The sequence below is a fragment of the Diadema antillarum genome, unplaced genomic scaffold (genome assembly GCF_040938485.1).
Source record: "Diadema antillarum isolate AM-2024a unplaced genomic scaffold, OU_Dant_1.0 seq00000862_RagTag, whole genome shotgun sequence".
Classification (NCBI taxonomy): domain Eukaryota; kingdom Metazoa; phylum Echinodermata; class Echinoidea; order Diadematoida; family Diadematidae; genus Diadema; species Diadema antillarum.
In genome coordinates, this window is record NW_027271732.1 from 11,378 (window position 1) to 83,466 (window position 72,089).

The 72,089-nt window shown below is 39.0% G+C and overlaps 1 protein-coding gene across 3 annotated transcripts; it reads left to right on the plus strand.

The window, feature by feature from the left end:
• The first annotated feature begins 23,311 nt into the window (after positions 1-23,311).
• LOC139740593 (NGFI-A-binding protein 1-like) lies at positions 23,312-49,903 on the plus strand. 3 transcript variants are annotated; one of them, XM_071651180.1, is made up of 8 exons: positions 23,312-23,398; positions 30,191-30,463; positions 33,634-34,182; positions 34,484-34,617; positions 40,064-40,190; positions 40,449-40,654; positions 46,050-46,309; positions 48,483-49,903. In XM_071651180.1, exons 2-8 carry the CDS (start codon positions 30,203-30,205, stop codon positions 49,160-49,162), a joined length of 2,217 nt encoding a protein of 738 aa, XP_071507281.1. In that variant the 5' UTR covers positions 23,312-23,398; positions 30,191-30,202; the 3' UTR covers positions 49,163-49,903. The 3 variants fall into 3 exon arrangements, with proteins under 3 accessions (XP_071507281.1, XP_071507280.1, XP_071507283.1); XM_071651179.1 differs by having other exon boundaries at positions 23,336-23,568; XM_071651182.1 differs by having other exon boundaries at positions 23,336-23,568; positions 48,452-48,613.
• Positions 49,904-72,089: the final 22,186 nt, after the last annotated feature.

Sequence of the window (72,089 nt, forward strand, 5' to 3'; positions counted from 1 at the left end):
AGATCTATGGATTGAAAACAGCTCTGTTCCACTTCCAAGCTTCGCGATTCCGTCAATCAGTGTTGTGCTACAATGACCATGTATAATATGCGGCTCGGACCGCTGAACTTAGTAGTATGTACAGATTGTAACGCGTACAGTCGGCACGCGAGCCGAGCGAGGCCGCCCAGCGCGGCTGCCCGGCGCGTCCGCTGTGGGGAGCTGTCGGGTATCCGTACGTACACGTACCACACTCTAGCTCGATCTACTAGCAGCTGCTCAGCTCAGCTAGCTCAGCTCATCACTCGTGCGTGCGCTTCTACGCTCTTTGTTACGTCACTTACACCTGCGCAGCTAGGATGCGCACAAACTCAACTGAGGAACGTCCTTAAACGGAAGGATTTGGTCTCGAGCGCATGATTCACAACGCCCCCTTGCGGTCCCGAGAAGAAAGTCGGTTTTCGGATACTACTGATACTATACTACTTACAGAAGTCTTGAGAGAGCTCTGTGATATACTACTGAAGTGTACTGTACACAAGCGCGACCGCATCCCAGAGGCTACGATCCGCGATCCGTTTATAGCAGAGCAAGCTGTCGACAACTGCGTACATTGTGTGTATAGCCACTGTGTGCGTTTTATGTCCGACGTCCAGTAGTGTACGATCGAACGATACCCCTGTGCGGTGTATGTTGTGTGTACGTATCATGGGGGCATGGATGGGCCAACCGTATACTGTGCATGTGGGTACGGTGGCCATGAGCATGCTATCTAGTACCCATATTGTACACATGCCCCACGCGCTTTCCCCACTCTTTGCCTTCCACCAGGGAGGTGAGACCTCCCTGCTTCCACCAAAAAGTCGATACTCTTTGCTAGTCATGCTTCCACCAAAGAGTGGATTCAGTCCACTGAACAATGTAGTCCGTGGCGATATCGTACTGGCTTCCGTTCGCTATGACAATGCCAATCACTGTACTAGTGGATGGTACATGCGTGGCCATGGCAAGCGAGCTGGCTTCGTTCGTTCGCCCCGTTGCAAGCTACTAACGTATTACACGTATTATGTACTTGGGTACTGTTAGTATTCATACGACCAGCTGCGAGCTGCGTGTTAGTGGACTGTTCTGCAGATCTATATAGAGGCGGTCCGAAATGCATGTTCAATTGCCATGTTTTCATGCTATAATAAACAATAAGATTCTCTCGCCATATTATGTGTTGACAAGAACAGATAAAATAACTGAAACAAACAATCAAAGGTAGCCCTCCCATTTTTCTTGTTTTTGTTATTCTGTCGATAAATGAGCTTCCAAGTAAAAAAAAAAAAAAAAGAGTAAACAATAGTGGGCCTGTACGTTTTGTGAAGGACATGTTTGTTGTTCGTCGGGTGATTTGTTGACAGGCCATGGACCTAATACAGGCCTACTAGTACAAGGACATTCATCGTACACATTTTTGCACACGCATAATACCTTCCCTACAGGATATACCTGTCCTCTACGAATACCGATCCTTTTTTTTCCTTCTTTTTTTTTTGTGCTCTGGAATATGCTACGGAAAAGTGAAATATTGAGATCACAAGTGACAATCATTCTTCCATCATTTCTTTTAAAAACTGCCTGCTTTTCCCTAGCGAAAGTGTTTGCTTTGAGGTATGATTTCCTAACATACACCTCAAGACTGCACATTCACTTCATTTGATTTTTCTGCGTTATTTTCTTCTGCGCATATAGTTTTAGATTTATCGAATCTCCATCTTGTTCTTCTCCCGGCTTGCTTGCGGTGACAATCATGGGATCAAAGCAGTACCCTAAAGCATGCTAAAACTGTCTTTGAGACGCTTTTGAGATGTAGGCCTACAGGTGGCCGTGCATGATTGACACAAAATTTCTCATGATCTCAGGTATTGCTGCTCCTCATCATCTGTATCTATTCAAAGACATTTCTGTCTGAAAAAGGCACATCTGCAAAACAAGACTGAAATGAGGGAAACGATCCTTTTGTTAGTGACGATACATGATCACACAATCAAGTAAAGAAAAAATGCCAAGTAAACCTAAGAAAGAACAACAGCTCTCATGTATTTATTACTGATGATCATCTACACAGCCAAAGTTGCCATGCAGTCGGTAGATGTTGACGCTTCCGCACGTACCACATGCTGTTCATTTCTAATTTTAATTTTTTTATTTATTTTTTTTAGTTGCATAGGCCTGATTGTCAGAGAAAGACATAATCCGAAATCGAAAGGATTTTTGTTTTGCTTTTTTTCTGTTTGTTTTTTTGTTGTTACTGATTGTTTGTAATTTTCAAATTAGTGGGGCCTATTGAGATACGTTTTGCGATTGTAGGACATGTTTGTTGTTGGTCAGGTGATTTGTCGAGAGAATTTAACTGACAACCAAATTTGCTAATCCTGTTTGTGTTATTGTCGTTTTAGGGTTTTTTGTTTTTTGTTTTTTGATTTGTTTGTCCAGCATGGTAGGGCCTACCTGTGTTCTGTGCGTAGTTACTGCGGCCGGCGTGTAATGGCGACAGGGTCTTGTTCAATTTGCCATGGTTTTTACACTATATCATTTGTGATGAAAGAAAAGCAATTCTCTCGCCGTAAGTGCTGACAAGCCAAATCAAAAAATCAATAACAATCTTTGCATCGTTTTTGCCAACTCTGTCCATAGCCTAAATGAGCAGTCCAATAAAAAAAAATGCACTAAATATCGTCAACTAAACCTACAGAAGTAAAAACAGCTTGATGATCTACACACGGTCAACGTTGCAATAGTTGACGCTTCAGCCTGTATATGCTGAGCATTTCTTTCTTAATTTCATTCCTTTTCTTCTTCTTTTTTTCTCAGCGTACTTTTACTGATTGTTTTTCAAATTAGTTGGGCCTATATGCGTTTTATGGAAGACGTGTTTAATTGTGTTTTCGTTTTGTTTTGTTTTGTTTTGTCAGGCGATCTGTTGACAGAATAATATTGATGACCACTAATCCTGTTTTGATTACTATTAATATTATTTTGGGTTTTGTTGTTTGAAATCAAAAATTGTCTGCACTTTTTTTCCTTTTTTGGCCGATTATGTCGATAAATCAGCTGTCAAGTAAAAAAAGAAAACAATCGCCGACTAAACCTAACTAAAACATCAACAACAAACCAACAACAACAAAAACAAACCCAGCTCGGTTGTTACTGATGATCGTCTATACACTATACGTTGCCAGAGTTGGTGCAGTACATGACGCTTGGCACGAAGCATTAATTTTATTCAAATTCATGAAATTCTTCCGTCGAGATGTTTTCATTGCAGCTGATTGACAAATTGCCCTACATCGACGTATATCAGTTGCAACGTAGCATTTATGCTTGACATTTTTCCATTTGTCCATTTTTTCTTAGCGTAAATAGCATAGGTCTGAGTGTCAAAGAATTATATGGATTCCGAAAGGTTCGGGTTATTTATTTTGTTGTTGTTGTTTTACAGATTTAGTAGGGCCTATATGCGTTTTGTGCAGAACGCGACAATGTTTTTTGTTTGAGCAGATGATTTGTCGACAGATTGTACAGAAATGCTAATCCTGTTTAGATTATTATTGTTTTCGGGTTTTTGTTTTCGTTTTTGTTTGTTTTTGCTTCATTGCTCCATTCACGTGGTACCTGTGTACTGTGTGCAGTCAAAGAGTGTGTAATGGAACTGTGCTGCAAGATGGTATACATGTAGCGCTCTTCTAGAATAACGGTTCAATTGCCATGTTTATATGCTTATCGAAGAAAAACACTTCTCTCGACATATGTGCTGTCAGGTCAAGATTTAAACAAAAAAATGAAAGAAATTATTTTTAAAAAAAGTCTTCACAGCCTTTTTTTTTTCTTTTGCTCATTCTGACAATGAATGGGCTGTCTAGTCAAAAAGAAAAAAAAATCGCTAACTAACATAATATAGAAAATCCGATTGTTAATGACGATTATCTACATGGTCAACGTTGCCATCAGAGTAGGCATAGGCCTATCATGGATATTGACGCTTGGCATGTAGCATTTTATGCCGGACATTTTTTTCTTATTTTTTTTTTTCGTAGCGTAGTATGCGCAGGCCTGATTGACCAAGAAAGACGTATTCCGAAATGTTATGTTTTCTAGTTGTTTTACTGACTGTTTGTTTTTACAATTAGTAGGGCCTAATATGCGTTTTATGTATAACATGTTTGCTTGTTGTTTGGGCAGGTGATTTGATGGAATTGATTACCACAGTCATGTGCTGGTTCTGTTTGTATTATTATTATTTTTGTTGTTGTTGTTTTTGCTTAGCGGCCAATTTTGTGGAGAGAATTGGCAGAAAAAAATTAATGTGAAGAGGACTGGTTTGTTTGCTTATCAGGTGATTCTGTGAGACAATTTTGTCAACAACAACAACAACAAAGCAAATCAAAGACCTCTTCCATCTGTGATTGTGCGACCGTCTTTTCCCTTTTTTCATGATGACAAATGTCATGACAAGAGCATAATCTTATGCAATCTCTTTCACATAACACAATCCCAATGGAGATCGAGGGGGCTTCGTGTTATAGTAAGCTATAATCAGTAGTGATCGAGGTGGCTTCGTGTTCGACCGGTATAACAAGCAACGGTGGACAGCTCTACACGTATGCCATCAGGTATGTATCACACGTATATATATATATATATATATATATATATATATAAGATATATATATTGCATCCTTTCTTTTTTATTTCTTTCTGGTGCCCCACTCGGGATTAATCGGCTGAATAGGAAAAAAAGGCTCCCCCATGCATTTTTTCCCCTTCAGTTTCTCGTGCCACCAATGCCCCCTCGTTACGGGGTTGTTTCCTTCCTAAAAACAAATATCAAAAAATAATATACCCGTGGTCACTGCAGAACCTTGATGATATACATTTTAAAAGAAAAGAGAACTAACTATACCCTATAGGGGGCATGGGGGCAGTTTTCTTTCGTTATAACGAAGTTTCGTTATAACCGAACAAATACAATGAACAAATACAAGGAAACCACGCATATAAATTATGATGTTCTGTTTGCTGAATACACTGGAAAGCTATGTAAAATGGAATGGGACCTTTTAAATTTCGTTTGAATATTACAATTAAAAGAGAGCATAAAGTTGTTTGTAATGTCCGAAGGTTCGTCGATCGGAAATTAAAATGATCAGGTTCGTCATTCCAAAGGTTTGTAATTTACTAACTGAGAAAGGATCACTATGCCGAAGGTTACGTTGTTGCGAAGGTTTTTAATCCGAAAATGTAATAAAGTTTGTCATTCCGTGGAAGGTTTGTTAATTAAAAAAAAAAATGACACAGGTTACGTATTTCGAAGGTTCAGTTTTCTTATAAGACGATTATAAGGTTTGCAATTCCTAAGATTTGTTAGTGGACTTACCTTTTCTTTTCTGGATTAACGAAACGTTTTTTTGTTTGTTTGTTTGTTTTTGGGGTTTTTTTTTGTTTTGTTGTTGTTTTAGGTTGTTGTTTTTTTAATGTTCCAATTAATGAATGTTTGGAATTCCTATCATTTTCGGACAAACGCACCGTCGTAATAAGAACCATATTTTTATTTTTTTTTCGGAATAACGAATCTTTGGAATAACGCCAAAATGTTCGTGAACAAACACTGTTTCATTTCCGAACTAACGGACATTTAGGTGTATCAGAATCTTTGTGTTTTGTAATAAGGAACCTTACTCAATTTCAGATTATTGTCAGATTGTTTAACAATAATGCAAGTTCTCCTCGAAAACTTGTGCGTGACACACGGATCGAAAACGCAGTATTGTGAAGCATTCGCCCACGCAGAGACGCTATAAATGCTTGTTCCGCTACGTATTTTCGGAAGCGATCCGCATTTCGTTATAACAGAGTACATTTCTTTTGTTTTTCTTTGTCAGTGGCGCTCGGAAAAGACTTCGTTATAACGAAAATTTCGCTATAAACGTGTTCGTTATAAGCGAATTTTTTTAACACAGACTTTAATGGCGAACATTTTGGGAACAGAAGTTTTGCTTCGTTATTACCGTGTTCGTTGTAACGGGAGTGCAATGTATTGCAAATAAGCAATAAACATCACATCTCATTATTATTGTCATAAATTATCAGAGGATTGTAATTTCCTGTGCACATATCGTTATGTATGTTTTTTATATTGTTTTTAACAGATTGAACAACGCTCCGTAAAAACATGACATGCTGTCCCTATATAGCACCAGTAAATGAACGTCACTGGAAACACGTCCTGATGAACTTCAAGATGATGTCAAGTCAAGTCGCATCAATGATCATTGATGTACCGCAAAAAATATGAATAACACATTATCCCTTCCCACACATTGTCATAATAGGAAATTAATCATGGTGACGTTATTTTGTTTTTCTTTAATCCGGAACAACAGAGAAAACGTAAACTTTTCACCTTTGTCACGCTGAGTGAAATAGGTCAGCTTCTAATTATTTTCAGCATCCAGAAATGTACGGTATGACATTAATTTTGGTGAATGTATGTTACTAAAATTTGTAGATTCTTTGCAAAATGGTAACATCAAGGCGATGGAAATGTCCGACCACTATACCCTTTATACCATTGGCTAATGTTTCTTTTGTGTCCATGAGTATACGTATGTATCAAAGAGAGGTCAGTCTTTATGCTCCACTGACATTAATTCGCTCCGCGAGAATGTGCTCCACAACATCACCCCAACGACATCTGCTCCGTCGACAATGATTGCTCCGCCGACGACTGAACCACCAACACTTGCTCCGGTGATGTTTCCTTCGAAGACACCACAATGAATTGTCCCGCGCCCCGGCGACATTTTACTCCAAGGATACGGCAATAACATTGATCTACCATTAGTTCCAGTGGAAATGGCTGCATTTCATTTACCAAAATTCTGCTGGCATGTCCTCATGAACGAGATCCGAAGATATTTTATGACATCTGCTGAACTCAGCTCAATATTGAAATTGTTCTTATAACTCACAATCTCATGTTCGCATTATATCTTGCCACATTCAAAAAATATGCAGGAATTGTTTTGCACAAGACATATAGTTGTTTCTTGAAATACTTGAGGGGTGCTGCCGATTATTTATAGGCAATTATTAATTCGCACTAATCTTCAACATATATCCGAAGAGTGTTCTTCGTAAAATAGCATTGCGTAAGCTTGTGATTCTAATTCATCGGAGTATCAAGCCTTTGTACTTCATTGTCGGATATCACCTTCGGAATAAACATTCTACATCCGGCACTGGTGGATGTTTCAGAAAATTATTGTCAGACGGGAGGGGAAATCTTAAAAGCAAAAATGAATGTCATTCTTAGTTTGATATGTTTCCCCTTGGGCAGTGGGAGATATTTGATTGTCTGTTAATAAATGATTCACCGTAAAGTCCCAAGGTAACAATGATACATTTCAACTATAACCAAAGGTAAACGTATGGATTGCCCTGCTCGCAACTCGGCATTCATGGTCGTGATGGTCTTCCGAGGAATCCAATTTGACATGAATAATAAAATTGATTGAAACTCCATTTAAAATGAAACTCTTATTATACGCACATAATCTACACATAACGAAATCATAATTATACAAAACAGTATTCGAATACCACCCACGAACAGCCCTCTTCATGTAACATAATCATTTACATTACGTCGGGATACCAGATCACATACATTTTCATAACATCCAGTGCAAAACATAATTATTAATTGCTTTCTTATATAGGAATTACACGATGGTGAGGGTGAGGATATCATCCAAGGTAACAGTATTGCATAGATGCCCCACGATAGGCGAACATGCGTTTATTCTGTTCTTGTTTATTTTGACGTTGTTCATTTCTTTTTCTTTTTCTTTATCGAGCAACGAGAGACAGACCTATACTTCCGAAGTAGGAGCCTTAGTATTGACGGAAGGGGGAATTGGCGGGAAACTAATCTCCCTTTTTGACATCGTTAATTTCTTTGCACGGTATCCATTACTTTGGGGGATAAGTACACGTCATGTATAAGGTTCGTCAATCCGGGTCCCCAAATTCCTGTTCCAGATCCATTTGTTGCTCCGAATATGAAGGCGTTAGTTATAATCCGAACATTTTTATTCTGAAAACGAATTAGGTCCTATACGTGGTACGAAATTGATTTCGTTTCAGGATGAACGAACACCCGTGTTCGAATCAAGGAACCATAAAAATAACGAAAGTGTTTCTCTCTCAGAACAACGAACTTGCAGAGTGACGAACAGTAACATGATTTTCCCTTTTTATAATCAAGCACCTCTAAGTCACCGTCAGAAAAGAAAGAATAATGATAGAGAATCTTCCCCCTTCGGAGGGCAGTGGGATATATTTCAGGAAAGATATAAAGAAAATAGAAAAAATGACATTATTTTACGTCAATTGATTGAAAGAAATGTAGAATCAGGTAACGATTGCAATCCTGCCAGTGGTCTTCCCCGGAGTCTTCGACTTGAGCTCGCTTCGAAACATCCTTTTCATTCCCGCAGGCCCCAGACTGTTTATGACCTCAGCAGGAATGCGCCACCGCGCGGATTTGTGGTTTACCCCCCGCCCTCCCCCCTCCCCCTCCCCCTCCCCCTCCCCCTCCCCCCCCCCTCTTTGCCAAGTCTGTGGCACCTTGCTATCGTGGGATTTTGCTCTTTTCTCTTTTCTCCGCCAACGAAGTGGCCGGAGGCATTGTTTTCGGGGCGTCCGTCCGTCCGTACGTCCGTCCGTACGTCCGTCCCGTTTTGTTTTTGTCAATATCTCAAGTACCGTGAGGTGGTTTTGCATCAAACTTGGTATGAGGGTATATCCTGGGGGATAATACTTTGTTTGGATTTTAGGGTCACGGGGTCAAAGGTCAAAGGTCACAGGTTATTTTGTGAAAAAAGGTTGAAATTTCATGTTTTTCTCCATATCTCGCAAATGGTTCAAGGTATCTTCATGGAACTTAGTATATATATGAACCGATGGGCAGTGATTATCTAGGGAAGTTGGGGGTCATGGGTCAAAGGTCATGGGTCAAAGTTCAAGGTCAACACCTCAAAATATCACTACTTTTCTTATATTTATGCAATGCCTGAAGGATTTTTTTAACTTGATGTATGCATGTATAACCCAATATATATTCTGCGGGAAGTTTCGTGCCAAAAGGTCAAAGGTCAAGTGAAAGTGCTAAATTGCACTTCTTCCTCCATATCTCAAAAGTAACTCAAGGTATTATCATGAAACTTACATATTTATGCATGTTCTACCTAACAGTGATTCTCTTTGGAACTGTGAGGTCAAAGGTCAAAGGTCAAAGGCCAGGTTTAGATAATACTATTTTACCATTTGATACTGAATTTATATTTTTTCTCAATACCTTGAAAATTACTCAATGCATAAACTTATAAAAGGGTCAAAAGTCCAGTAAAAATCATCAGTTCCCCCAAATACCTGCACTCTGACGTTTTAATCATTCATCCAATTGATAGTTCTAGGAAAGTGAACATTCAGCACATTTGTGGCAAACCTGTCATTTTAATATCTTGCCAATTGTGTGAAACTGTCATCACACATGGTCAAGACATTGTACTATAGACCTGCATTATTGCGGAGGCATACACCTGTCGCCGTAGCGACATTTTTTTTTTTTTTTTTTTAAAGAAGATGTTCGCACGCAGTGTCTTTTCCCCGTACCACTGCGCGTTCTGTTTCAATTCGTTTGGGTTGTAGGTTTTTTTTTTCCTTGAATTTTCACTATGCCCTATAAACACGTGGAACACGCACCAGCCATACACCACAGGTAGCTCACCGCAATTTTTGCAGCCAAATACTCGACTTTGTCAACACGAAACCCCCTAAAACAATAAAGAGATGATGGAGTACCTTGTATCGATGCATAAACGAAATACCATTGATGGAGAATAAAATATTCTTTAAAAAAATAAATAAAATAGAGTTCAGCCAACATATGAGTTTGTCGTCCCACAAGTTTTACACGTGTTTTTCACAAATTTGATAACACTTATATAGTTAGAACATGCATGTTGCCAATTCTCGAGGATGTCGCACACAATGTTGCAGGCTTCTGTTGTGTCGCACAATATTATTACAGCGACATGCTCATACCCGTGGCTACACTGGCGTCGTAAATAGGTAGTTCATAACTACAATCAAACTGAAGCTTACTAAAGTACTAGTATACCACCCACAAGATCTTGCGATATTCCTCTGAAACTCACAGAACTTGGATTTACTTATGTTACCTCAACCTCGGTATGCGCAGCTTGATTTTCCTCCCTTTGGAGTTGAATGTGGAGGTTTTGTGTTTCTCTGAAGGAAGAAGAGCGTGTTCGAAAGAAAAAAATAATCCGGTAAGTCCATTTTCCTTGAAAATCAATCGATTAATGATTTACACTGTCAATCTGAATATAATCTGTATGTAAAAAAAAATAAAAAAAAACACGTAACTCGGATTATTTTCAGTCTAAAATCATGTTTTGGGGCCAATAGGCCACTTATCATAGGCCTACTATAATGCACCATCTGCATAATGAAAACACCAACGTAACTTTGAAATACAAAAAAAAATACAATAAAATAAATAAATGAATAAATTAGTGCAGGCCGAACTAAAGGCCAAAGAGTGACCTACATATCCTAAGCCCGCCGCACACTATTGGAATACGACTCACGACTATGACTGACCGACTTTGGATTTGAAAAAAACAAGACAAAACAAAAAACAACTCGTTTATGCTGAAGCTGCTGTGACTTGTTCAGGATCCAAACTCTGTCAGTCCTATAGTCGTGAGTATGGGATGGGCTTTATTCCATCAAGGAGCTTCAAGCTCTGATTCCATCCTCGACTGTATCATGGAGCTACTGGCACTGTTCTCCACGATTGCGTCATAACGAGGCAGGTTTGTGAAAATGTGTCTTTCCCTCTTCCTCTCTCTCTCTCTCTCTCTCTCCCTGCAATCTGATCACTCCATCTCTGGCGTGGTTTCTTCTTCCTCTTTTTTTGTGAGTCTGACCCGACTCAAGGTCAATAAACGTTCGATCTATTTCTGTACCCGTGTCAAGACAGGTGGACTGGAACACTCCCTGGTGTCAGTGTGCTTGTGAGTATGTGTGTGTGTGTGTGTGTGTGTACTGTGTGTGTATGTGAGTGTGTGTATGTGAGTGTGTGTGTGTGTGTGTGTGTGTGTGTTGCTGTTCCAAACGTAAACCAGCGCGAGCGGGTATTGCATTCATGCATGCATCTGGTCGGGCTGGGAGCTGGTTGAGGTAATGTCTTCCTTCATGTACAGTACTGAATGAATAGAGAGTTCCCGTCTCCCCGGTAAACCACCTCCCTGGTAAAACGATCGACTGCTGAACAGGGCATGCTAAGGCTGTTTACAAGGTAGATGTCATCTATCTCATAGCAAGTCCGCGTGATAGTCTAGCACTGTGGTGGAGCCTCTAAAATCACGAGAGTTTACCAACATATGAATTCAGACAATATTAAAAATATCTAACTACATTAAAATATCATGTAGGAACTACTGTCTTATTTGGCAGCACAGCAAGTCACTTCTCACCACCGCAGTGTTGTCAAGTTGTGTGCGCGTACAATCTGTATGTATAATCCGTGCTTCGCTGCATAACGAGCCTCGATCTAACCAGGGTGGCCGGTGGTGAGTAAAACGCAGCGCCTAGTAGTATACAAAGTATACTGATGCATATCTGATCGCCTCAAAGTTGCCGCAGCTATACTCGTCTTTTTTTCCCCTCCGGCAGGATTGACCACTGTTTATGGTCTTCGTATTTGTTTTTGTTTCCCTCCTGCAATGGCTGCTCTATGTCAAACCCGTCTTCGTGTACCATACTACTAGTCCTAGTACACACAAGTCGTACATCCTCGCCTCATGTACCATAATCTGTGATCACGCATTGTCGGCACTGTACATACCGCTCGCATGCATGCACGCATTACCGCATCGCACAAACAGCTTCAGAGGAGTGTTAGCGCTGCGGCACTGCCCGGATAACTGGCGGTCACAGAACTCTACACAAGTTCTGTGCTGGCGATCCGGTTCTCACGAGTTACACGCAGAATGATCGTTGAGGGAGCTATATAAAGATTCGAACGATTCGAACGAGCCGTTAGTATTTATTGACGTTGTACAGCGTCGATAATATCCGAAACCATTATTGCATGATTACTAAGATATGAGAGCACTTTGGGGCGAGTAAGTCTCACTGTGTTGGTTATATGAAAGGTACTTTAACCTGAAACACAAACTAAGACAAGGCAATCTCAGGGAAACTTTGTAAAGGTACCAAAACTTCATATTACCCCAAATGTAATACACCTCAACCCTAAATGTAATAACAACCCAAAATGTAATACATTTCAACCCTAAATGTAATACATCTCAACGCTAAATGTAATACCGACCCTAAATGTAATACATCTTAACGCTAAATGTATGTAATAACAATCCTTAATGTAATTCATGTCAACCCTATCAAATATAATATATTCAACGCTTAATGTAATTACGACCTTAAATGTATACACCTGATTATAGAGAGGGTATGCAACGCAGAATATCGGGCAAAATGTCAGGGGGTCAGGAGATATGACGCAACTTTCTCTCGCACTCTGTTGGTATAGTTGGTTAGACTTGTTTTTGTTGTTTATCCAGGTAAAAATTACACAGTCTTATTAAATCTATCGTTTGCTGCAAGTTATAATAATTAGGTCCTTGTGACATAATTCTTAAATCTATTAGCTTTATCATGCTATCACATAAACATTTTGTATTCCAATCTTTATTCAGTGTTCATTATTGCTTAGAGTTTTGTTGAAAAAGAAAAAAAATGGGCAAAAGTTAAGTCAGTTTGCCTTACTCATACATAGGAAAGTCAATATATATATGGTGACTCAATATGATAAAAAAGACATCTATTTCTTTTTACTTTACTTGCACTTTTAAATTTATTTCGTGTACCCTCCCCAAGACCAATTATTGTCCCAGTTTCGTGTAAGTATAGTCGTGATTACCAGGAGTCGTGAACAATGTCATGAGGCTACTATTTCGGACAGTGATTTGCTGCCATGTCAATGTGTGACAGATATTTCGTCATTGAAAACATTACATAGATAATGATGGTTCGTTAAAAAAAAAATTGCGAAATCTTTCTAAATCTGTCTAATTTCTAATTTTCTCAATCTACTCGCTTTATCATCCCGTTTCATCAGTAGGTATATGTTTTTTTTTCTTGCAATATTATTCATATTCAGAATTTCCTTGCAAAGAATTTTTGCCCATTTTTTTTTTCTTTTTCATCAAAACTTTAAAGGAATAACTTTAAACAAACATGAACACTGAATGAAGATTGGAATACAAAATGTTTATGTGATTGTATGATAAAGATATAGATTAAAAAGAAAAACTATGTCGAATGTACCTAATTAACTTTGCAGCAAACAAAGGAATTAATAAGACTGTGTGATCTTTACCTGAGTAAACAACAAAAACAAATCTAAGCAGCTATTGCTGCTCTTTCAAGAGTGCTATAAAAGGTTGCGTCATATCCCCTTCATACCCCCTGACCTTTTGCCCGATATTCTGCGTTGGTTACACTCTCTATAATGAGGTTTTTACATTTAGGGTGGTAATTACATTAAGCGTCAAGATGTATTACATTTAGGGTTGTTATTACATTTAGCGTTAAGATGTATTACATTTAGGGTCGATATTACATTTAGCCTTAAGATATATTACATTTAGGGTCGATATTACATTTAGGGTTGAAATGTACTACATTTAGGGTTTTTATTACATTTAGGGTTAAGGTGTATTACATTTAGGGTCGATATTACATTTAGGGTCGATATTACATTTAGGGTTAAAAAGTATTACATTTAAGGGCCGATATTACATTTAGGGTTGACATGTATTACATTTAGGGTCGATATTACATTTAGGGTTGACATGTATTGCATTTAGGGTTGTCTCCGGTTATTACATTTAGGGTTAAAATGTAATACATTTAGGGTTGACTCGATTATTACATTTAGCGTTAAAATGTATTACATTTAGGGTTGCTATTACATTTAGGGATAAGCTGTATTACATTTATTAGGGTCGATATTACATTTAGCGTTGATATTACATTTAGGGGTGATACAACGATTTCCAATTAGAAAAAAAAAAAAAAACTACCTTCAAATAATCAGGGAAGCCCTCTCAAAGACCAAGATGGGTTCGTGTTGGTTCGTATCACTATCCTGCATTCACTGTGTGTATTGTACAGTTCCTTCCATCAAGCTTTATCAGGCGCGCGTATGCCAAGCCTTTCTTACATTTAAAGTTGATTTTTGATATCACGAATTCCATTTTGTGATATCAAAAATCAAATTTCTGATATCAAGAATTCAATTTGTGATATCAAGAATTAAATTTGTGGAATCACAAATTCCCGTATATAGGTGTAGCACATAAACTTAATTTGTGATATCAAAAAATCGAATTTGTGATATCACAAAATCCATTCTTGATATCACAAATTCAATTTGTGATATCACAAATTCGAATTCGTGATATCAAAAATTCAATTTGTGATATCACTGAATGAATTTGTGATATCAGAAATTCGAATTCTTGACATCAAAAATAGGTTTCACGTGAAAAACCAATGGTAATTCGTGATATCACAAATTCGAATTTGTGATATCACGAAATAAATTTGTGATATCACTAATTTGAATTTGTGACATCAAGAATTCTTATTAATACCGGCCTTTTTACAGTGTACGTAGTATTTATTACGTACGTACGCAGTATCATTACGTACGTACGTAGTATTTATTTATTCCTGGAGAAGACCCAATGGATACACTCACATCCTGCGGGTTTTTTTTATAACCAGAATAGTTACTTTTCAATGTGAACTAGCCAAGCGAGTGAGCCCCCGCCCCCCCCCCCCAAAAAAAATGCATTTCTTTCCTTTTCTGTTTTTGTTTTCCTTCCCTTCCTTTTTTTCTTTTTCTTATCCCTTCCCCCCCCCCTTTTTTTTTTGGGGGGGGGGGGGGTAGAGGTTGAAGCATTTGCCGACAATTTTGAGGGGGAGGTGGTGGTACTCTGTAGCCAGAACTCACACCCCGATAAACCAGGTAAGGGGGGTGGGGGTGGTGGTGTTTACAATCATCCTCCAGGTCTCACGATAGTTGGAATGATAATTGTTATATTTTGATCATAATGAATTTGAATTCATTTTTAATTGTTCCTGTAATTGTTATTCCTTATTATTTTCGTTCCTATTTGAATAAATCGTCACTTCATTATGATAATAAATACCGATATGGCTGATATGCCCATTTTGTGCTGTAACAGATCTTTTTAGTTGCGAAAGTGTTGCATAGTTTCTTTCCTGTATTTTCTGCTACGAAGATGTAAGTGGTAATCTCATTATCAATTGTTGTATTTAGTATAGTTTCATAATGAGAATATGCATTGGTTTCTAGATCCCAAGATGATGACTGGGAGGGGGGATCACATGCATCCCTTCACAATTTAAAAATACAATGGAAAATAGTTTGCCGTTGCGGGGCGACAATATAAAAAACAGATCGATGTTTCAGCGAAAACTGTATTTATTTAGGAATAGCTGAAGTGTAAAAAGAGTCATACAGGACATGGCAAAACGAATCGGTTATAACGAGTTCGGTTATAACGAGATTCTGGTTATAACGGGGACAATGTCGGTGCTTCAAGATAAAGAAAAACATAAGCAATTTGATCGGATACAACGAGATTCCATTTCTTGACCTGCCGCTTTCAAACACGCGACGAACGAAACATTGAAAAGCGAATTCACGCCATCCCCGTTTTACCAGTCTGTGTCCGGACGCAGTAACACACTGCACAAGTGCCGTCCTGTCTCGATCTTTACATAATCATGTACATCGTACCATCTGAAGCGGGAAGACTTGGAAACAAACGTGTTTCAGTCCCACCGTTATTCTTCTTTACCGCCCATTATCAGTGACGAATAACGGGAGTATCGTTCCTTCCATGTTTCTTCTAAACCACATAACATAATCATAATCATTCCATCACTTCGCGAAGTTCCATTTCTTGACTTGGCGCTTTCAAACACGCGACAAACGGAACATTGAAAACCAAATTCACGCTATCCGTGTCCCTCCCGTTTTGCAGAGTAGTTCATGTTTTCTTCTAAACCGCGCGATAAGACACAGAAATAGGCCCTATACCATCCGATGTTCCTATTTAGTTATTGAATAAAATCATTTGATTTTGTTTTTCGCGAGGTACGCGTGCGTGATATTAAGGTCAGACCACAGCGCAACGAGAGAAAAAAAAAATATAACGCATTCAAGAACTTTTCATGTAGCGACACTCGTGGCCAAAATGGACAATAATATTAGAATGCGTGTGCAACTCATCATTATCCTCTCCATTTTTAGTTCCGACTTCCAGTTGCTTTGCTGGCTAGTAACTATGAGTGTTAATGATTAAAGCCGAAATTAGTAATGAAATCATAGCGATCTCCCCGGTTAAGTAGCGTGAAAATAGTTGAATAACGCATGTTAATCTACTTGAATCGGTGTTTAGAAAAAGAAACAAACGCATTTAACAGTTTGAATAGATCTGGGATTATTCATTATCATGTAACGAAACATAATATAAATATGAGTGTGCATGATTAATGCCGAAATAATTAATGAAATCATCGCGATCCCGCCGGGGGACAGGGGATAGCGTATAAAAATAGTTGAATAGCGCATGTTAATCGACTTAAATGAGTTGGTGTTCAGAGAAAGAAATAAACGCATTTAACAGTTTGAATAGATCTGGGTTTATTCATTATCATTTACCACTGCTTTTCACAATGAAGATTTTTCTTTCTTTCAGAATGGTCCACGAGGTACAGACTTGCGTAAAAAGGATCACAACCTTCCAAATTCAACATTGTCGCATATTTTTCAAGAACGGGAGTACAAAACGCGGAGAGATTTTCGGAAGAAAATAAAGAACGCATTTTGTAATCCCTTCGGGCGCAACGATCATACATTGTATAGGATTACAGCCGAAATGATTCATGAATTAATCATCCTATTCCCGCTGGGCATGCACCAATAGCGTAACATACCTCGCAAGTTACGATAAACAACGCATGTAAATGTTACTCTTTTGTTAAAGGTTATGTCGTAGCGATTGTCGTAGCGATTGTCACACTCAATATACAAAAGGCGTTTGACCTAATATCCTTTGACATACTCTTGGAAAAGTTGACTTTCTTTGGATTTGACTCCACTGTTGTGAATTGGTTCGAAAATTATTTCTACAAAACAGAGCAACTGACTGTGCTAAATGGCAATAGCTCTACCAGCCAAGCAGTTCTCAGTGGCGTGCCCCAGGGCAGCATTCTCGGGCCGTTGTTGTTTATCCTTACGCTAAATGACATAAATTATATAAATCTGTTAAGAATTGTTCCCTTTCACTCTACGCGGACGACACTTGTTTATATTTTGCCGCCAAAGACCCAAGAGTATTAGAAAAGGTTATCAATGATGATTTAAAGTCGATGTCAAAATGGTTCTTAGATAATCATTTCCTCCTTAATATGGAAAAAATGTTATTTTATACATGTTGGTCGGTTCAAATGGATTGTTACGCAAGTTTGAAAATGTGCATCTTTCCATTCAAAACAGTACTTCGCAAAGAGTTTCCAAGTGCAAATATCTTGGCGTTATCCTTGACAGCAGTTTAACATGGACACCCCAAATAGAAGAAGTGAAGAAAAAGACTTTGAAAACGTTTCACGCGGTGAAACGTGTCCGTCAATACCTCGACCAGAGAACCTTCTTGATATACAATGGGTACTTTACCAAACATTGATTCAGCCACAGCTGGACTATTGTAGTATGGTTTGGATGAATGGTCATGCTTCCCAACTTGCAAAGCTTCAAACTTTACAAAACAGGTGTCTCCGCTTAATCCTGGGAGTTGATGGTCGCTTCAATAGAGAAGCTCTGTATAGATTAGTACCACCGATGTTAAACCATTGAAAAATCGACGGGAGATTCAGGCTTTGACAATCATCTTTAAATTGCTCCATAACCTCGCCCCTGATTCACTGTCTTCCAGGATTCAATTTAGATCTCAGTCTTATTACAATCTCCGAAACGATAAAACCACTGTTGTTCTCCCAAAACCACGAACCAATTTTTTAAAGAAAAAGCGCACTATATTCAGCTTCTAAGCTCTTTAACGATCTCCTTTTGAGTCTCAGGACAATATGACATCAAATTATTTATAACAGAAATAAAGAAAAGATTTGTATGATTGAAACAATTTATATTCAACTTATATTCAAGTGTTAATTTTGTATAATCAAATATTTGCTCACAGAACAGGTGTTTCAATTCATTTGCCCCCCCCCCCCTTCGTTAGAAGCTTGTCTGTTATTTTCAAACGTTTAAATCTGTTTGCAATGTGATATTATGATTGTCAATTTCTTCAAACCTTTGTGTATTTCTGTATAATTCTTTTCCTCAATTCTCATTTTGATTTCTTGTATTAATTGTATATACTTTTTATGTTACACTTTGCATACTTTGTGACTTTTTTCACTTTTCATTTTTTTTTGCGTTCGTTTGTAATTATTATGGCCTTTTTTTTTGCATTTCTCTTCATTGTATGATTTCTGTGTTTTTGTTATCATTTCACGGCCTTGCTGAAAAACAGCTTTTAGCTGATAGCAAGCTTTTTACCGTGGTAAAATAAATAAACTCAACTCAACTCAACTCTATTTGCGCTGGTTATACAATCTGATTTTGCTCATTGCCAGTTCACACTGTACACTGTATTTCACAAACGAAAAAGCATTCATCTTGTGGAATGGTTCGATACAAGAGGAAGAGATAGGTGTAGAAAGAATCACGAATATGATCCTGCCGAGTAGACCTTCTTCTCAGGAACATAATGTGCAACTAGTATTATGCGAAGAGATTTTTGGAAGAAAACTAAAGAATTAGCGCATTTCAACACTGCAAAAAGTCCGGTGTTAAATATGAAACATCGAGCTGGTGTTAAATTTCCGGTGCTCATTCATGGTGCTAGATTAACACCTCCAGGTGTCATTTCAAAATATAAAATTGTTTTTTTGATAGTTTCTTAGTTACTGAATTTCTTGTTAATTCTGAACTTCAACAAGACGATGAAGAATTTTCCGATAAAGTACTTGATTTTTGAAAAAATGTGTGAACAAATTTACACCACAGTAACACCAGTTGGTGTGGTCTCCTATTGAAGCTGGACGGGTGTTATACCATTGAAATTAACACCACCAATATCAAATCAACACCATGCGGTGTCATTAATGAATGAACTCTAGCGCAGTGTCAAAAATATCACCAGCTACAGTGTCAAATTAACACCACGAAGTGCCAGGTGAACACTTTTTAACACCGTCACAATACATTTTCTACACCTGTGGGTGTGGTCCTCTATTGAAGATTGATCGGTGTTAGATTTAACACCCGTGGTGTTAAATCTAACAACGATGTTTTTGCAGTGAACACCTACTTTTTTCCGTCTTTTTTATGTATCAATTCACAAACAATTTCCCTTTATTGTCTCAATAATAACGATTCATAATTGTGTAATAACAACGCAAAGGATGTTCTTGAGTTTGATTGACGGGTATGACGTCGTGCTTATGTTTTCCTTTGTTTTTTTTATGCGTACAGTTATAACGAGGTACCGGTTAACGAGGTAATATCGCCGGTCCCACGGACCTCGTTATATTGGGGTTTCACTGTATAATATTTCATTTTGGCTGTGGGGCAGATATATGTGAAAAAGATGCTCACATCCGGCGGAAAGTACCATAAATTTTGCATATAGGGGTATTTTGAGGCGCTGAATTAACAAATTGCCGGATCTAAGAGGTCTGACCACGGGGTCGGCCGCCATTTTGAATTCCAATATGGCCGCCGTCAAAGATTCTATCTTCAGTTCTGAATGACATTAGCCATTGGAATTTGATATAAAGCATGGTGATTTGATGACTTCAATAACAGACTTATTTGAATTGTCTGACAAGCTGCACGACAGCCAATTTAAATTTTTATGCATAATTATTTGCCATGTTGGAGTGTTGAAAATCTCTATCTCGGGTTTGTAAATTAGGCTACCTGATTGAGCGCGCGTTTGTAACTGATAGAGTGCGCGCTGCTGTATTTACATTGTGACGTCAGTGAAAGGTGCATTATGCTTCCTTTTTGCTGCACTTTTTGACATGCCCGTGAATGTTAGTCATGATGTTTGTCTTCGTAGTGACATTGGAATTCAACAGGGGCCGTATTCTGAGAGCTTATTAAGTGTCTGATTAGCACTTAATTACCGAATTGGTATTCTGAGAGCATGATTAAGTAGGGGGTATATTAGCTACCATAGCAACAAGCGTTTTGGCGGGAAGGACCTACGCGTTTGCGCGTATCAATGCGCGTGCACCTCTGAGAGGACTTAATCACAGAGTTAATTACGAATCGGTATTCTGAGGGTGTAGTTAAGTATGAAAGTTAACGAAAAACTTAATGATACCAAAGAGTGTCATTAACTACTCCGATATCACGCATTACATCGTGTTTTCTCTGCCACAGCGATGCTTACCGTCTTCGGTAACCGAGGAGCGGTTGAATCTTGTTATCATGGTATCCGTAGAATTCAGAGAAAAAAAGAAATATAGCCGATCTTCGAGGAATTTTGTCATTTTATTTGAGCAAAGAGGTTGAGACCTTCGCGTGCGTAGGTGAGGGGTTGTAATAAAATTCCGGAGTGTGCGCACGGAGCTCTTGGGCTGTAGTTACAGGGGCGTGGAGGAGCGCGCATTGAGGGCATATTTGCGCGTGTAATCATCATTTTGGCTTCTAACAACTCGTCTGATTGGATGGAATAACAATTAGATGGGAGGGACCTAAGATAATTACAGGGGACTTAATCATAATTACGTCCTCAGAATACCGATTTTGCCCATGATTAAGGGCCTATTAACTTCACGACTTAATCACGAAGTTAATTACAGACTTAATTACGACCTCGTTTGTCAGACACATCACATCAGTTAATATTTTAACTCAGTATGTTGAAATACTTGTTTACCCCTAATTTCAGGGTCACTCACCACTGAGAAATCGAGATAGGGATTTTGAATATTTCGTCGAGGCGGCCATATTGGAATTCAAAATGGCGGCCATTCGATGTTTGTCATACACTCAAAATCAATCTGTCATCAAATTCAATGTGTCAAAACGCTCATGTGATCAGATCTCTTGGATCCGGCAATATTTGAAATCAGTGCCCCAAAATACCCCTATCTGCAAAATTTCATACTTTCCGCCGGATGTGAGCATTTCGACCAATTTTTTTTACATATCTGCCCTACTAATATCGAAGTACAAACATACGTCTGCCCTGTCTGCCGCCTTACTCAAATACTGCGTACGTACGTAATAAACAATAGGCCTACGTACGTACGCAATGAACAATACCTACGTACGTAATAAATACTGCGTACGTACCTAATAAATACTACGTACGTACGTAATAATACTGGGCACGTACGCAATAAATACTAGGTACGTACGTAATAACAATAATAATAATACGTACGTACGTAATAATACTGCGTACGTACGCAATAAATACTACGTACGTACGTTATAAGCCATGTCTACACCTATCCAAAAACTTGTATGGTAGGTGTCCAACCTACCGACCGGGTCCATAACGACCGGCCGCGCATTACTAAGTATAATGGCATTGCGCGTACAGAAAGAAAATGTACGCATGGGACTACGCGCAACGGTGTTCGATTCTTCACTGGGCTACGCTACCGAGTAAAATGAGACGAAAACAAATAAGTATTCCCTATAAATTAACGAAATTTAGCAAAATCGAATAAGATTTATCGTGTAACTACATATAACTAGGCCTACCTTTGCTGACTCGTTGTTAGATGTAGAGTATCCTTCCGTAATAAATTTGACGATTTTGACCGCAAAATTGTCACCGCCGCTTGTACGATCGTGCACACACGTTACACATATACATGACATAAACATTTTGTCGCCCGCTACGACCGTACGAGTTGATGCAGAAACGAGAAATGAATGTGAAACAACAAACCGACTCATCTAATTTATTTCAATTACGATGAAAAGTTTCCTAATGAAAATCAAGTCAAATTCATCAAACAGTCCTTCAAAAGTAATATCGAAGGATTCAAAATATATTCAAATATTATTGGGGAAAAAATGACGGCTAGAAAAAAACAGCGGCCTGTCGAAAAAACGCATTTAAGTGCCCTTTTATATTGTCAGGGTGGCCGGTTGAAATGAGCAGGGCAACTCATGAGTGCGGAAAAAATGACACCCCACGCGTTCGAAGCCGCCATCTAAGAGCGCGTACCTCAGATCGCATTTTCAGTGCGCGCTTGTGAATCCGGAGTATTTTCTCCACACGTGAGTAAAATTTCAGGCAAATTGTGAGATTTTTCACGTTTCTATTGATAGAAAAACGTTAGGTGTCCGGTATTATGAACACCCAACCATACTAACTACGAGCGCAAAAATGCGTTCCCCTATTTTAACCACGACAAAACTTCGATGCCGTTCACACCTACATGCAGTTAGGCAAAACCTCGAGGTAAACATAACTACGATAGAAAATAAAGGGCGCCTAGTTTGCCCATAGGGTTGCGCACTATTGTGGAAAAAACTGAGCGTCGTGGTTAACAAAACTCCGTTCACATCTGTCATAGTTTAAGCGCGCTGCCACAGCGCGCTTAAACTACGCGCTTAAACCACGACAACACCCTAAGAAATCTTGTGGTGTTGTCGTGGTTGTCGTGGTTTTCTAAACTACATGCGTCTACATCTACGCTAACTTGGGCCCTAACTTGTAGTTTAGTGCCTCGTGGTTTACAAAACCTCGAGGTTTAGAAAAAAGGGACTTAGGTGTGAACCTCACTATAATAATAATAATACGTGCGTACGTAATAATACTGCGTACGTACGCAATAATACTTACTGCGTACGTACGCAGTATTATTACGTACGTACGTAGTATCTTTTTTTTTTTTTAGGTTGTCAAAAATGGCCCTTAGAAAGCTTCGTACGTAGAAGTGCGCCCAGCATGCAAAGCTGGCCAAAGCTAGAGACAGAGCGTAAAAGTGCGCACTGCGTGCGCCTCTATGCTCTATCTGCACAATAAATAGGTATGTGGGACTGTATACCAGGAATCGTCGCACGCGAGAAAATGGTCGTATACATGGGTGAATTTCTGGCTGCCTTACGTCAATCCGAGTGGTAAATATGAAAATATGAACACAGTGGGCTGTAAAGGTATATGATTGATCTCGTCGGTATCTAGAAAAGTGGCTGTAGGTGTTAATTGCACTCAGGGGGCATGGATCTCTAGCTAGCCGCGGCCAGTGAGCAGTGTCTAGCGGGCTCGTCAGGGCGCGAGGAGCAAAAAGGTAAGCTTCCGTAAGCTTCTGCCTGCTAGGTTGCAGCTGCTGCACAGTCACGAAGCAAAGGTGAAATGTATTGAAGAGATCTCACGTTAGAACACTATGTAGGGTTGGGGGTACCACGTATCGACACCCTAAGGATCTGTAGCTTGTTTATTCTAAAAATATAATACAAATCCGCCTAATTCTTACCTCAAATATGCCATAAATACTGCAGTTTTGAATGTCGTGACCGTCTCGTTGATTATGAATCTCCGTTTTAAAATAGCGCAATTTTAGTGCGTGCGTTCCGTTTTCTTCGCGCAGCTAAAAAGGGAACCTTGCGATCGACACCCCCTCTCCTCCATAGGTATACACGTGAATTTCACAGCATAGGTATACACGTGAATTTCACAGGCCATAGGTAATACACGTGAATTTCACAGCCATGCGTCGTTACTGATCGGATGTGTAATTTTTAGCTTGGTTTGTTTGAGTTTGATTTTCGTTTCTTCGTTTTTATTGTTTTTATAGCTAATGACACTTAATCCCGCGCGTACTTTTTTGTTCTATACGCAAACAGCCATGATACGCAGGGTGTCGATGGGAAGGTGCCCTGTCGATAGGTGGTGCCCCAACCATACATTACTGTATATAATATAATAAACGATATTCGGGAGAAGGCCTAACGTTAGATCTATTTCATCTTTACATAATTGACCGTCATTATCTGAAACATCAGTGCTGTAACATGTTAGGAGCATTACTGCCATTAGATAAACAGATAAAGAAAATGACTACCTATGGATACCTACTGTGTGTGTACAATGTACATGTACCTAGCTATGGAAGATTCTGAACGCAGGCTGAGCCTCTGTATTCAGATCCAGGTTCAGTCCTTCAGATGAGCTGGGTAGTGACTTGACCGAAAGATCGGTCTGTATCTGTCCGTCGGAGAATGTTCCGCGGAGACTACGTCTGGCTTCACGGATCCCCTCCGTATGTCTACGGAGGACAGCGTTAATGGCAAAATATAAAAGAGTCCTCCGGACAGACGGATCTTTCTGTCTAGGTAGTGACCAGGTGGCGTGGCGTCAAACTTAAATTTTATTTTATTTTTACAATTGTAAAACATACGTGTACAACTTGTACATTCCTTTTTCCACGTACACTCATTACGAATCTGTTTCTACTCTGTTTATTAAATTGTTTGTTTGTCATTGTTTGTCATTGTTTGAGACTTTCTATGAAAGCCACCTGAATGAACGAAAGTCTCCGTACTCAGTCGCCACGTCTGCACTCAAGCATTGCCGCGCCGCCGTGCCTGGCGACACTCACGCCAGTAATCGCTCGCATTTCAGCATTCGCATGGGTCGTTTGACCTCGCATTTAAATCCATGATTTTAGATATGATCCCTCGAACCGATTTTGCTCAAATTTCGTGAGTAACTAGGAAACTTGTGAAGCTTTATGGACATAATCAAGCGAATTGCCGCAATCCTTTCATTTTCGCGTTGCATTGCAAAAAAGCGTGGAGACTCCTTATAAGGGGTGCCCCGGGGGTTACTTATAAGGGGGACGGGGTTACTTATAAGGGGGACGGGTTACTTATAAGGAGGGGCCCCCCTTGTGAGTGGGTTTCCCGAACTGATATGTTCCGCGGAGACTGCGTCTGGCTTCACGGATCCCCTCCTATACAACTGTCGCCGGAGGAGAGCGATAACGTCAAAAAAATAAAAGACTCCTTCAGACATATGGATCTTTCTGTCTTTAAATCTAGGCATAGCCTACATGTATACTCTACATGGCTACAGTACCACTATACAGCCTACACAGGATTAGGTGTTCTACAGACTAGTGCTGACACCGATGTTTTGTTTGATTCTGTTTCAATATTAAAAAGGAGAGTATAAAAAGCAGACCTCTATACTTCTAAGTTACAACATAGTCATTAGACTCTTTTACTGGTTCTATACCCCCCATCTCACTAGACGGTGATTCTGCTACAAAAAAAAAAATCGACAAAGCGTGGCGGATCGTGGCTTGTTAATGATCACTTTAAATCTTCTCCATCGTATCTTGAGCGGTTCAGAAGCGCAGAGGGTTGCCACTATCGCCACGGTCGCCACCAAGTTTTGAACATGTCCAAAATTTCCATAGCGAGCTCGCCATGGTTTTATTTTATAGCCTATCACAATCGCCTCACGAGCGCATTAAAAGCGCCGCATTCGTAGCTCGGACGGGGTAGCAATTAACACGTAAAGCGTAACGTCAAATCGTTGTTGTCAAATCTAAAACATTTGACAACAAGCATCCCAATCTATTTAGACCCGTCTGTTATTACTATCACGAGAATGCTCTCCCACTTTTTATACCGTCGCATTTCCTGTTTTCCTGTTCATCATCATGGCGTTGTCATATTATGCAATGCATGTAGCCTAATTTTACCAGAGCGTGTTCTGTAAATACTGTGTACTTTTCGCAAGTGTTCGAAACAATGAGAATCCGGATCGTAATGAGAAAAATCACCCACAACCGACAATCTCTAAATAACGGGACTCCACTGTACTGAGTGAGCATAAAATGATATGTTTCAGAATACAGAGAGAGTGTACAGTATTCTGTCATGAATTTTCTTTGAGCGAGTTTCGTTGCCATCTGTCATTAATTGCCATCATTGGGGAGGAGGCATCTCAACAACAGCAAGAGCTGCAGCTGTGTACATACAGATGGTGTGGTGGATGATGCCTGCTTTTGACAACATTTGAAGACCTAGTTACTGTATACGCCGTTATTTTCGCGAGGGTTTTATTTTCGCGAATTTCGCGAGCTTCGGGCTGATCGCGAAATTAAAGAGACGCGAAAATATTACCCCGTCATACCTTATGTGCAAAATGACATGACAAAATGCATCCAACGCTGGCCGTACCAGAACGCGGCTGTTACATCGGCCAGTACAAATTGTGTACGTACACATACTATATTACTAGTACGTACGCTACGGTGCGACCGATTGTGGAAGTGCAGTACGATGCTAAACGTGCATTAAAATGTGCAATCTCCGTGCTACGTTACCCTACGCGAACGAACACCGGCTCGACGTGGTTGGGTACACGGGTGTGGCCTAGGGATGCACATGGTAGCCCGACCAGACGCCGTGTGCGCAGGGCCATGCAGATGCCAATGCGCAGCTAGGTGTAGCTAGCTAGCGCGAAACTTGTGTACAGCGACAGGGCTGTGTATGTAGGATGCATGTAAAACTTTCGCTAGCGCTAGCGCAGCTCTGAAACTTTGTCGTCTATTGTTGCAACATTTGGTAGGTACCGAGTACTTGTGAATGCCGTAATTGTTTCATTTTATAAATCTTGTGTCGTTTCTATTTTCATGTTTGGGAGAACGATTACAATGCAAATGGAAAAACGTTACGAGTACGTTGGCAAGTGTTTGAACGTGTTTCTCGGGCTTGGCAGTAGCACCCTACTACTACTATCAATCGCGAATTTAACAACACGCGAAAATGCCACTGATACCGTGATTCGCGAAAATATCTGTACGCGAAAATATTGGCGTATACAGTATTCTGAACTCCTATGTACCGGTATGCACTGGACTCATACTGTCACTGCCTGGCATTTTCCAAGTATCAATCTCTATTGGCGACCAGGGATGACATCTCAAAGCACTTTGTATGGAACCAGCACTTGGTTAAAACGCGCTATAAAGATACAGTCAGACAATATACTCGCGTGTAACTTAAACCATATCATTATTCAGGTGTAAGTTTCTTCAATTTGTCTCCCTCTACGAATGAAATTTGTAAAGATCCCAAGTGCTGATCTGTATATTAGCAAACATGTCAGAAAAAAGGAACCAGTGGGACTCGAAGCTGTCATGAATCTACATTGTACTGCTTTCCAGGCAGCGACACTACCACCAGGCTGTCCCGGGTTGCCGGCAGTGACACAATGAACATGGAATAAATGCCCAAGCTTCGAAATTCCGACATTGTTAAATGTTATATATATCATTTATATATTTCATGTTATACATCATCATATTTTATATGTCCTTCAATATGTCTTGTCCGCCTTCGACTTCTGAACATAACTAGAGAAGCACTCAGAGAGCACAGACCTCCGCCAAGCCAGCAACTCATTTCCCAATTTGTATAAGAAGCCTTTTGTTTACGTCGTTACATGTACACGGCGCCTTGCCCGAGCAGAACACATGCCTTAGTGTGCATTAACCTCTAGTAATCTGTACACAACTTTTTGAGTTATTTTGCAAACAGACAAACCAATGCCGATGGTCACCTAACCTCCTCCTCCCTTGGCAGAGGTAACAATGTCGGAATTTCGGAGCTTGGGTATTTGTTCTATGTTCATCGTGTCACTGCCGGCAACCAGGGACAGCCTGGTGGTAGTGTTGCTGCCCGGAAAGCAGTAGTCAGATGACAGGTTCGAGTCCCACTGGTTCCTTTTTTCTGATATGTTTGGTAATTTACAGATCAGCAGTTGTGATCTTAACAAATTTCATTGATAGAGGGAGACGATTTGAAGAAACTCACACCTGATCCTTCACCCCTCTGAATAATATCTTTCTTTCATTATATATCATTATTATTGTTATTATTGAACCTCAGTACCGTTACACAATTACATGGACAAACAAATGCCTATATATGCAGAAAAATGTTGCTTTACCAATCAGGACATTGTCAAATGATTTCACTGCTTTGAAAGATACAGTGCATACTGTACACTGATTATGTAACTTACAGTACATGTACATGTATTTTACACATACATTGTACACATGTATTCGCATTTTCATGGGGCTACAACACAAGTACATGATCAGGTACCTACACTTAATATTAATTGTGCAATATTGTACTGTAAAACATGATATATTCGCGGCATGAAATTATCGCGAATTGGAGCTGACAGCCCTTTTCGTGGCATGAAATTTTCGCGAATTGCCACTGGTGTTCAATGCATGTAGTGTAGACAAAAACTTTCGCGTGCATTTTAATTTCGCGAATTTTGGTGCTCGCGAAATTCGCGAAATTAAAATGCACGCGAAAATTTCTCGCTTTACAGTATATGGTACCATTCTGTAAAACCAGACATTTTCACATGCATTTTAATTGTGCAAATTTTGTGAGAGCCATGATTTGCAAAATTAAAATACACTGAAAAATTCTCATCTACACTAAAAGTTGTATATACATTGAATGCCAGTGGCAATTCATGAAAATTTCATGCATCGAAAAAGGCTACCAGCTCTAATTCAGGAAATTTCATGCCACAGAAATGTCTGGTTTTACAGTAAGTGAAAACCTACTCTGGTGGAAAACGGTCTGGACAATCCACCCTTGCTACGATGTACACACAGATTGCACATTGTGTACATGGACAGCATTTGTATCTGAATAATGTACAACTGTACATTGTAATCTCAGAAAGAGGAGAAAGAAGTATCAGATTGATTAAAAGGGAAAAAAAATGTACACATCAGATTTAATCAAAGCGTGGCACATCAGGAGAAAAAAAAAAGAAAAAAGATAATGATTACCTGTAAGTCTCTCCAACATGGATTCTATGGGATTCAATGCTTCAATGCTGCTTTATCAAAGGTCTAGGTACCAAGTACATACAGTTGTACATTGTAAATGTACACATGTACAATACATCGAAAAGTACGGTAATATTAGTTAGTATTAGAGAACGGGTAACAAAAATCCTGTGATCTCATTGGTCCAAATCTCAACTTTGAGATTTAATCAAAGCATTGCACATCAGGAGAAAAAAAATAAGTAGATAATGATTACCCGTAAGTCTTTCCAACATGAATTCTACACGTTTGTATGGGATTCAATGCTTCAATGCTGCTTTATCAAAGGTCTAGGTACATACATTGTACATGTACACATGTACAGCACATCGAAAAATAATATTAGTTAGTATTATAGAACGGGTAGCAAAAATCCTGTGATCTCATTGGTCCAAAGCTGTGTGTTGATTTTGTTATTGCACATTTGTAACAAGAGTTTGCACACTAATAAGCATCTGGGCACTAAGCTAGCGTTCACTCACTCAGTAAGAGACTCCTATACAATATACATTGTAGCCTACTGACTAGCTAACCATGCATCCAGTAATTAGTGGATGCATGGTTGGAAGTACTGGGTGCATGGTTTTTGTATAATACAATATATGGCAAGCCAAAAAGAAATGCAGCCAGTAAATTTACAATCAGGTAACATGATCAAAAGCTGAATTTCTAGCAAGAAAATGGTCCCCCATTCTGTAAAACAGTTGACGCACATGCCTTTTCATGCATCAGTTGGAATGGTACCACATGCATGCAAGTAACTCTGAAATTTAGCCTACATCCGCAGGCTTCGTGTCATGGGTTCAGCCTTCCATAGGAACCTTATGCACACTATTCCTATTGACGCACTCAGACTTGTGTGTCATTTGTACACTGTATGTATTACTGGATTAGGACACAAAGTCAACTCAAAATTTTTATAAACTGGTCTGATGTACTGTACACAATTTCAAAATGTTTTCAGTGATATAGTTGACCAAGAAATTCATGACACATATTAAACAGGTCTCCTAAACCATACTTTCACACTCAGCCTGTCCACGGAATGGCAGAGAGCAGACGCTCGCATGCACCACAGACCCTGAGCGAGCTTCAGCTGTACCGGGTCTTAGAGCGGGCCAACCTTCTCCCATATTACTCTAACTTCATCCACCAGGGCGGTGACGACGTTCAGCAATTGTGCGAGGCAGGGGAAGACGAGTTTCTAGAGATCATGTCTCTTGTGGGCATGGGAAACAAGCCACTCCATGTGAGACGTCTGCAAAAGGCCCTTCAGGAGTGGGTGGCAAACCCAGGAGCTTTTCAGGTATAAAGCCATAGTTCAGTCCCATTTTTTTTTTCTTTTCACAACACTGCAAATAACAAATAGATAAACATCTAAAGCAGCAAAATTTGCACACCTCCTCAAGAATTTATTTCTTTTTGCAGTTCTTGTAAGTGATTATCAAACTGCAAACAAAATTTAACTCAAGTTACACTGTACCTGGCATGTGAAAAATTTGTCAACTTTGAGATATACATGTACACTGAAATCTGATCACAACCCTTATGGATATCACTATATCTGGAATTAAGATTTTAGACCTGGTAAAGAGGTGCAAGGCAGCCCATAGCCATATTCGGCTTACAAGAGCTTTCATACTGTAATTTTCATCTATGATACAAGTATAGTTGTTTTCAACCAAACTTGGTACAGAGTTTGTAAATCATGGTGTGGGGGTTTCAAATGTCACCCCTGCATTGCAAAACCACTAAAAACTTAAAGTCACCAGACATGGATTGTTTTTGTGAAGGGAAGTATCTGAATGAGCAGATAACTCATTAAAATGGATTTTCCTAAACCTATCTAAATAATGGAAAGAAACTAGTGTACTCTTTGTGGAATATTGTAAACTGCAAAATGAGTCTTTCAAGTTCAGGGTCTATTCAAGTGCTTAATCTCATGGTGCTGTGTTCTTTGCAGTGAATGAGACAAAAAAAGAAGAAGCAGGAAGTAAATTTCTGTAGCAGCAACAATGAAGGGATTATTCTATCAAGCTGAACTTTTCAACACTCGTGAAACACAGCTATCCATGACTAATGCCAACTGTAAATGCAGTAGCACCATCATTTGAAAAGTTATCAGAATTGAAATTGAGGAGTGTGTAAAGAGTCCATAAGATATGAGAAGCGGACTAAAGACTCGCCTAATCACACTTATTCTAAATTTTGGAAAAAAAAAGGTTTTCTGGAAAAACTGCAGAAACACAATTTCCCAACTGCCCTTTCAGAAAATGATTTGAAAAAATGAAGATCACCCATTTCACCTATTTTTAGTCCTTTTGTAAATTCAGGGTTACATTTTTTTTGTGATTCAAAGTCACAAATGATTCTACCTCGGAATTTGAAAAGTAGCGCCTGTGTAGTACAAGTGCGTTGCACGAAGAAATGAAAGATGTGCATGAAAGGCCTGAGGTGGCCTATTCTGTTCATGTGGGACCTATTGCATGCATGCTGTAAACAGTTAGCTATTTCTCTTTATTGTTATTCTCTGTAATGAATTGATCCAATACTAACAGCTTTCAATTGTATAGGATGCATTCATAGTGCCTTTGTGGGTGAAGAAAAGAGCTCTTGGTGGTCCCAGGATGGTCGCATTTGATCTTGAATCTTTTTTTTTCTTCTTCTTCTTCTTCTTGAGAAATTGAACAACTTCTTTGCTGTATGAGGAGCGCATCTAAAGATGTTGCTGAATCTGACAGGCATGAGATTTTTTGTTGTTTTTGTTGTTTTAAAGTGGGTACCAAGCTGAGCCTCGACAGTGGGGCTCTAATGTGTAACACGAGAGAACATACAAGTAGGTCACATATTGTAGATACATAATTGAAAATCACTGGTCATGAGCCGAAACTGAGTTAGCCAAGTCATTGTACACCTTGGTGGATGAAGAGAGAAGGTTAGGTGTTGGGGCCCAATGCACAGTCCCGGAACTTGTTGCCCTTTGGCAAATGTTGGCTTTGTAAAGAGAAGGGCAGAATAGACAGTTATAAGATGAGTCTCAGAATCTCTGCAGTCTCATTGACTGATTGTCACTATATAACCGTTTGTGCTAACTAAACATGCGGCCACATTAGCACATAGATGTCTTTAAGCCATGCGTCAGTTCATTCCTCCGGTAAATTTGTGGTAGGCAAACACTAGCTCTGGAGACATGACTCGCTATTACCAGACACAGGACTGGGAAATTTTTTTTTTACCACTTCTTCTGTTTCTGCGTTTATTGTGTAGAACATGATGCACAATGTGATTGGTGGAATGGGATGCGCTCATTTACATGTACTTTGAAATCGGTCTAAAGCCACACTCAGTTGGGCCTCTCTGAAGTTAACTCAATGCATCAGTCTTTACTAACCCACACAAGCCTGTGCATCATGTGCACAGTACCTGTATGCTCATATTTTTCCATATGAAATGCAGTCTTTTGCCCAGACATATCAGATCATTGCAAATTTGTCCATAAATGTCTGAAGTAAGTAACTGTCTCTGGCAATGCCCAAATGGTAGTACTTTCATGCTCCAGTGAGCACATGTCCGACTGGATCTCATTCTTGTTTTTATCATCATTATGCCTCCGCCATGAAGTGTCGGAAGAGGCATTATGTTTTCAGGATGTCCATCCACCCATCTGTCTGTTCTTCCGTCCGTAATCAATTTTGTGGACAGGGTAACCTCAAAAAACATTTTGGTATCCTAATGAAATTTGGCATTTATACAAGTATGCGAGAGTGGACAAAGTTGTGTTTTTCAACTTTCGGGTGCACATACTCAAGGTCAAAGGTCAAAATGCTCAAATTTCATGATTTCCCTCATATCTATGCAATGCCTGAAGTTATTTTCTTGAAACTTAGTGTATACATGTATTACCCAATAGAGAATCTCTTGGAATGTTTTTGGCCAAATGGTCAAAGGTCAAAAGATCACAGGTCAAATGAAAATGCTTAAATTCTTCCATACATGTGTATCTAAGAAGTAACCCAAGGTATCAGCATGAAACTTATATATATCTGTGCATGTACTGCCTGACGGTGATTCTCTTGGGAATTTTAGGGTCTTGGGCTCAAAGGTCAGGGGTCAGATTAAAATGCTAAAATTTTACTATTTAAAGCAGATATTACACTTTTTCTCCATTCCATGGAGATTACTCACTTCATTAACTTATGAAAGGGTCAAAGGTCAAGTACAATCCTGAAACCCCTAAATACCTGTTCTCAGTATACAATTGTAGCCATCCATTTAATGAAACCTGTAGCTCAAGGAAAGTGACCATTGAACAAATTTGCGACAAACATCGCCAGTTGTATGAAACTGTCATCACACATTGTCCAGTACATGTACATGTACTATAGACCTATGAGGAGAACCGTGCATTATGATGGAGGCATACTAGTCGCCATAGCGACATTTCTAGTCTTGTATTCTGTTGTTGTCTTTTTCCAGGAACCTCTGGCTGCACAGCAAACTCATCATCCTTCACTGACAAACATGGACATTTCTTTGGCTGTGAACTTACAGCCTCATGGCAGTCTTGGAGTGCATCATCCTTCTAACAGGTGGCCACAGACCAACACACCTGTCTCTTCATCATCATCTCCTGGTCACCCTCCTTCAACATCATCAGCTTCTAACAATCGATCCTCACCTGGCTCATCTCAGCAAATCTCCTCCACGCCTCCAGGTTATAGGCCAGCTGGTACTTTGTCCTCCCCCTCCCCAGCGGCTTTCAATTCAGCACCTATTGGTCGTCTTGATAACCCTACCCTGAACCGGGAGATGATTAACAATTTGCGGGCTACTGCAGAGCAGGTGATTCGTGCTGAAGGGCCATCCCACCTTCCACCAACCAAGAAGATCACCAGGGAAGTAGAGTACATTCTCAGCATGAGTCCAGACCACCCAAACAGGATGGAGGAGATCCAAAAGTGGGCCAGCATCTATGGGCGTTTTGACTCTAAGCGGAAGTTGGAGAAACCACTCACTCTGCATGAGGTAAGTGCAAGAACTATGATTTGTGTAACATCACAAATGAATGGCAAAGGCTTCATATGTTCTTAGCACTGCTGCATATATCAGCTCTGAGATAATTCCACCTGAATATGAATCTATAAACATCATGGCATGGAACAGTAGCTTTATTTGATTCTATGACAAAGAGCAAAAAGGGTCTTTCCAAAGATGTCATTTGAAGGCCCTGAGCAACAGAAGCAGGCAAGTTTGAACACTAAGAGCTTTCAAATTTCTATCAGAGTTTATAAATATCAATGAATTTGTGTTATCATTTTGCCCTAAGGTGACAGTGAATGAAGCTGCAACCCAGCTGTGTAATCTAGACCCGCATCTCATCTTGCAAAGGGACAAACTCTTTCCTCTTGCCAGACAAGTTGTGAGAGACAGTGGCTACCAGTACAGACATGGACAATCAAGGTAAGAATCTCACATTGGTTGGTGGCCACTATGGGTTAGACAACTGAAAAGTTCAATTCAATTCTATTCAGTTCAATTTATTTTTCCATCATTTTTAGCCATTCGGAATGACAAATAGTGGGATATAATGCAAAATATATATGAATGGTATTGTAGCAATAAAAAAGAACAGTGCACACTTTGTCATTGAAACAAAATAAAGGGAATATGATGATGGAAAGAGTGTTTCACAAAAAAAGCATGCTTGTAGGACGTGGATTACTCAAAGAAAAAAACAAACAATTACAAACAATATAACATGTTTATGCTAAAGTGGTCTATGTATCATTGGATCATTTGATCATTTGATCAAGGACAAGTCCACCTTCATATACAAGTGGATTGAGTGGATGCAGCAATGTTATTGGAACACATCAGTGAAAGTTTAGGGAAAATCGGACAATCAGTTCAAAAGTTATGAATTTTTAAAGTATCTGCACAGTCACTTCTGGATGAGAAGACTACTAGAGTGTATCTTCTTCTTGCTTATGAGGCAGCAGCAGCTAAATAATGTCCCTCAGTTGTTGTAGCCAAGTTACAGTCTGTGGAGTAGGGTGTGTCGGGTCCATGTTGTCAGGAGGGCGGAGATCAGGGCACTCACTCAAGATGTGTTGAGCAGTCTGTTGTGGTGCACCACACTGGCAAGCTGCTGACGGGCGTAGCCCCCAACGATGCATGGCTGCATTGAAACGCCCAACTCCGGTTCGAATCCGATTTAGAGACACCCACTCACTCCTTGGGAGGTTTGCTCCTGGGGGGACAGATATATTGGGCGTGACAACAAGTTGGGCAGGTCGTTGGGTGTCTTCCCAGCTTGTTCTCCATGTCTGGCAGATGTTGAAGTCTGATCCTCTCAGCGTTGCTGCATGGCGGGAGAAAGGGTGGCGAGACTTCAGTCGCTGATGCCGCTGACCCAGAGTTACAGAGCCCTCAACTACGTCGTGGAGGAGGTCGTCCGGGTTGCTGGAGGCCTTGGTGACCAGCCTACAGTATGTGTGTGATGTTCTCGGCACATGGGGGCGGGAGCGATGCCTGAGAGAACAGGTAGGAATTCTGTTGGTGTAGGCCGGAGACATCCTGTAATTAATCTCATGGTGTCATTCAGAACTGAGTCAAGTTTCCTGGTGTGAGAGCTCCTACACCACGCAGGGGAGGCGTATTCCGCGGCACTGTATACCAGTGCTAGTGCACTAGTGCAGAGAATGGTTGCACTGGCACCCCATTTTGAGCCTGCAAGTCGGCGAAGGAGGTTGTTACGTGAAGACACTTTTCCACTTATGGCCTTGAGTTGTTCCTTGTAAGTCAGCTGCCTATCCAACTTCACACCAAGGTAGGTTGGTGTAGCATTGTATGGAAGAGGTGTTCCATCAAGAATGACACTGAGTTGCCGATTAGCCTCCTTGGTGTTCAGGTGGAAGGCTGTTACCGTTGTCTTGGACATGCTAATCTTGAGTCTCCAGATCCTGAAGTACTTCGCGATTTGCGACATATCTGCAGTGAGGGTATTCTCTACATTTGACCAGGCTCTGTCAGAGTGAAGAAGGGCAAGGTCATCTGCATAGCCATACTGTCGTGAGGTTGTGAAGGGGATGTCACTGATGTGTATGTTGAAGAGCAAGGGGGATAGTACAGAGCCTTGAGGAACTCCATTCCGCAGTTGGCGTGGTCTGCTGGACTGTCCATCACTAGTCTTCAGAACGAACCTCCTATTGGCTAGAATGTTGCAGAGGAACCTCACCATGTGGTGATCAGGGATTGTCTTTAATAATTTCAGAGTCAGACCCTGGTGCCACACAGTGTCATAGGCTGCAGTGAGGTCGACAAAGATGGCGCCGGCTTTGTGATTCTTCTCAAAGCTGTCTTCGATGTCATTGGTCAGCTTGACAATTTGGTGGACTGTACTCCGACCATGGCGGAAGCCCTCTTGTTCATCTGGTAATTGTGGGTCAACCACAGGTTCTATCCTCGCCAGAAGGAGACGTTCCAGAAGCTTGTAAGGGACACAGAGAAGGGAGATTGGTCTGTAGCTCTTGGGGTCATCAACTGGTTTGTTTGGTTTTGGGAGAGCAATTACAGTGGCTTTTCTCCATATCTTAGGGATGACTTGGTTGGTGAAACAGCAAGAATAGAAATCTGTTAACCACTTCTGACATTTGACCCCGCAATGAATAAGGAATTCCGGTGGGATGTTGTCCGGACCTTGGGCCTTTCCACTCCTAAGTAGGGCTAAAGCATTAGCTAACTCCTCCTGAGAGGAGTTAGCTAGAGTGTATGATGTCACATGCGTACAACGATATAAGGAAAATATAAAGAGAATTTCACAAAATTTTACTTTTTGAAAAAAGTGCACATTTCCTTGACTCGTCACTGACGTATGTTAAGGGTAATATTATTCCCCTTGCCTTCTGAAAGAGGGAAGTCAAATGTTCATTTATTATGCGAGAAAAGTGAAAATATCTTGAATTGTCCTTATATTTTCTTTATATCGTTGTACTCATGAGACATCACAAGCTGTAGTAGTCTTCTCATCCAGCAGTGACTCAGCAGAAACTTCAAAAATTCAATTGTCTGATTTTCCTCAAATTCTTGCTGATGTGCTCTATTAATATTGCTGCATTCACTCAATCCACATGTCTATGAAGGTGAACTTGTCCTTTGATATGATGATGCTGATATAATACAGAGCATACTATTAACAGTACTTCACTTAAAAAAACAAACTCGAGGTAACATGACAATGTTACGACACAGACACTATTTATTGGGCTGTGTGTACCAGGAAAATATGGTGACCAAACAGAAGACACACAGGTGTTCACCCAAAACAACAAGAATGTTCAACAGCAGCAAAAGCAACACAGAAATATTAGAAATGCACACTTGAACAAAATATGCAATACAGAGTTACTGCATGTTGCATAGTTCACAGGAGGATGTTTGTACGTAGGCATGCAATGCTTGACAGCCTGCAAGTGCAATATATCAACACCTTTTTATGCCTCCGCCACGAAGTGGTGCCGGAGGCATTATGTTTTCGGGTTGTCCGTCCGTCTGTAATGAATTTTGTGGACAGCGTAACTAAAAAACCTTTTGAGGTATCCTAATGAAACTTGGCATGTATGTGTATTAGGGGGTGAAGTTGTGCCTATCAACTTTAGGGTGCACATACTCAAGGTCAAAAGGTCAAGGTCAAATATGTAAAATTTCACTATTTCCACCATATCTTTGCAATGCCTGAAGATATTTTCTTGAAACTTATTGTATACATGTGTTACCCAATTCAGATTCTCTGGTGAAAGTTTGGGGTCATGAGGTCAAAGATCAAAAGGTCAAGTAAAAATATTAAAACTTCACTTTTTTCTCCTTAACTTGGAAATTGTTCAAGGTATCTTCATGGAACATAGTATATATACGTGTACTGACTGGCAGTGATTATCTAGAGAATTTAGGGTTCATGGGGTCAAAGGTCAGGGGTCAAAGGTCAAGGGCAACACTTCAAAATTTTACTATTTCCCTCATATTTATGCAATGCCAGCAGGATTATTTTTTTTTTACACTTGGTGTATGCATGTATAACCTAATAGAGATTCTCTGGAAACTTTCTCTCTTTTTTTTGCCTCAAAGGTCAAAAGGTCAAAGATCAAGGGAAAGTGCTGAACTAACTTTTTCCTCCATATCCCGGAAGTGGCTCAAGTTATCTTGAAACTTTCTACATATTTATGCATGTTCTGCCTGACAGTGATTATCTTATGAATTTTAGGGTCAAAGGCCAGATGAAAATGGTAACAATGGACTTTTCAATACAGAAATTGCACTTTTTCTCCATACCTTGAAAATTAGTCAATGCATAAACTTATGAATGGGTCAAAGTCAAGTTAAAGTCCTTAAGTCCCCAAATACATGCTCTCCTATTCATCCAATTAAACCTAGGTCAAGGAAGGTGAACACTCAACACGTTTGTGACAAACTTGTCATTTTAATATTTTGCCAATTTTGTGAAAATGTAATCACACATTGTCCACATGTACTATAGACCTATTAGGAGAATCATGCATTATGGCGGAGGCATACCAGTCGCCTTAGCGACATTTCTAGTTTTCTTTATGCTGCACACTAGACCACTGATTCCTGTTACACGAAGGTTACAAAAGCAAATAGCATTTGCTGTGTGCATCATGCTATTTTGTCAGCTTCATGGAAGGAAAAAACACACTTTTTGAAAACGCATGTTTATAATTTCTCATTATAGAATGGGTAGCGAGAATCCTGCGATCTCATTGGTCGAGAGCTATGTGTTGATTTTTACTTTACCGCACGCTGAGTCACAGTGGTATACATGTTATCGCGCACTTGTAGCAAGAGTACGCGTACTTGTAACAAAGGTTCGCGCACTAAGCAAGCGTTCGCGCACTCAATATGAGACGCCTATTGGCTAAAACAACCATGCATCCGTATTTACTGATGCATTGCTGGCCATGCGTCCAGTAAAAACTGATGCATGGCTTTCGAGCTTTCGTCTATGCCAAGCCAAAAGGAAATGCATCCAGTAATTTTGTCATCGGGTAACACAATAGAAAAATGGGTTTTTGGCAAGAAAATTACCCATTCTATAAATCAGATGATGCACATGTCTTTTCATGCGTCAGTTGGAACATAGTGTGCATGAGGTAACTATGGAATTTAGCCTTAACCCACTCGGCTTCACCTCGTGGGTTAAGCATTCCATAGTTACCTTATGCACACAATTCCAACGGACGCACTCAGACCTGTGCGTTATTTGTATAATATCAACACAGGAAGGTAAATTCTACAATATGGGAGAAACCTGTAGTATGTGGTTACCATACACCTTTCGCTAGATAAATGTTGATTGTTTTATGATGAGTTACTCAACATTCAGCCCAACCAGGGCCTTGTTTTATGAAGAGTTAAAATTGATTATATAGTCGATTTCAACTGTAAGTCTATGGCAGCCTGTGTGGTAAGGAAATATAGAATCGATTTTGTGTTTTGATAAAACGGGGCCCTGGAGTACTCAGAGAAACTAATGATCAGTTTAAACCTGAAACGAAATAATTCAAAAATGAAATTCAAACAATAATATGTACATTAAAAGTGAGACAGTAATACTGTAAAAGTGGATATTTTCGTGTGACTAATTTTTCGTGCTTGGCCGGGAAAGAAGAGTTTTGCGTGTTTTTAATTCCGCGGAATCAAGACACCAAGTACAGGAACATTGGTCATTGGCAAGCAAAAATATTCGTGTGCTTTTATTTTCGCACTAGTTTGTGGTTGTGCGAAATGCGCGAAAATTTCAACACTGTGAAAATTTCCACTTTTACAGTACACAGAAGATGTATTGCAGGTATTCACCTTTAGCCACTATTTGGAATGATAATTTTGGCAGATCGACCAAGGTGAAAGGATCTTCCAAGGGACGGTCCAAGAGCAAGAGAGCTAAGTTGAGCAACGAAGCAGAACTCAATCCAAACCCAAGAACAGTACAAGCTGAAATCATGAAGATTAGACGAGAGGTAAAAATATATGTATATTTATGAAAGTTAGTAGATTTATATAAGATAAATTTTGTTTGATGCCACAAATTTCCCAGCTTCCTCCAGTTTTAAGGTCATCATTGCATTATATGCTGCAACTGTGTCTCATGTAGCATGATACGAATACAAGTGTCATATTTACCCGTGCTACATCTTTCTTTTTTTTTAAGGCAATAAAGCCTGCAGTGACAATTATGTTAGAATGTCCTTACTCTAATACATTTATGTCTGGCATAGGAAAGGATGAACGAGATTTCCACACTCCTAGCCAGCATCAAGAACCAGCAGTACGACCTGAAAGCGAAGATCTCTATCGCCAAGTCAGAGAGCGACCTCCAGAAAGTTTACGACCTCCAACTGGAGCTGGAGAAGTTGACCACTCAGCAGCTAGCCTACATGACAGAGCAGACAGACGTTATTAAGAAGCAGAAACGCTCAGACAGGTGAAGCCCCCTCTCATCCAGCAATATTGAATTTCCTTTGGTTTGCAGTGAATGCTGTAGGCTTTTGTTCTTATACCGTATGCCCTGTATATTTCATAAGGTTTGTGTTTTAGCGAATTTCACGAGTCTTGTGCTATTCACCAATATAACAACATCCAGAACTATAAACTCTGATCTTGACATGACTGTGACATGCACGTTTACGTGTTGTCCTTCATTACTATACTCCACGATCGCGAATTCAACTACTTACAAGATAATTGGGAAGTCCTGATTTGCCAAAAATTAGCATCGCTAAATGTATGGCATAAACAATAGCTAGATAAGAGGAGGACTTTTTGTGACAATAGGGCTGTTCACATTGCAAGTGAAAATTTGCGAAGCGAAAAATTTTGTTTAGTTTTGGTGAAAGTTGCTAGGCAGTTTTACGACACGCCCCTGAAACTATGACAGAAAATTGGCAATCTGGAGTGCGAAGTTTGTGTCCGTGATTTGTGATGTGAATGCTCACTGCAGAAAAATCATGAAGTTTGTCACGTGACTTCTGCACTCTTCCTGTTCACTGCTCAAAACTCAGCACAAATTGTGAATGTGTATGTCCGATAGGGGTGTTATGAAGGTGGGGGTTTTTCGCAGTGCTGCTGATACCATAGCATTTGGGCCTACTACAGTACTTTATTAGAAGAAAGGGATACATCTCAAATAGCCAGTACATTATTGACACTCTCTTGTAAATGCTAATGATTAAATTTTGTTTACATCGTTCTCAAGAGTCAATCGTCTTGGTTACTGTAGTTGTAGTATTTGTCATCCTATAGTGCTAACAGAAAGGAATATCAGCAACTTGAACGACAAATGATATGAGATGTCTCTGGTTACATGTGGAGGCAAGATTAAATTTTGAGGGTATGACGAAATCAAGAGAGAGTTCGTAAGGACAGTGGGGTGGAGGGAGGAGAAAATCTGCAAAAATTTTTTGACCGTGCCGCTCGCTGACTTTTTACTTTCAAGTCTCGCGCAACTTTTGAGACCAAATTTGTCGCGCCCGGGCATACCGTTCCGAAGCCACGCCCCTTCAAAAAATTTTCGTCAACCCCAAAATTGCTCAAAAACGTGATTTTGTGTACAAAGTCAATACAAATTGTGTTTTTTCAATTGATTCATATAAAGATTCATATTTTTAATTTTAATGGCTGAAATGATTTTATTACAGTATAATTATGCTTTTAAAGATGTGTATGACAAATTCTGCCGAAAAAAAACAACAAAAACAAAAGTTCGAAAAAACAAAGAAATAAATAAAACAATGATAAAACAATAAAAAACATGAGAAATTAATTTTGATACTGAAATTTTTTTGACGCACAAATGTTCGGAATGTCACTAGGAATATTTACAGCAAAAATCAGCATTCCATAAGCTTTTATAAGCCAATTACAGACGAAAATGAGGTTTTTTGCATATATTTGCATAATTAATTAATATAAAATAGAAAATACAATTTTTTTGAAAATTTAACTTAACAGTCTTGTAGATTACATCCGGCTTAATGTTCATGCAAAATTTTGCGGCGATCGCGCGATCAACGGCCGAGATCTTAAGGAGGGGCCATAATGCCCCCCCCCCCCCCCCCCCCCGGGAATTCAAGCTTGCTAAATAGCCTAGGTAAGTTAGGGTTAATAGAACCTCTTTGTACATGAATGACATCGGCATATTGACCACACTGATGATGGCAAGCCTGATACAGCTGCGTACGATGTGGGAAGAACAACAGCAGCATCAATACAAATTTCGTATAAATCTCTTCTTGCTGTTGACTCAAATACCTAAAAAAAACCAATCTATTTCAACGTTCATTCTCTTCTTGGATATGGTGGAATCTGATGATCATGTATTATGGAACTATGAACATTTGAGTAACTTTCCTGTAACCATGTGTACGACCAACAAAGTAACAACATATTTGAGGAAGAAACTAGAGTAGGGGGCCTACAAGTCAGATGTATATTGAAATACACCCTGAAACAAATGCATGGGATATAGTGATTGTATGGTTGTGGTTTACAATACGTGCAGCTGTACGACAGAAGAGTATTAAACCTGTGCCAAACTAAATGGCATGCTGGGATCATCTTCGCGCATGTGAAGTTCGTTGAAAAATTTTGCTAGTTATACCCCCACCCACACATAGTGTGTAGGGGGGGTATATAGGAATCATCCTGAGGTCGGGTGGCCGGTCGGTCGGTCGGTCGGTCGGTCGGTCGGTCGGGCGGGCGGTCGGCGGTCAGGCGGTCGGTCCGTTGCAAAATCTTGTGGGTCGAACTCCTCTCTCATTTATTGAGCAATTGACCCCAAATTTGGCATGTGTGATCACTATCAAAGGTAGATGTGCAAGACACCTTTTCGTTAGTATCACATAATGCGTTGCCATGGAAACGGCAAATTTTTTAAAAATCTAGCAAAATGTAGTGGATCGAACTCCTCTCTCATTTTTTGAGCAATTGACCCCAAATTTGGCATGTGTGACTGCTATCAAAGGTAGATGTGCAAGACACCTTTTTTATTAGTATCGCATAATGCGTTGCCATGGCAACGGCATATTTTCATAAAAACTTGTGGATCGAACAACTTTCTCATTTTTGGAGCAATCAACTTCAAATTTGGCATGTGTGACCGCTAGCACAGGCAGATGTGCAAGAGACCTTTTTCGTGATTATTTCATAATGCGTTGCCATGGCAACGGAAGATTTTCATATAAATCTTACGAAATGTTGTGGATTGCTCTAATCTCTTAGTTTTGTAGCAATTCTGTTTGAATTTGGTATATGCGATCAATGTAATGTATATTTGTGCAAAACACATTTGATGTGTGTGGTGATGAATCTGTTGCCATGGCAACAGAATTTTGTTTTACCAATCATACAAAAATGTGTGGATTAGCCTAACTCCTTCAGTTTTCAAGCATTTGGCTTAAAATTTGGCACATGTGACCACTATTGTATGTAGATGTGGATACTTACTACTTCGTCATTTTTTATCAATGTGTTGCCATGGTAACAGCATAGTTTGAATGAAAGTCATACGAAAATATTGTGGATGAAGTTAACTCCCTCAGTCTTAGAGCATTTGACTTGAAATTTGGCACACATGACCACTATAGTATATAGATGTGCAAACTTAATCTTTCGTCAGTGATGAACAATGCGTTGCCATGGTAACAGCTTTTTTTAACAAAAAAACATACAAAAATATTGTGGATTCAGCTAACTTTCTTTAGTCTTCAAGCGTTTAGCTAGAAATTTGGTACACATTACCACTGTGGTACGTAGATGTGCAAAGGTAATCTTTCGTCAGTGGTGATCAATGCGTTGCCATGGTAACGGCATATTTTGAATGAAAATCATACAAAAATATCGTGGATTCAGTTAAATCCCTCACTATTTGAGCATTTGGCTTGAAATTTGGCACATGCAACCACTATAGCATATAGATGTGCAAACTTAATCTTTCGTCAGTGGTGAACAATGGGTTGCCATGGTAACAGCAGCTTTTCACTAAAATGCATACAAAATATTGTGAATTCAGGTAACTACCTCAGTCTTTGAGCATTAAGCTTGAAATTTGGCACATGTGACCACTGTAGTACGTAGATGAGCATACATAGTCTTTGGTCATTGTTGATCAATGTGTTGCCATGGTAACAGTATGTTTTGAATGAAAATCATGCAAAAATAGTTTGGATTCAGTTAACTCCCTCAGTCTTTGAGCATTTGGCTTTGAAAATTTGGCACAGGTGACCACTATAGCATATAGATGTTCAAACTTAATCTGTCATTATTGTTGAACAATGCGTTGCCATGGTAACAACAATTTTTCACCAAAAAGCATGTGGATTCCGCCAACTCCCTCAGTCTTTGAGCATTTAGCTTGAAATTTGGCACACCTGACCACTATGGTATGTAGATGTGCAAACTTAACCTTTCGTCATTGTTAATCATTGTGTTGCCATGGTAACAGCATAGTTTGAATGAAAATCAATATAAAAATATTGTGGATTCAGGTAACTCCCTCAGTCTTTGAGCATTTGGCTTGAAATTTGGCACATGCAACCATTGTAGTACAGAGATATGCAACCATTGTAGTGCAGAGATATGCAAACTTTGTATTTCATCATTTTCGAACAGTGTGTTGCCATGGTAACAGTGCATTTTGAATGAAAATCATACAAACATTTCAATTAGATTCTTACTCTCTATGTTTAGAGCGTTTTGGCTTCATATTTGGCACATGTTACCTCTACATTACCTAGATGTGCAAAAACTCTTTCGTCAGTGTTGAAAATGTGTTGCCATGGTAACAGTATATTTTGAATGAAAATGATACACTAATATTTTGAATTCAACTAAGCCCCTCATCCTGTTAGCATTTGGCTTGAAATTTGGCACATGTGATGGCTATGATACATATATAGTTGTGCAAAACTTCATTTTTTTTCTTAATATCCAACATTGTGTTGCGCCGTGGTTATACAATTTTTAATAAAAAACCATAGAAATCGTCAGTTTATTTATCTTGCTCACTCAGTTTTTGAGCACTAGACTTGAGATGTGGGACATTTGACTAACAGTGAGCAATACATTTATTTACTGTTGGACAGTGCATTGCCTTGGTAATTTTTTTTTTTCATTAAAAAGTTAAAAAAAAATCCTGGTTGAGCTAATTTCCTCAGTTGTGGGTGGGGGTATATTAATCACAATGAGTGATAGTTCTAGTTACTCACTGGGTGCATAATTTTGCAAGTTTCGTTGTAGTGTGAATGGACACGTTTTGTAATTTCGCAAAGTTTCACCTCGCAAATTTTCCCAGTGAGAATGGCCCTAGCGTGATTCGACCAAGGCACAATTAATTGGAATATGCCACTTGTGTAGGCTGCCCTTTGTAGGATAATAGTATTCGGTACATTTAATTTGGCACAATCATGTATTAAGGTTTTTAAATTTGGCAAAAACATTTGAAAGATATTGATATCTTTGAATTATGAGAGTGATAAATGATAGTATTACAAATGACTAGGACTGAGAGTTTTGTGATGATGTTTTGGTTTGTTTCCAGACGTGAATTGAAATGCAAGGTCACACAGTCATACACCTCTAATGTGTATTTGTCCATACTACATATACAGTATAGCGTAATGAGCTGGCTATATCATTTAGCAACTTGAAGAATGGTGATTGTTGTTGTGCTCCTGGTTTTCAAAATTTTGTTTGTTTGCATTTAATGTGTCTGCATGAAAGGGTATGAAGCAAAACAGATGTAGACCAAAGATGTCTGGCTTTACAAATATATCTAGCTACATGTGTGTTAAGATTCCAAGTACAATATATCTGCCTAATAGATATTATGTGGCCAAGGCAAAAGCAGAAGGTCGTGATGAAGATGACATTGATGAAGAAGACTTACTCTCTGATGGTGCCAACAGTCTCTTGCATGATGACCAGCAGCAGCAACAACCTCAACAACCACAACAACAGGCACAGCAGCCACCACCACCTCCTCCACCCCAACAACAACAACAGCCACAACACCAACAGCCAAACCAGCAGCAGCAACTCCCGCAACATCTTGCACCGCAGCAGCAATCACAGCCACATCCTGGTGAGTATGTCACATACTGTTTGTTGGCATTTGCTGCATGTGGCCTTCTTGAAACTAAAAAGTTTCCCATACAGTTTACGAGAACATTCTAGTAGAGTTCTACCACTCCTGCACAACTTTGGCCTTTTAGCTCAGTGAGCTATTGCGATCGCCCTTCTTCCGGTGCCCGTCGTGCGTTTTGCGTCGTGCGTCATGCGTCATGCGTAAACTTTTTACATTTTCATCTTCTTCTTGAAAACCCCAAGACCGATTTTCATTAAACTTGGCAGGTAGCATCCCGAGGGGGTTAGGAACTCAATTTGTTAAAATGGGCACCATGCCCCCACCCAGGGGGCCCCCAGGGGGGCCCAAACCCCCCAAAAATTAAGGAATCTGTAAAGATCTTCTTCTCTAGAACCAGAAGTGATAGAGCTAAGTTAATACTATGAGTTAGTACATTGATGACTGTAGTTTCAAGTTTGTTCATGGCAGAATCAGGGGTGCCCCCCTTGGGACCCCAGGGGAGGGGGGGGGGGGGGATGAAGAGGGGTTCTAATGGGGCCTACATTGTACATTTTTATCTTCTTCTTGAGAACCCCATGACCCATTTTCACCAAACTTGGCAGGTAGCATCCCTAGGGGGTTAGGAACTCAATTTGTTAAAATGGGCACCATACCCCACCCAGGGGGCCCCCAGGGGGCCCCAACCCCCCCCCCCCCCCAAAAAAAAAGTTAAGGAATCTGTAAAAATCTTCTTCTCTAGAACCAGAAGTGATAGAGCTAAGTTAATACTATGAGTTAATATATTGATGACTGTAGTTTTAAGTTTGCACATGGCAGAATCAGGGGTGCCCCCCTTAGGACCCCAGGGGAGGGGGTGTGAGGAGGGGTCCTAATGGGGCCTAAATTGTACATTTTTTATCTTCTTCTTGAGAACCCCATGACCCATTTTCACCAAACTTGGCAGGTAGCATCCTTGGGGGTTAGGATCTCAATTTGTTAAAATGGGCACCATGCCCCACCTAGGGGGCCCCCAGGGGGGCCCAAACCCCCACAATGAAGGAATCTTTAAAAATCTTCTCTAGAATCAGAAGTTATAAGGCTAAGATAATACTATGAGTGAGTACATTAATGACTGTAGTTTCAAGTTTGTTCATAGGAGATCCAGGGGTGCCCCTCTTGGGGGCAGGGGGGGGGGGGGGTTGGTTGGGAAGGTCCAAATGGGGGCCTTAATTGTACATTTTCATCTTCTTCCTGAAAACATCATGATGGATTTTCATCAAACTTGGCAGGTAGCATCCCTAGGGGGTCAGGATCTCAATTTATCACAATGGGCAACACCATGCCCCACCCAGAGGGGCCCAGGAGGCCCCAATCTCCCCAAATTAAGCAATCTTAAAAAAATTTGGGCCCTTATTGTACATTTTCATCTTCTACTTGAGAATGCCTGGTCAAATTTTGGTAGAGCTGTGAATAATTTAGATGAGTGACTGCGTGAAAGGTGAACTTGCGATACTCAGGTGAGCGCTAGACCCCCGCGGGTCTCTTGTTTTTAATGAATCTGGAAATGCTTAAAAGTGAATGTCCAAGTTAAGCAAAAGCTCAAGGTCGTTTTACAGAGCTTGGAAAAATGTAAACAATTGCTAGCAAGAACAAGCAAAACGTCCATTTCATGCGTACATTTTTTAAGTAAATGCTTGGTCTCTAAGCAACTGCTTTTTGGCAGCAAGCGATTGCTTGTGCTTGCTAGCAAAAGCTTTTTCTTGCTAGCAATGGCCTATTTTAATGCATACAGATTCAAGTAAAAGGCTAGCGCAAGCAATTGCTACTTTTTTATGCATACAGTATGGCCCATTATTCTCTTTGCATCAGAGTATTCCTACTGCAAAATGTAGTGCTTGGCTTTCTTTTTTTTTTTTCCTTGCATAAGATTAAGTACACTACCTACATTGTACATTCCATTAGTTGGATGCCAAAAAGCTTATCATTCCATTTCAAATGGAAACTGTGAGTTCAGAATCCCTACAGTTTCTGCCTTCCTTTTAAAATGAGGAAAAATTTAAGTCATGAGGTTTAATTTGTGAGTTTCAGTTAAGTCAAGGTGGGAAGAAAAACAAATCATTCTTCACAATTTGCAAGGCCTGTAATTCACAGCAAAAACAGGTCTTTGTCTCTGACCCACTGTCTCTGACAGATCGGAGAGCCAAGTGTTCCTCACCACCCAACCCAAATCCTGAGGACCGGTATACCCACTCCAACAACTCACATGAGCCCCAGAGCCCACAACACCATCAGTATAATCACACAAATCACAACTCACTGCAGACAGGCAACCTTCGATCTGATCATCACAGTAGCCCACTGACTGTACGGCACCCAGTTGTACCCCAGGTTGGTCTGTCTGTCTTGGAAAAGCTTGAACTTAGTCAGCAGATTAGTCACCCGCCCAGTCATGTGAGAAGTCACCAACACAGTGGTGGAAGTAGTCACTCGAGAGACTCACCACGGCACCATAGTCAGGCATTGAGTGGCAACCAATACAACTCACCTACTGATCAGAGTGCTATCAGCAATGGACAGCATTACGCCCATCCCATGCGGGAATCCCCAAATCCAGTCAATGGTGAGGAGATATCCCCACACACTGGGCTCCCAAAGAGGACAGCCTTTAAAGCCCAGCGGCAAATGATGCAACATCTCCTTATGGATGAAGGGTTTCGAGTTGCCCAGGCTTTAGGGGAGTATCGGCAGCAGACCATGGGTTTTAACATGAATGATGGGAGCCACGTCAATCATACTCTGATTGGACATCACCACCACCAGCAATTGGTCACTTCCCAGCCGCAGCCCATTCCCGCTCGGCTTCCGCTGTAGCGGCAGACTGTCAAAGGCTGATGGATACTACAAACTGCCCTTGTTGATAGCTACACCCAGTGTCTTGCCTTTCCTCTTCCATGGTGGTTGGTCTGACTGTACACAGATAATTTTGAAACATTTTTGATGGTCATGAGAAGTGATATGCTTCCACAGGCATGCACAATTGTTTGACATAGGTAGCGTAAAGGGATGTTAATCTGCTGTGGTGTTGTAATTTGTTGAGAATATGAGAAAAGAATTTATTGTGGAAATGACACTTTGCACCACTAAGTATTTCATAGTCATTGAATTTTTGTAAAAGTTGATATCACAAAGCATCTTTATCTGTGATAAAACTATGTACAGACTGTATTCTATTGTTTTTGTCATGTCATGTTTTATTCTGCTGTGATCATGTGGTCACTTTGTCATGCTGTAGACATTGAGGATTGAACAACAGAGCTCACAGGTCAAAACCTCCCACAAAAATTATCCAGGACGTTTGTTTGAATAGTGTTTAACTAACAAAGCTCTTTTGAATCCTTAACACCTTGTTGTGTGTTTGTGTTTCACAAAATTAAGTGCATAACACCCCTGTGCAAGTTTGGTTTTAGAGCCGAGTCAGTCTCTTTTCCGTATAAATGGAAAGCTATCCCAACAGAAAGCATGGAACAAAAGAACAGTGGTAATTTTGCAAAGTTATTATTTTTTTTTAAAGAGGAAAAGTATGACCATTAGAGTGTCATCATGCTGCATGTCTTTTCCTGGTCACCCTGAAATTTTGCCTCCCTCTTTTAACAACTGGTTTTCCTGTTTTCCTTTTGTTTTGGTGATAAATGAACAGATGTGAAACATGTAAGGTTCCATCATGATCATGTATTGAATGATGTAGATTTTGCCACATGACATGCCATCTCCATTGAAAAAGGTGTAACATGCCCTCTTCTACATTGACAAAGAATTGCCATCAACACAGAATTCCTCTGAAACCTCTGTGCAAGTCCTTTTTTTACCCCATTAGCCACAACTTTTTGTCAAAGTTTACTAGTAATACTGCAAGCTAAGGTAAACTGTATTCAATTTTAACTATTAGAGTATGTTTGGGATTGCATGCCCTTCCATTTAGTTGCAATGAACATACAAGTTGTATGTTGTTTTCTGATTTCCATGTGGCACTTATTCCATCTTTACTAGGATGAGGTAGCTTAATGAACTTTGTCTCATTGTTTGTTTTTACCATGCAGATAGAGACAATCAGATCACATTATGTCTGAGATATGAGATCTGAAAAATCACCAAGTTTTCGAAGCATTCAGTGAACTTCAATCATAGTAAATGATTATATACAGTGTCAAAGGTGACTTGGGCTGGAGGATTGTGGTGTAGTTGTTTAAAGCTGGTAATCCACATGAGAAGTGCACTCTTGGGACAATTCTTGGTATCGCCAATGAGCAGAAAACTTCTGCACATGCTAAAAAGCCCCGTCACAGATGCACTGTGGGATTCATTGGTGCATTGCCACTTCCGATTGTCTTGCGCATGTCTGTAACCTTTCACAGGTCAATGCAATTTTTGGCTGCTTTTCTTTCGTTACTACTTTTTTCTTTGCTTAGAATTCAACTTAAAAGAAAAAAAGTTTAAAATTTCAAATTTTACTGATTTGCAGTCACTAGAGTAAAGGTTCACTACTGCAAGTCTTCAATGTGCTGGTCACATGATGGAAAGCGAAGAAATCTTTAAAAAAAAATACCCCTGGATAAAGGACGGAACGTGATCTGAGTGCATATAGCAGCCAAAAAAGGGGAACGTTTGTCTCCTGGGCTATCCCATAATGCATCTAAAATGCTGCTCTGTGCATGGCACCTAGGTATTGACAATACCAAGAATTCTGCAAAGAAATAATTTCCTGCCTGTCAGATGGTAAATCTACAAGATTTGCAGAAAGATGAAATACAGTGATTTCTTTTCTGGAGCAGTGGTAGGCAGGGAGATTTTTATCTTTCTACAATGTGAGGTTCATGTATCTAGTGTAGTCTTCATGCAGCATGTGTAATTGCATATCATTCCCTTGTATATACATGTACATGTATGCCTAAGTTGCTAGTGTATCTTGTCCACTTATATTTTGTGCCTTTTTCCTATAAATGGGAGAAAAAAAAATATATGATGTTGCATGTAAGCTATATTGGATCTCAAAGAATGTGATCTTAAAGTAATGGGAAAAAAGCTGTACATGTACTATCGATATTCTTTGTGTAATGCATGATTTTCTTATTTTACCCTGCAATTTACAATATTGACAAAAATGAGAGAGTGAATATCTGCTCACAGTCTGCCTCAGCTTAAAGGAGTATGCAGTTTTTAGTGAAAGCACTGAAGTTGGGCTTAAAATGAAGACTTTTAAGGTGCTGAAAAAAAGGGAAATGATTTCTGAAGATTTTGACTGTTGCGATTTAATCCTATGGCTTTGGGGGGGGGGGGGGGGGGGGAAATGATTGTTTGTACTTCACGAAGCTCAGCAGTAGACTTATCTACAATCATTCTTCTTGTGACAAAGGGTTATTTTCACTCCTAATGTTAATGATGAAAATCATTGTTCACTACTGAACAAGATCCCAGCAGTATGCAGCATGGTTCGTCTGCATTCCCTCATCCCTTGATGTTTTCAAAAAGAATCGAAGACTTTTCTTTTTAATGCCAATCTGTAACTGAATTTTGTTGTAAAGTGCTGTGAAACCAGTCATTGGCTGTGTAAAAGCGTTATATAAATATCAATGCGATTGTATTTTATTGTATTGTAAATTTCTTCTCATTAGCCATGGGTTCAGAAAACAAAAATGAGGGAGAGTTTTTGAAGTTAAAGATATCAAAATAAAGCTGCAGCAAGGTTAATCAGCCATCAGCCATCTGATTTTTTTTAAATGTATTTTGTATTCACTCTGCCGAGGTAAAGCCAAGAAATAGCAATTAAAGGTGTTTTTTTTTTTTTTACGAATGTATTTTATGCTCTGATTGTTTACTTAAGAAAATGACTGAGATAGTTTCATCCAGTCGTTAAGTCCAAATGATGCTGTGCATTGTGGAAAAAGGCTTTTTCAACACAAACCCCGTCCTGTTTCCCTTTCTGGGAGATTGCTGGATACTACTGTAATGCACCTGTCAAGTGCGACATAAAAGAGTTATTTGTAACTTTAAGTGTATCGAAGCCTTGTGTACTTATGTGCCAACTTCAAAGTGAAAGCCAGCTACTGTACAGTAAATGGACATTCCATTTTAGTCACTCATTTTATGGTCAGTCTACGGTGGACCATGCTCTATGTGGTTCCCATGGCAACACACACTTGATATATGCCGGACTGGACCATGGGATGGTTAGTCATCACACCACTCCCCCTCTCTCTCCCCCTTTCTCTCTCTCTTTGTCCCTTTCCCTTTTCTCTCTTCATCCCAAGTACTTTTTTGTCAATTTCGTGGGAACAAGATGAGAGAACAAAGCTTTTCTCTTACTCTGAAGTTGGAATATTTCATTTTTAGTAAAAGTTTTAAAGAACAATTTTAATGAGTGCTTTTAGCAGATGAAGACCCTCTTAGGAAATTTGTTCTGCCGTGCTTTGTAGTCGGTGGAGAATTATATATCCAAATGTGAGTTTGACTTAAGGTACTGATATGCTTTACGTGAACACCCAATAATGCCTCGGTTACAGTATTTACCCCTATCAATCTGGCAAGATGGTACAGCCATCCCCATCTTGCTTCAGCAAAGCCATTCCTCTTCCACTTTCTGCTTTTATCTCTTGGAGGAAGAGGATGCTACTCCAACCCATTTAGAAAAGTTTCTCCACTTACATCTATTTCAGGTGTGCGAATCATACCAAAACAGTATTTTGTGATTTTTCAGAATGAACAATGGCTATTAATGTGCCATATTAGATTATGTTGCATAAGATATAAGAAATTTAGATGGAGTTTGGTGATGTAAACCATCACAACTTCATTGCCACATATCCATGCATATGGATTCATTGAGTGACATACATGTAATGCCAATGAGTACATGTATACTGTCTCTGGTATGTTATGTAGTGCACTCCTGTTACAATGAACACGGTTATAACGAAATTCTGGTTACAACGAAGTAAAAATTCAGGCCGCAGCATTATTGTGTATTTGATCGGTTATAACAAAATTTCGATATAACGGAAGAAATCTGCCGGTCCCGACGACTTCGTTAAAATGGGAGTCCACTGTACATATACTAACACTTCAAGACACAGACATGGTCATTTGTACATCTGTTCAGCTTGATTATGCTGAATGTGATGCAATAATTTATGCTGGAATAGCATGACTTTGAAATGAAAGTCACACAGCTTTTTGGATAAGCCAAATCAAGTGATAATCGTCAGGTTGGCCTGATAGATTTGGCTAGCTATCTGTGGCAGCAATACTACATCAAGCTCTTAATGTATTTCTTGAAAGCTCTGCTTAACAGATCGTGCATTTACCATATTTACTTTAGCATGCGTTCCATGTTACAAAATGGTTACTAGTACCAACTGGCTGCAATGAAGAGAATTAATGTTCTGATATTTATACCTTTTTAGAAATACGATTAATTACATGTATATTTTTATTACATTAATTGGTAATAACTTCTTTCTGCTTTTTTCTCGTGAAGGAAGAGGATGCTTCTTCAACCTATTTAGAAAAGTTTCTACATTTTCATCTCTTTCAGTCCATTGAACTATGAGGAGGATGGCCCTCTTAAACCCTAATGACTAAAACACCAAGTCAGATGAAACCCTCAATGTAGAATATGACAGATTAGGATTTAATTATTGTGTAATTGTGTATGGCTATACACACAAGTATGTGACCAGGAAATTAGATCTACCCTTTGCCTATTAGCTTAAATTGTATATATTGTATATACATGTAATGTGTTACATAATCAACAATTAAAGGATACTATTATTTCCTTCAAATTGATAGACTATAGTTTCATTATGTTGAAATCACCTTTGTATACAATGTAATGTATACAATGTAATTGTGTCTGGTGTGTATGTGTGAAGGTATTGGTGTGCAGGTGTAACTGCTTTTGAGTGATATACTAGTAGATAATTTAGGAAACCTCCTTCTAGTAGACCGAAAGGTGGGGATACTTTATCTGAGTGTTGGTGCATGTTAAACATATTTTACACGCGCAACAAGTTAACCAACAAATCCTTCCGCTGCGTGTTAAGGCCACCGCACACTACACGATCCGACTGGTCTTAAAGTCTTAAGCCAAGCTGGGTCTTAAGACCAGTCGTACGACCGGACACCGCACACTATACGACCCGACTGTAAAGCGCGCGCAGACGTGCGCACTGCGTGCGTTTGCATTTTGCTGCATTGTGAATGGCTGAAAGCTCACGACTGGTCGTAGAGATTCAACATGTCAAATCTCTACGACTGGCGCTAAGACCCAGTTGTACGACTGGAAACTGGCAAGACTGTGACGTCACACTTCTAGTCTTAAGGTCTTAAGACCGGTGAATCGGGCCAAATCGTGTAGTGTGCGGCGGGCTTTAGTCTGTTTTCGTAAAAGATCCTCCCCACCCTTGAAGAGTTCGGTGCTACACACGTATTGGTTGTTGGTCACGAGGAATTCTTTGATCGTGTTGTGAGCTTCAAGGAAATACATGATATCATGATAGATTTCACGACCAATGTTTTAAGTTATGATTCATTTGTTCTTTTTGCAGCATCATATCTGACAATGTTCACCAATACAGAATGTATAATTTACTTCAAAGTACATGACGTTATCACAAAGAGCAATACATGTGAACATGTGTACCACAGACTATTGACTTCTCAGTGTACTGCCACAATACCCATGTATCCAAAATTAAATCACTGTGGCTCTTCAAAATCAGAAGCAGTGCTATCTAATTAATTTGCATGTGATTTTTTTTCCTCAAGGGGGAGCATGACATCAGCTATCACACACATACACACACACACACACACACACACACACACACACACATATATATATATATATATATATATATATATATATATATATATATAGGCCTATAATATGTAACATAATACATGTACACATTAATACAAAAATGATTGTGTACTCCTTTTTCTTCTTTTTTCTGTTTAAATAGCTGTGAGTCCATTGATCTCTTTACCTATTATGAGTATCTCTATTCTCGTTTAAGCACCAAGCGTGCGCCCCCTTTTTATTTTTTGTTAAAACAAAAGAAATAAAACGAAAAAATGGAGGGAGGTGCGCCCGCCCCCTTTAAAGGGACTGTACAGTTCTGGTTGAGGTGAGGATTCAGCATGTTAACGTTTTGCCAGATATTTAGAAACCACTCTATGGAATGTTAAAAAGCATACAATTCTAAGGGGAATCAAAAGTTTGCTTGATGAAAATTGGTTTTGAAATGACCGAGATATCTAAAAACAAGGAAAAACAAAGAGATCCTAATAAAAGTCGTGGCCTGTCAATTTTATTATCTCAGCCATTTCAAGGTCAATTTCTATCAAATAAACGTTGAATCCTTCTTTGAAATTACATGTTCTTTCATATTTCATAAAAAGGTTTTTCATTATCTCACCAAAAAAATATAAACCTGAATCCTCACCTCAACCAGTACTGTACAGTCCCTTTAATTTTGTAAGAGCGGCTCCCCTTTACGGAACTCCTGGATCCGCCCCTGCAATGGTCAGTATATCATGATTCAGACCTAGGTACAGTACTGTATAACAAATTTTATTTCCGTGCCAAATAGGCCTACTTAATGTTCCAGTAAAAGGGCTGTGATACTGTATCTTTTCAAGACGTATAGTCAGGTCTTTTATTTTCTCTGATGTGCTTTGTCAGGTGTGGACTGTAACAGTGAATTTATTGCGATGAAATCCACGTGCGATGTTTATGTATGTTAGATAATGAATATGCATGTTGAGATGTAATGGGCAAGTGTATACTAGCGTTCAAATTCAAGTTTCAAGTTTATTCATCTTTCTTTCTTCCTTACAATATAATATACATTGAATGTGTCAATTAACAAGAGAATGACAAGTATACAAATATAATAGAATACACTGGTTAAAGCAGAAAAAGAATTCATGCAAATTATGTACAAATAAATACTTTTAAGTTATTACTGATGTCATAATTGTACTCCTTGACCTAAAAAACATAGGTTCAGACACAAGAACTGACTTTCTATGGGCTCTACATCCCAAGATATAAGCATAAATAGGTTTAATGGCGGCCATTTTGAATTTATGCAAATTAGGCATTGATCCACCACTCGAATTTTAGGGAACTTTTAATATGCTTGATAGCTCTTCCAGGTTAGATGCAAGTGGAATGGTTTCTGTTGCAATTTGTTTTGGGTTGACTCCCTTTTTTAATATTTTGACTGGACTATAAGTGCATCGATGCTGATCTTCTACAGGCAGACATTAATTTCTCGTCATATGCAAATGATGAAAGGGGATGAACATACAAATCCCATTAATTCCGTATCCTCTGCTGTTGGCCTGAAGTGTGTTGCAATGATATTCATGTGCTATCCACGCCCGAATATTTCACCTAGTTAATTAGATCTTATCATTTTCCAATTACAGGTATGTCGCCATTTATCATTCATTCATTATTCATTCATTTTTTTATGCACCATTTACGCAGCACAAATCACGAAAATCACATGTAGACGTGTTTGATATCTTTACGGTCGAAATGTACTCTTGGTTATCATAGCCCCCCCCCCCCAAAAAAAAAAGAGAGAGAGAGAGAGAGAGAGAGAGAGAGAGAGAAGAGAGAAGGAAACAAACAACCAAACAAGCATAAACAAACAAAAACAGGAAAATTCAGCTACTGCGTTTGAAACCACGTCTGCATGTAGGCCTACACGTTGATAGAGTGTGGCAGTGGGAGACGAACCTGTGCGTGACGGCAAATTGTTTCCAAAGTAAGTGTTGCCCTGCATTATAGAAGAAGAAACAACGTCACGTATTGGAAACGATATAAATTGTTGCTGTTAGCTTCCCCCCCCCCTCCCTTTTTTTTTTAGTTGAGATTCTACGGTTAATAAATGTTTAATGGGCCCAAGAGGTGATAAGAGGTCATTTCTGTGCCACTGCAATGCCATGTGTACGTCCATAGTTTATTGTAGGGGCCTACGTGATTTTCGCGGTTTCCATTCCGAGAAGTATTTCTGCATAATAATATTCAACAAGACATTATTTTTCTCCTGGAATTACGCTAGATATCCCCTGTCATAGGTTAAACTTGATCTTTTCTTTTGTTATTCGTTCTTTTTTTTTCAAAATGACAAACAAGAAAAGAGAGAGAAGTACCTCATTTCGAGAACGTGGCTTTTAATGGTTCATTATAAATGCTGAAAACAAGTAAAACACGATCCTTGATAGATAGCACAATAGAGACATGTCAAAATCAAAAGTTTCACCTCGACCGCCGGTTGTATAAACAATGGCTCAGTCTAACACTCATTAGAATTCATACTGCCACGCTCGACGAAGACATGACTATGTAACAAATCTACATCACATGACCTATTTTGCATGTCTTCTTAAGAAAGACTGAACTCTTAAGGCCAGAAATAGACCCTACTCGGTCCATTTCTGCTATGTCGACAGTGTAGCATGGGGAGACAGGGAAATGGCACAACGACCCGTGTTCATAAGTGCAGATACGTACAAGAAGGAATGGAAGCTGCAAAATATAATACGAAGTTAATGACTGAAAATAGTATTTTTTTTTTCCTCAAGGAAAGAAAAATATTAAAAACTCACCCATATAAGCTGCCTCATACCATGCTTCAAAACCAGGGGATAGGTTCTGGGATATGATGGGCATTAAAAAGTGCTTATGCTTGAAGGAGGCTTGTTGTTGAACTATCCCAAACAAAAAAGTCCTAAGGAACTCCCTGTGGTACTTGTCGGTACCACACAATGTACCACACACTTGTTACCCCAGGAACTGTGTGGTACTGTACCACAGGCTTGTAGGGTATTCCCTGTAGTAGTACTTGTCAGTTCCACACAATGTACCACATAAATATATGTTACCACAGGAACTGCGTGGTACTGTATTACAGGCTCATGTGGTACTCCCTGTGGTACTGGTCGGTACCACACAATATACCACACAAATATATGTTAACACAGGAACTGTGTGGTATTGTGTCACAGGCTCGTGTGGTACTCTCTGTGGTCCCTCTGTTGTACTTGTCAGTACCACACATATATAACACAAGCATATGTCAGCACAGGCACTGATGTGTGGTACAGGATAGTACCGTAGAACGGTACCACAGGACAGTACAACAGATCTAATGTCCTGTGGTACTTCGGGACGTACCACAAGGCAGTACCACAGGACATTACCACACGAATTGCCCTGTGGTATTTTGGGATGTACCACAGGAATCCCTGTGGTAAATTGGGACGTATACCTCAGGACAGTACCACAGGACAGTACCACATGAATTGTCCTGTGGTGTTTTGGGACGTACCACAGGAAAGTACCTTAGGACAGTACCACAGGAAAGTACCACAGGACAGTACCACACGAATTGTCCTGTGGTAATTTGGGACGTACCACAGGACAGTACCACAGAAATTGTCCTGTGGTATTTTGGGATGTGGGTCCTACCACTGGGCAGTACTACAGGAGAGTACCACAGGAAAGTATCACAGGACAGTACCACAGGACAGTAATTGTTGTACCACATTAATTGTCCTGTGGTAATTTGGGACGTACCACAGGACAGTACCACAGGAATTGTCCTGTGGTAATTTGGGACGTATCACAGGGCAGTACTACAGGGCAGTACCACAGGACATTACCACAGGAAAGTACCACAGGACAGTACCACACAAATTGTCATGTGGTATTTTGGGACGTACCATAGGACAGTACCACAGGAATCCCTGCGGTAATTTTGGACGTATACCACAGGAGAGTACCACAGGAAAGTACCACAGAACAGTACCACACGAATTGTCCTGTGGTAATTTGGGACGTACCACAGGACAGTACCACAGAAATTCCTGTGGTAATTTGGGATGTACCACAGGACAGTACCACAGGAATTGTCCTGTAGTAATTTGGGACGTACCACAGGGCAGTATACCACAGGACATTACCACAGGAAAGTACCAAAGGACAGTACCACAGAAATTCCTGTGGTAATTTGGGATGTACCACAGGACAGTACCACAGGAATTGTCCTGTAGTAATTTGGGACGTACCACAGGGCAGTATACCACAGGACATTACCACAGGAAAGTACCAAAGGACAGTACCACACGAATTGTCCTGTGGTATTTTGGGACGTACCACAGGACAGTACCACAGGACAGTACCACAGGAATTGTCCTGTGGTATTTTGGGACGCACCGCAGGGCAGTGCCTTAGGACATTACCATAGGAAAGTACCACAGGACAGTACCACACGAACTGTCCTGTGGTATTTTGGGGCATACCACAGGACAGTACCACAGGAATTCCTGTGGTAATTTTGGACGTACATGTATACCACAGGACAATACCACAGGACAGTAACACAGGAATTGTCCTGTGGTATTTTGGGACGTACCACAGGGCAGTACCACAGGACATTACATAGGAAAGTACCACAGGACAGTACCACATGACAGTACCACACGAATTGTCCTGTGGTATTTTGGGACGTACCACAGGAGAGTACCACAGGAGAGTACCACATGGCATTACCATAGGATCTGTCCTGTGGTATTTTGGGACATTACCACAGGACAGTACCACAGGAACTATATCCTGTGATATTCCTGTGGTATGTGTCCCAAAATGCCACAGGAAGATCCTTTGGTACTGTTACAAAATTTGTAATCGTTCAACGCCGCGGCATTCTTGCATATTGTGAGAAGTAGCCCGAGCATGCATGAGCACCATCATTTTGTCCCGTTCTGCAATTTAATTGCAGCCACAAACAAATCAGGCATGAGATCGACACTCTATCAGCTCCATGCACTATGCATCGTGAGAACACAGAAAACACTAACCATGCCTAACGCCTACACGTTGATCCTGTTGAGGCGAACTGCCTGATTTGTTTGTGGCTGCAATTAAATTGCAGAACGGGACAAAATGATGGTGCTCATGCATGCTCGGGCTACTTCTCACAATAAGCAAGAATGCCGCGGCGTTGAACGATTACAAATTTTTGCCAGTATTCAATAACCTGCCAGAATTCGTTGTATTAGAAATTTCAGAAAAGCATGTGTTAATGAGGAAGACGTATATGCGGGAGCACCATGTGCAAACTGAAAGAAGACCCTAGAAAGAGGAGAGCTGAGGAGGGAAGCGACAATGGGAGGGGGTAAGGCGGACAAATAGTTACAGTAAAGAAAAATACTTTTAAAAAGTTATTTCATTCTGAAAACAATCTTCAACCTAATGTACCACAACAATTCAAGATTTGATATTCAAGATGGTTTCATGATTACTGTGTAATATCAGCGGCATGATCAGATCAAAGTTTATCAAAGTGGTGCAAGAAATAATTTTCTATAAAGTGTTGGCAAATAATTATGGCTTTGAATTGATTTACTATATATTACCTGCACTCGCTCAGAACATTATCTTTTTTATGCAAACGTTTCTGACAAATTTTTGATGTAGCAATGAATGGAGAGGCACATACAAAAATGGTATTAACTGTGTCTATTGTTGAGATCATTATTGTTATGGGAGGATGATATCACAGCTTTGATATAAATGGAAATGATCAGGAGGATTTTATTTTATTTCATTTTTTTTTTTTTTTTAGATTTGGGGCTAAATAGGGTGCAGAAAAAATGAGAAAAATGTTAACTGATATGTGATGAATATTTTCATGAAGTACTTATTGACTTGGTTATGTACAGACCAAGAGGCATCAATATAAAGGTCAACACACATTTTATTTAGTTTGCAGGGACCTTTTAATCACAGAAAATGTTGAGTAGTGTGGTTAAAAACAAAAATCCTGCTGGTGAGTTTGCCATACAAAGAAAGATGAGAAAAAGAATAGCTTTTACTTTCGTATAATATTGAATGTTTGCAATGATTGAAGTTGCAAGACACAAATAATTTTTATTCTTTTCTTTCATATACTTCAGATTAAAGAGATATGGAAGGAAATGTCCACACAAAATTGGGCATGGAGAGTTAATGTACAGGCAATTTCCAACCTCATTTTAGTGTCTAGCAACCATGAAAATGTCCAAGCTTGTGACCTATATAAAGGGATGCGCAGCAAATCAGCGCTTTCAGGCCCGTATTTATCCATTCGTTTATATCAACACCCTTAGCATGTGCTTAGAAAGAGGTATTACAAGAACAGTTATGATACTTTCCTGATTTGACTTTTTGAAAAGTATAATGCAACACTCGCTATATTGTTTCATGATTATAATATTCCTCGATTTTTCTTTTACAATGTAATGCTCATAAATCCCATAAATATATAATGTGCTTTCATTTCATCTTTCAGATAATCAGTCATGAATTATGTTTTTCCCTGGTTAAAGGCTAATACTTTATTTCTAAATGTGAACTCCCCCCCCAAAAAAAAAAAAATGCCCACCCCCCCCCCCCCCACACGCAGACACACATTATATCTAAATAATTATCATTCATGATACCGACACTTCCTAATATAATTTCGTTCGATGACCTTGGTCTTGATGGAATTACTATTTACAATTCATCATTGATGGGGAAAACATGCTTCAAACTACATGATATTATAAATCAAATAATACCTCTATGGATATATTATCTATATAGAGTCCCTTGATAATCAACGCTCATGGTGCACTCTACATTTATTTTCACTGGATTTTCTGCATTGTTTCTCGAGGAATTACATCAAAACATTGAAAAGACTTTATATAAAACTTGTATGCGGCCAAAAAAAAAGGACCTCTATCATATTCAACAGTGACTTTTACTTATATTCTAATCCTTTGTTTTATAAAAGTAGAATTATCAGGATTCACGTACACAGTAACCAAAAATAGAGGGCGGACTACATCAAATCGGTGTGTCATCACACAATCCTGGATACTATAATGATTAACATAATTATAGGTAATTGAACCATTACATTGTGATCTCGGACCGAAACTTATGTAAATGTCAAACGTCATGAAGAAAAAAAGTCAATTTCCTTAAGTACAGCCAGTTGCAATAAAAGAAAATCATCAAACTAGAAAATTGATGAATAATCTGAAAATCGAGGATTCGCATTACTAGCGCTACTGAACAGATATATTGAGTATTTTCTAATACATTTGTGATTTGCAGACCATGTTCCAAGCACAGAAGGAATTTTTGCATAGGGGAGTTTTGAGAGTTGGGTACTCTCATTGGTTAATGAACCGATATCTCCGCAGCAACTTGAACACTTTACATGATTACATCGCAATCCCTAAATCATGAAATACTTGGAATGCGTATACAAAATGCAGACAATCTCATGAAAATGTCTTTACAATCGATATTGTATCTGAATACTCGCAATATTTCGAATACGACGTTCAGAACAATGCATAGATAAATAGAATTACTGATGTATTGTACCCTATTTGAAGTCACATTTCACATGAGAAGGTACATATTTTGTACATTTTTTTTATTTATCGTTAAAGCAGACATGAAAAAATTGAGCTTCCGAATAAAGGTGAATTATACAGACCGTTCATTTGGGAGGTAATAATGACTCTAAGTATGAAATTAATGGCAAGTGCAATTGATGACTGTCGATGTATATTTCATATTTACAAACTTTTGTCTCCTCAAAACATTATCACCGGAAACACAGTCAGGCAAAACAGTCCGTTTCATGTTTGCCATTATTTTAAAGCTGTCTCTGCATCACCATCCTTGAACACTCGAGCAATCACTTGCCCCCTGCTGAGACTGACGATAAGTGGTCATTGAGCCACTGCTCAATGACTGCTGCATTAGCATCCATCCAATGAATATTACTCTGTATTTTCTCGAGTCCTGAGAGAAAGGCGCCTGCAGCTGAACCAAAGTCCCTTCCTTGGCCAAACTGCTTGATCTGTTTCCAAACAATAAAAACATACGTCATCTAGAGGTACAGATTATTTATTACATTGCACGTGCAGATGACTGCAAAGTTAGCTAAAAGCAAAAGAACCTTTGTGGGGGCTTTTGATAGACAGTACCTTACGGAAAAAAGCAAACATTACATGAACATTCATTTTATTCATTTTTTCATTCATTTATTTTTCATTTCCAACAAAAACATATAAATATATTACAAAAATTGAATACAGTGCATAAATTTCATCATACAAAGTAAAGGATAAATTTACAGAAAACTTGTAGGTATAGGAAAATGTTGGAAATGGGGAGGAATGCTAAAAAGCTGAGCTTGTAGGCTGCATCCCCCCCCCCACACGTAATACAATAAATTATATGATCGATTGACTGATAAACATTGAAAATGGATGAAACAAAGAAACTAAGACAAAAAGACCTATAACCTAACTTATCCGAAACAAAACCCTGAACAAATCCCTACACTAAGTCGCTGTCATGCCGGAAAAGAGAGGAGAGAAACAAAGTAGTATGTGTGTGTGTGTGTGTGAGTGTGTGTGTGTGTGTGTGTGTATGAGAGAGAGAGAGGGGGGGGGGGAGAAAGCAGCTTAATGCGTGGAGTGAAGATAAAAGACAAAAAAAAATAGGAGGACACGAGAGGTAGTGGATGGATGGAGCCGCTTAGCTGTAATTTCAACAGAATATAAGGTTGGATTTTACACTTCTTCGCAACCAATAAAGAATCAACCATTCTTATAACTATTCAATATATTTTTCTTCAGATTACTCTTAAAAGAACTTAAACTGGAGATGTCCTTAAACTGTTAGAAAGGTTGTTCCAATATTTAGGTCCAGCAAATATAAATATAGATTGTGTAAACATAGTTCTAGTTAAAGGCAGATGGAATTCATCTGAGTGACGAGTCGGATATTTCTGGAACGAGCGGTTTCTCGCAAACATGCTTGTGAAGACAGGCGGCAACAAATTATTAGAAAGTTTATACATAAATTGACCAAGACAATGATAATAAATATCAGTTATCTTTAAAATTTTGTTTTCAGAAAATAAAACATCGGTGTGGGCTCTCCAAGAAACATGACAAATTATTCGAAGAGCTTTTTTCTGGAGACGGGACAGTCTGTCGAGATATGTTGGATGTGTGTTCCCCCAAGCTATGATGCCATAATTCAAATAAGGTAAAATCAAAGCTGAATATAACATTAAAAGGGTGGGAATAGGAAAATAATATTTAACTCTATATTAATAACACCAATATTTCGAGATATTGTGTGACAAATACAATCAATATGTGACTTCCATGAAAGTTTATTGTCAATAACCAAACCTAAAAACTTCATTGATGCAACTTCATCTGTAACTCTATCATCTATTTTGATATTATTAGGAAGATTATTTAAAGTATTACTAAATAATATACATTTAGTTTTAAGGAGATTTATAGACAACTTATTGTTGTTGTCCATTTTCCATCTGTGAAGATGGCTGGATAGCCCATATTCAGCTACACTAAGCTGGTCTTCCATGGGGTCCAGTTGGATGTGGGGTGGGACCACTTCACCGGGTTAGACACCCTGCTCTTTGCGATGAATGAATGAAGCGGGATCTTTTACGTGCATGAGCTGTGACTCTCTCATACACGGGACCTCCATTTTATGTCCTATCCGAGGGACAGAGTGTTTTGCCTCTTGCTAGAGGGGACGGTATGTTTACACACAACATTGCTCAGTCCAGACTCGGGTTCGAACCCGGGCCGCGTGATCGTGAGGCAGACGCGCTACCGACTGAGCCAACTCACCGCCCTATTTATTTGACCTTATCCAACATAACAATTTCTTTAATTCAGAATTTAACAAATCCACCAAAATATGAGGATCTGAATGAGAAAGAAAAACATTAGAGTCATCAGCAAAAAGTATAAACGATAAAATATTAGAAGCATTTGTTATATCATTTATATACAAAATGAATAAAAGAGGTCCCAGTAAACTATCCTGAGGAACACCACAGGTGACAGATTGATTGCAGGAGTTTTGACCAGATAAAAAAACGTACTATTCACGATCAGAGAGGTAACTTCTGAACCACTCCAAGGCCTTGCCACGTATACCATAGTGACATAATTTATGAAGTAATATTCTATGATCAATGGTATCGAAGGCCTTGGAGAGGTCCAGGAAGACACCCACTGTGTGATGAGCCCTATCTACTGCTTTGGCTACTTTTTCAATAAAGGAGAGAATTGCTTGAGAAGTGCTATGTCCTTTGCGGAAACCGAATTGTGAATCAGAAATGATATCATAAAAATCAAGAAATTTAAGGAGTCTAGAATAAACAACTTTTTCTAACAATTTTGAAAACGATGACAACAATGAAATTGGTCGATAATTACTAATATCTTCCTTGTTACCTTTCTTATAAATTGGGATTACTTTAGCAATTTTCATTCGTAGCGGAACAACACCACTGCTTAATGACAAATTAAAAATGTAAGTTAAAGGTTCAACAATATTCTCAGCTATATTTTTCAAAATAACGTTATCAATACAATCAGGTCCCGAGCTTCTTTTACTTTCCAAACTCATAATGATATCTTTTACTTCATAACTAATAATCGGATCAAAGAAGAATGAATTTGAGTTGGGTAATTTAAGAAATTCATAGAATATCTTTTGACAAGAAGGAATTTTATTGGCAAGATCATGTCCAATCTGCGAAAAGTAAAGGTTAAATGTATCTGCAATCATCACAGGGTCTGTTATTTCCTTGTCACCAGAAACAACTCTTGTAATACAAAACTTATCATTTTCTTTATTTATAGCACTGTTTATTATTTTCCAAGTTTTACTCACGTCATGCTTAAAAAAGGATATCTGATCCGCGTAATACTTCTTTTTTTCATAACGCAATATTCTTGTAACATGCATACCTGAACTCACTTTTCTCAAAAATTCTTCGTGATATATGAAAATCTAAGCTGACGCACAAATTTAAGGATGGGCCAAATACTGTGAATTGTGGGTTGAAAGCCTGCCCTATATCATTGAGGGGTAAACCAAATTTATGTCACGTTTAACTTGGATATAAGACGCTATGTTGTTTGACCGATGCAGTTTGCGATATTACATTATAATTATGTATATATATATATATATATATATATATATATATATAATACATATGTATATATATACATGTCTATATAAGAGAGAGGAAAAAAAGAGAGAAATTAAGAAAGTGTAGATGGAAGGGGTATAGGAGGCCTCATAATGACATCTTTATCTGGAGATAATGTTTCCATACAGAAAAATATGCTGGTACATAGACAGTATAACATCAATGTATGAGCAAAACAAAACAAGTTCGCGTTTCTGATTTAAGGAACGACACTCCCTTACCAGGTCGAATTCCGCTTGAGTGTTGATAGAATCCATCAAATCGTATATGAGCCATCTGAATATGAACCAGGTGTTGCCAAAGCTATGTGAACAATGAGAATTATAACACCACGTTTATTGTCGTTTAATTACTGCACAATCAAAAGCAAGAGTTAAGGAGTAAGTGGTTACAACGTGTGGAATCCGTATTTGAAGAGTTCCTTTCCAAAAGGTACATGTACAAAATTCATTACTTTTTTTTCATCAACTTGTACTTCTTTCTTTTTACAGAAATGTATTCATTATTGCATACATGCAGTGCAATACAATGAACTCTTCAAAGTGCTGACGTTCTTGTGATAGAGTTCAGAAATCAAGCAATGAGCTTTTTGAAAAAAAAAAAGAAAGAGGCTAAAGCCACATGATTTGTTGTAAAAGGTGCTTAATCTTACTGACCACCCCCCCCCCCCCCAATAAAAAAAACACACACACACAACAACAAACAAACAAACATTATAATGTGCATGCTTAACTGCACTTTGACCCGAGGGTCAGACCAGGCTAACTAACTAATGGCTATGTAGCATATATATATATATATATATATATATATATATATGTATATATATATATATATATATATATATATATATATATATGTATATATATATATATATGTATATATATATATATATATATATATATATATATATATATATATATATATATTTCAGTTGTACTTTTTTGTGCATATAATATTCTATGGAGAGATGGAGGAAACATGAGGAAATTCTGTAGAGATACAAATTGCGTCAGAAAAAAAATCAAAAGACAGTTAGAAGGAATTGACAAAAATAATCAAATGAAGTGTGACTCTATCCTTGACGAGCTCCTAGACAATTTCTACATCTGAACTTGCAGCATACAACCTACGAGGAATATGAGCTGCAGACCCAAGAGACAACTTGGTAAAAGGAGTAAAAAAGACGACACTGACAGCGACATGGAAGACACCAACTTCGGCCTACCCATTGGCGCCACCTCTACACCCCCAGCTGCCGGGACGGAACCCACTGCCCCTGACGCTCACCACGGCAACGCTTGCTGCGTACTTTAAAGAGGCATCACGCAAACTTGAACATATGATCCAAAAGGCAGTGGACTCGCTTCTCGAAAGCATCAAGAGGGTAGAGCGAGCCATCGAATTTGAAGGCCAGCGTGTGGACGACCTGGAAAAGAAAAACGTTGCTCTGGAAAAGAAATTGGAAAAAATGGAGTGTGACATGGAAAAAATGAGAGGAGAAATTGCACGCCACAGCGCTGAAGCAAACAAGGTCAGCGATTTTCACGTCGTAACAACTTCAGAATCGTCGGGATAGAGGAGGCTGCAAAAGATGAGCGCGAAGACTGCGTCGACATTGTCGAGAATGTCATCAAGCAGCACTTCAAGATGGATGTCAAGGTAGAGCGAGCCCATCGAGACGGAAAGAGAGGAGAGAAGCCAAGGCACATTTTAGTGAAAGTATTGTCCTACAGAGAGAAGGTGGACATCATGAAAAATGCGCGAAAAAAAAAAGCTTGACAAGGAGAACTTCTACATCACGGACGACCTCACCTGGGCTGACCTAGATGAGAAAAGCAGGTGGTCGAAACAAGTCCAGCATCTCTACGCCCAGGGGACAAAACTCCGTTTCTTCGCAGGAAAATGGCGTAATTTTGGTGGTCTTCCGCATGTGTTCTGATTTGCTTATTGTACCTTTAAGAACGTCATTTTGCTTCATTCGTCAGTGCAGTCTACAACGTCTATATCGACCACGTTCTTTTTCTTTTGCTTGTGCATCCATGGAGGGAGCTGTCCGTTACATAACACGTTCTCTCAACAATGATAATGGAGAGTTGCAAGTGCACAGTATTCGTAAGTGACAGATTGACATACTCTGAATTGTGCCATTCTTCTCTCACATGTTCTTCCTTCTCCCCATCTCACTATTATTCTCTCTTTTTCTCCCCCCCCCCCTCTCTCTATCTGTCTCTCCCTGTAAATATGAACTAATGAAATGCTGATCGGAGAGGATCGGTTTATCGAACTCTCTGTTTATGTTCACTGTTTTTGTATTTGTAGTAATCGTAGTTCGTAAGTTTCCTCATGATGCTCGTCCCCTCTCTTTCCTCTGCTTCCATGTCACTTGCCTCGCCAATTATGCCAGTCGCTCAGCCTTGTGTATCTCACACTGCGTCATGTTTGGATATTACATGTATACCAATGACTTTGAATGAATTTTGAAGAAGAAACTGATATAATTATTATCACATGTAATAGACTGTAAATATTTCTTGTCCGAAGAATTAAACACCCGTATGTACACTGCTTCACAGTGCCTACATGCCCAATCTAACTCCGTTTTAAGTTTTCTACATATCAACGCTCGCAGCTTGCCCAAAAATCATGATAATGTAACCAACTTGTTATTATCTCTCAACTTTAATTTCTCATCTATTGGTGTAAGTGAAACCTGGTTGAATAACAAATCTCCACCGATATTTGATATTGACGACTACTCTTTGATTCGCTGTGATAGAGCAAACCGTCGTGGAGGCGGCGTAGCACTGTACGTTGCAAATAAATACTCATTTACTGTACGATATAATTTATTCTTTGTAAACTCAAATGCTGAGATTTTATCTGTTGAAATTGAAATTCCAAATGGAAAGAATATAATTGTTGTAGTTATTTACCGACCGCCAGATGCAAGTGTGGACACATTTTTTGATGATTTTAAGATTATATTATCTAAAATCAGTACCAGCTATTTATAATAAGAAAGCATGTGTAATGGGTGATTTTGATATTGATTTATTATCTGAAAATAACAACGCACAAAGATTTTGCACAATACTTCAGTCTGGATTTTTTTCACTGTGCTATCGATAAACCGACAATTAAGGATTAGTGCGCAATCATTATCTTTAATTGATAATATATTCATAAATACAAATGTAGCGCAAAGTCAATCCTAGTGAGATCTCGGATCATCTCCTCATTTTTTGTATCTTATTTGATGTACAAAGATATTCCAAGAAAACAAATAAGGGAAAATTACGTAGGTTTACAACGGAAAATATCAACCGCCTGAATGATGCTTTATCATCAGAAAACTGTGACGACGTACTTGCTTGTGATGATGTGGATAAAGCATATGAATTATTTTGGAATAAGTCTTATTATCATTTTTGATAAGAATATCCCATTGCGAAACAAACAAACAGGAAGTAAAAAAATAAGAAATCCATTGATTACAAGAGGTATTTTTCAATCGATATTAAAGAGAAATGAATTATATAAGTTGCAATTACTATGATCACTCTGATGGAAATGTATATGAATATAAACGGTACAGAAATAAACTGACAACAATAATACGAACGTCGCGTAGATTGTATTACAAAAATCAATTTGAGAATGCACAAGGAAAAATGTCTTTAACATGGAAAATTGTGAAAGAAATATTAGGAAATAATAAGTAGAAAATTACTCCCAAAATATTCAATGTTAATGATCATTGTGTTAAATCTCCACAAAATATAGTTATGCTTTTAATGAGTATTTTGTAAAAATTGGTCCCAATCAAGCTAAGAAAGTTGATAGCCATGGAACCAATTTTCGTCGATATCTTTATACTTCGTGTAATCATTCACTTTTATTAAAGCCAACTGATTATATAGAAATTATGCATATAACATCATCTTTGAAATTCAATTCAATTCAATTCAATTCAATTTTATTCCACATGCTAAAAAGTATACAAAAAACACAAGTACATGTACATGGACATAACATATATTGCATATTAGGTTTACAATAAAAAACAAAAGGAATGATGAAAACAGCTATAATCAGCATGCGTGGGAATCAGAAAAGACCATATAGGACTTATCAAGGCCGATTCCCTAACAAATGAGGCTACAAATTGCAATCAAAGATATACATTTTTAGAATGAATCTATACCATTAGAAATTATACACAAAATTGCAAAAAGGACAAAATACACACAAAAGACAAAACAAAACAAAGCAAGAAGGCAAATATCCCAATAATTATTCAGCTGCACTTTGGATTAAAAACATTCTATATCTACGTTTAAAAGATGATAATGTAGGACATTCTTTGATAATAGCAGGTAACTCATTCCAGGACTTAGCTCCAATATATCTAATTGTAGTCTTTGAAAATTTATATTGCAAAAAAGGTAAACATATGTTATTAGCACATCTTGTGTTATAACTATGGACTGCACTATTTTGAACAAATAAGTTATGGAAGGTTACAGGTAAAACGCCTTTAAAATATGAAAACATAAATATGGCCACTTGTAATTGCACTATTTGATCAATTTTTAAAACTTTCACTTTCTTGAATAATGTTGCAGTGTGCTCAAAAGGGCTTACGTCACAGATTATTCTTATTGCACGCTTTTGTAATAATAACACACGGTTTAATAAGTACAATGAAGTGTGACCCCATACTATTGCACAATAAGTTAAGTGGGGGGGAAATCATTGTGTGATATATGGTTAAAAGAATCTTTGAAGGAAGTGCATATTTCAAATAACTCATAACACCTACAATCAACACATTCTACTGGTTGTGATGAAATCAGCACTGTTTTGCTGAAACAGATCATCGGATCGATTATTATCCCTCTCTCTCATATCTTCAATCTCTCTTTATCATCTGGAGTATTTCCTACTCCTCTCAAGATAGCAAAAGTTATTCCTGTGTATAAAAAAGATGATTCTTCGAATATTAGTAATTACCGACCCATTTCTTTGTTACCTACCTTTTCTAAAATACTTGAAAGAATCATATATGATAGACTAGACAGTTTTTTTAACCAAATACAATATTTTGAATCCTGATCAGTATGGGTTCAGGAAATCACATTCAACTGACTTGGCGCTTGCACAATTGTATGATCGAGTATAAAATGCCTTAGCTGACAGAAAGCATGTTATCGGTGTCTTCATGGACTTAAGCAAGGCATTTGATACTCTTGACCATTCTATTTTGCTATCAAAGCTACATTTTTATGGTATAAGAGGAACTGCTCTGAAACTGATCGCAAGTTATTTAAAAGATTGAAAGCGATTTATATGTTTTGATATCTGTAATTCGGAAACATTGTTGATCAAATGCGGCGTACCACAAGGGTCAATTCTTGGGCCATTATTGTTTTTGTTATATGTCAATGATATACTTAATGCATAAGGTTTATTACAATACGATATTTTTGCTGATGATACCAATGTATTTCTCTCAAATTCAGATTTTCAATGTCTTATTAGATTACCAAAATTGTCACAGTGGTTCAAAAGTAAGGCCTCCATCCATTTCAAGCTTAATCGCTTATGATGGTGGT

What these genes read in the sequence shown, in the direction of transcription:
- LOC139740593 (XM_071651180.1), top strand. Translation starts at nt 30,203, where the DNA reads ATGGCAGAGAGCAGACGCTCGCATGCACCACAGACCCTGAGCGAGCTT. An exon ending in TCATGAAGATTAGACGAGAG is followed by an intron (nt 40,191 to 40,448) that starts GTAAAAATATAT and finishes TGTCTGGCATAG; the next exon opens with GAAAGGATGAACGAGATTTC. An exon ending in GCAATCACAGCCACATCCTG is followed by an intron (nt 46,310 to 48,482) that starts GTGAGTATGTCA and finishes TGTCTCTGACAG; the next exon opens with ATCGGAGAGCCAAGTGTTCC.